The following is a 70,766-nucleotide window of genomic DNA, read 5'->3' as shown; positions in this document are numbered from 1 at the left end:
TTTGCACCACATGGGCCTTAATGGGCCAAGCCCAAATTCCAAAAATCTCCCATCAGAATTTGGATCACAATATAACATACTTCACCTTGAGACAAATTCCTTCTTGTAGCATATCAAAATCATCACCTGAACACATAAAAAAACAGAACTTCTGGCGCCAAATAGCCTCTTGGGCTAAACTGTCAAACCAACTAAGTTTGAGCAAAGCTCAAACTTAGCTACAGGAACTGGTTTAGTCATCATATCAGCTGGATTATCATGAGTACTGATCTTGCATACCTTCAATTTACCTTGTGAAATAACATCACGAACATAATGGTACTTGACATCAATATGCTTTGTCCTTTCATGAAACATCTGATTTTTAGTGAGGCAAATAGTACTTTGACTGTCACAGAATAGATCAATGCAAGAATCAACTCCACACAGCTCAGCAAACAAACCTTTCAGCCAAACTGACTCCTTGCACGCTTCAGCAATAGCCATATATTCTGCTTCTGTGGTAGACATAGCAACAACAGGCTGCAAAGTAGCCTTCCAACTCACAGCACAACTGCTAACAGTGAACACAAAACATGTGAGTGACCTGCGCCTATCCAAATCAACAGCATAATCTGAATCCACATAACCAATGAGTCTCTGATCAGTTCTCCCAAACTTCAAACAAGAATCTGTTGTTCCTCTGAGGTACCTGAAAATCCACTGAACTGCCTTCCAGTGTTCTTTACCAGGGTTAGACATGTATCTGCTAACCAAACTAATAACATATGATAAATCTGGGCGAGAGCAAACCATGGCATACATCAAAGAACCAACAGCACTAGAATATGAGACTTTTGACATGTATTCAACATCCTCCTCAGAACTAGGGCACTGAGCAGCTGACAATTTAAAGTGAGGTGCAATAGGAGTACTAACTGGCTTTGAATCATGTATATTGAAACGCTGAAGAACCTTGTTAATGTAATTATTCTGACTAAGAAATAATAAACCAGATTTTCTGTCTCTAGTAATCTCCATACCTAGAATTTTCTTAGCAACACCAAGATCCTTCATATTAAATTCACTACTCAATAATTTCTTTACTGTAGTGATTTCTTTTCTGCTCTTGGCAGCAATAAGCATGTCATCAACATATAACAACAAGTATATAGATGATTCCTCAACAATCTTAATGTAAACACAGCTATCATATTCAGATCTTTTAAAACCATGTAACAACATAAATGAATCAAACCTCTTATACCACTGATGAGGAGACTGTTTCAAACCATACAAGGACTTCTTTAATTTGCAAACATAATTCTCTTTGCTTGGCACTATGAATCCTTCTGGCTGATCCATGTAAATTTCCTCCTCAAGCTCTCCATGCAAAAATGCAGTCTTCACATCTAACTTCTCAAACTCAAGATCATGCATAGCAACAATACTAAAGAAAGTCCAAATTGAGCTATGCTTCACAACTGGAGAGAACACATCATTATAGTCAACACCAGGAATCTGACTGAAACCCTTTGCAACTAACCTTGCCTTAAATCTTGGAGGCTCACTAGAAGACAAACCCTCCTTTCTCTTGAATACCCATTTGCAGCGAACAGTCTTCTTTTTCTCAGGCAAGCTTACAATCTCCCATGTGCCATTCTTCTCAAGAGACTGCATCTCCTCCTGCATAGCTGAGATCCACTTCTCCTTATCAACAGAATCAATGGCTTCAGAATATGTTACTGGCTCACTAGCATCCTCCACCTGTTCAGCACAACTCAAAGCATAATAAGTCAGATTACACTCCTCAATTAAACGGTTTGGAGGTCCACAACTCCTCTTTGATCTGCGAAGAGCAATAGGTAAATCTACATCCTCCTCATGCTACAAATCAGACTGTGAAACTGGAGGTGAGTGCTGAACAGTATCAGGAACACTATCTGAAACATCATTACCAACAACTTCATTTTCCTGGTCATCCATAAGCTCCACCTGCACACTAATTTGTGACTGCAATTTCTCAACTAAAGCATCATCTGTGGACAAACTGTCAGTAAACATCACAGATTCATTGAAAACAACACTTCTGCTCATGAAAGTCTTTCTAGTTTCAAGATTCCACAATTTATATCCTTTGACTCCCGAACCATAACCAAGAAACAGACATTTAATAGCTCTAGGCTCTAATTTTCCATTATCAACATGAGCATAAGCAGTGCAGCCAAAAACTCTCAAGTGTGAATAATCTGCAGGTGTACCAGACCATACCTCAATAGCAGTCTTCTTGTTGAGTGGAATAGAAGGCGATCTGTTGATCAAATAACATGCTGTATTAGCAGCCTCAGCCCAAAAATGCTTGTTCATATGGGCATTGGACAGCATGCAACGAGCCTTCGAGATGATAGTCCTGTTCATACGCTCGGCCACACCATTCTGCTGAGGAGTGTATGGTATGGTGTGATGCCTAACAATGCCTTCTTTTCTGCAATAATCATCAAAAGCATCCGAATAGAACTCTCCACCATTATCAGTTCGAAGCACCTTGACCTTCTTCTCAGTTTGACTTTCTATCATAACTTTCCATTCTATAAAAGCAGCAAAAGTATCATCTTTGCTTTTCAGAAAATAAGGCCAGACTCTTCTAGAGTAATCATCAATAATGGTAAGCATATAACGAGCACCACCATATGAAGGCTTACGTGAAGGACCCCACAAATCAGCATGAACATAATCAAGTGTACCTTTTATGGTATGAACAGAGGTATTGAATTTGACCCTCTTATGCTTACCAAATACACAATGCTCACAGAACTTCTTGCCACTCAGAATGCAGCCATCCAATAGGCTTCTCTTCATCAATTCTGCCATACCGATTTCACTCATGTGTCCAAGACGCATATGCCAAAGGCCAGTCTTACTAGGTTCAGCATTAGCAACATTAGCAGCAGAAACAGAACCATGCAAAGTACAACCTCTGAGAACATATAAATTTAAAGGATTGAGATCACCCAGCAAACATACAAGAGAATCTTTAGATACCTTCACAACTCCACCTGAACCAGTGTATTTGAGTCCTTCTTTATCAAGTGTGCTCAACGAGATCAGATTTCTTTTCATCCCTGGTATGTGCCTTACATTCTTCAGTATGTGAATCATGCCATCATGGGTCTTGATCTGAACAGAGCCAATGCAAATAATCTCACACGGGTTATCATCTCCCATGCGCACAAAATCACCGTTCTGCAAAGACTCATAGGAACTGAACCAATCTCTATTAGTGCAGATATGAAAAGAACATGCAGAATCAAGAATCCACTCATCATGACCAGCAACACAACCAGGAAAGACAACCAAACAATCTGACTCAGAGTTTTCACCAGCAGAAGCAACACTAGCCTTACCATTAGATTTATTTTTCTTCTTCTCCTTATTCTGCAATTTCCAGCAATCCTCAATCATATGAGATTTCTTCTTGCAATACTTACAGAATTTCTTCTTGGGACCTTTGGACTGGGAGCGGCCTCTACCGTCATTGCTCTTGCCACGATCGTTGTTATCACTTGAGGATCTTTGCTCTGATCTGCCTCTGACATGCAAAGCGTCGCCCCTAGAGGACGAGCCATCTGTCTGCACCATGCCTTTCATCTTCTCCTTAGACTGGAGTGCCTCACAAACTTTCGCAAGGGTTAGTTCATCACGGCTTAATAGTATGGTGTCACGGAAACTTGCATAAGAACTTGCAAAGAGCATAATAAAAGAAGACCTAAGTCCTCATCTTCATACTTAACCTCCATCGACCCTAGGTCAGCAACGATCTCCTTGAAGACAGATAGGTGACCCATCACCGAATCACCCTCCTGCATCTTAAGCGTGTACATCTTCAACTTCATATGCAATTTACTGGTAAGATCCTTCGACATGCAGATCGATTCCAGTTTTAGCCACAATTCTGTAGCAGTCTTTTCCTGCAGCACTTCTTGTAGAATATCATTAGATAGATGAAGCTGAATAAGAGAAAGAGCCTTACGGTCCTTGCGCTTCTCCTCATCGGTCCACTCATCCTTCTTTTTCTTCCCGAATTTTTCCAGCGCCTCATCAAGATCATTGGTTTGCGCCAGAATAGCTCTCATCTTGACTTGCCACAGCGAGAACCTTGTCTTGTAGTCCAACATCGGTAGATCATACTTCATCGACGCCATCACGAAACCCTAACTTGAAACCACGGCTCTGGTACCACTTGTTAGAAGCGACGGCAAACAAAACGATGAAAAATAGAAAGATCAAACCGTAGAAAGACACGAGGATTTAACGTGGAAAATCCCTCCAATGCGAAGGGTAAAAACCACGGGCGCCAGCCAGCAAGAACTTCACTATATCGGGTGTTTGTGTACAACGCCTAGCGGCGGCTTACAAGAGGAATAATAGGATTGATATTCTCCGGTGAAGCATATGGGTTAGATATATAGGAGAGTCACGTGGTCTCCTCAACTTCTACTAGCAATGTGGGATTAAAAGTTTGCACCACATGGGTCTTAATGGGCCAAGCCCAAATTTCAACAATCTCCCATCAGAATTTGGATCACAATATAACATGCTGGAGTTGCTCTTAGTTGCCCAGAGTCTTCAGAAGTCACAAAAGAACTTTACAGTTTTTTGGGGAACGAACCAAAAGAACTTTACAGTCATTCTTCAGTATAAGATGCACAAAAGAACGTCAGTAGGTGGTTCATTTGGCGGCTCATGCTCATGCAATCCCCTGTTGCTGGTTCTGAAAGTGAAAGGCTTCAGTCAATGTCTAATTGGGCAGCCTTTTGTTGCTATTATTCAGCTATTACTCTGGAACGTCTTGCTCTTAGTTTATAAAAATGAAAGCAGTTTAAGTTTTGGCTAAGGCATCAGGAATGTTTTGCATCGTCCAACAGAGAACGGCATGGTGGATGGTAATGGCAGTCAGCTCACTTCCTCTGCTCTGATCGATCTCCCAGTACTCCTCGCCACCATCTCGCACTATGTAGCGTCGTACCTCCACGCCGAGGGGAGGCACCTGACCGCCACCGCGATCACTTCCCGCTAGCCACGCCGGCGGCCAACCGTCCGCCCTCTCGTCGAGCGTCCACGGTCCACCACCTTGGATCTCATCCGCCACGACTCCACGACGCGCCTGACGCGGACGCCGCCGTACTCGCGTGCGGCCGCGCCACTCGGAGAACTAGCCGTGCTCGCCGGCGCACAACCGAGGGGAGCGGCTTTCCCCACGCCACGCCGCGGCGCGGCGCGAGCAACGCTACCGGTGTCTCGCGCCGTCGTGCGGTCGCGCCGCCGGTTGCGGCATTGGCGGGGATCCAGGATTCTTTTCGTTGAAAGCAGGGCCCGTTGCGCTTGCTAGGTTCACGTCGCCAGCTCCCAGCCCGCCGGCCGGCGGCGGCCGGCGGCGTTGGGCGCCATGGACCGTGGCCAGGAGGTGGACTCTATTTCGATCACCGACCGGGTGGATGGTATTTCATTTACCGTCCCCCCGGGGACCCTGGCCTGTGACAAGATCGAATGAACACGAGCGCGCCTTCGTCTCCTCCAAGCCCACCGCGCTGCTTCACCGCCTCGCCGGCCTCGCCGCCACTGGTGCTCTCCGGCGAATTCACGATTTTGGATGCCCCTGTGATCGTTCGAATGGGCCTGCCGCGAGTTTCACCTTCTTTTTGTGATGGCAAACTGCTGTGTTTCTTGGACACCAGATTTCCCGGTCGGAGATTCGCCGGCTCCTTCGGCTAGGACGCTGGAAGCGCGCGACTCGCGGCTCCGAATCTCCGATCCGCCGCCCTCGTCGTCCTTCGGCGAACGGGGCACAAGATGGACATGGGTTTGCGTCGAGCGGGTGGAAACTGGGTGGCATGGTGGACGGCAATGGCAGTAAGCTCACCTTCCTCTGCTCTGATGGACCTCCCAGCCCCCACTCGTCGGTCGTCGCCATCGTCTCGCTCTGCTTAGCGTCCTACACTCCTACCTCCACGCCGAGAGGAGGCACCCGACCGCCTCCCTTATCACTTGTCGCAAGCCACACCGGCGGCAGACAGCCAGCGGCCAACCGTCCGTCCGCTTGTCAAGCGTCCACCACCACCATCGATTTCGTCCGCCACGACTCCACGACGTGCCGGACACGGGCGCCACGTTCCCTCGTGCGGCCGCACCACTCGGAGAACATGCCGTGCTCGCCGGCGCACAGCCGAGGGGTGCGGCTTTCCCCACGCCGCGGCGGCGAAGCAACGCTAGCGGGTGCGGTGTCTCGTGCGGTCGCGCAGCCGGTTGCGGCAGAGGCGGGGATCCAGGGTTCTCTCGCTCGAAAGCAGGCTCCGTTGCGCTTGCTAGCTTCGCGTCGCCAACACCCGGCTCGCCGGCGGTGGCGTTGGGCGCCGTCCGTCGTGGACCGCGGCTAGGGGAGGGAGTGGAGCTATTTCGATTACCGACCGGGTGGACGGTATTTCATTTACCGTCCACCCTGGGCTGTCTTGGATCCGTTCGATTCATATTTCACGGCCGCGATTAAGCAACGATGCTAACGTACTGTGACGAGATCGAACAAACACGAGCACGCCTCCATCTCCGCCATGCCCGCCGGCCGCCGCGCTGCTTCGCTGCCTCGCCGGCGTCGCCTCCGTCCTTTTGGCCAGCATCCGCCGCCGCCCTCCCTGCATCCGGCGATGTCGGCTCCACGGTCCGGGACCTCCGCCTCCCCGCGCCGCCAGACAACCGCCATACGCGCCGCATCTTCCCCAGGCCAGCCTCCAGTCGGGACGGCGCGCGCGACTCTCGCCGTGCACGGCGACGGCGCCGCGGCAACACAGGCGGCTGCCGGAACCAGTGTAGCAACCAAGAGTCCACTACTGGCACCCGCCCCTCGCCTTAGCCTTTAGCGCCGCCCTTGTGGCCGCCTGCTAGGCCAGTGGCAATTACCAATTACGAAAATAACTTAGCGGGTAAAATTCTTTATTTTTTTGTGAAATTGAGAAAGATAGAGGATGAGATGATGGCAACTAAGGAAACAGCTCGACAAACTGATTTTCCATGATTCTGGAAAATCGTGGATCCAACAAACTGCAAGTCCAGTTTGCAGGGTGGTCGTCAAGCGACGACCTTGTCACTTAACAATGCATCCACGCGAACCGGATGGTCATTTCTAAATCAGCCCCAAACCCCGGCGCTTGGCTATATAAACCAGCGCTCGACGGCGCGGCAAGAACCATCCACAGCATCGAGCACGGCACACACATTTGCCAGCAGCTAGCTGAGATCAACGTAGTAGCTCCGATCCAACAGGGCAGCTAGCTAGATAGCTAGCGCGATTAATCAGTCTAGCCGTGATGGCAGCCATGGTCAGGAACGCCGCCGTGCTCCTCGTCCGCCTCGGCGTCGTCGTGCAGCTGTGCTCCGTCGTGCCTCCTGCGGCGGCGGCTGGCCGCAGGGTGTTGCAGTTCCTGCCGCTGCCGCTGCCGGTCCTGGCGCCGCCGCCACAGAGAAGGTAGTCGACCAGCGAGGGAGCCTGACAGTCGCCGATCTAAACGTGACCACAGCACTCCTCCCCTGAGCTCGTCACCTACCTGTTCGTCGCTAGTTGGGTCATCGATTTATTTATTTGTGTTCCATCTACAGTTCCATGTATGATCGATGTGTACACATGCACAGCATGTCAGCGTATGCTTTGGTTTGTGCACGGACGTTACCTGCATTTGCTGTGTGTGCTTGTGAGAGAGCGTGCAATAAGTTTGGCATCCTGCTTGACCACTGTTTGGTTTGTAATTGTACCTGCTTCGTTGGCGATTATATTGCTTGAGCCGAGAAATCTACATGTAACATTTCATATATCTGTTTTGATTGTTTCGACGAGCTCTTCAACATGGCACCATCCAAATTAGCTTTTAAGATAGTTTCCAATTGTGATATTTTTTATGTCCATTTTGGTCTAAATTGCATATGCTCTATTGACGTCATTTTTTAAATTTTCTGAGCATATTCTTGCATTTGGTGGCTTTAGATTGTGTACCCAGTTTTAAAAGTTACTTAGACTTCAGCAATAGTTCAAGGGTCACGAGCGGACTTTTTCCTTTAGCTTTTGTGGGAAATGATGGAGGTTCATTAGAGTGCGGATGAGTCCTAGACGATTCTATGTTGCCAAATCATGAGGTGACAAATCCGATATCTATCTTCCAATAAAATAAACCGTAACGCACTAACGCTAGCAATCTGTCGTCCGATGCATCGGACGCCTCTTTCCCGCGCCTCTTTCCTGTTCCACTGTCACCTCTCCCTAATTCCATTCCTCATCCCCATTTAGGACGCCAGCCAGAGCTTTGGGGGCGGCGGCGGCGGCCGACGCCGGCGACGAGCCCTCCGCGGACAGCGGCGGCGCCTCCATGAGCAGCGGCGGCAGTCGAGCCGGCAGCGAGCCCTACACAGTGGCGAGCCGTAAGGGTGGGCGTTCGGATTACTCGAAAAATTCAGGTCGAGTATTTCGGGTTTAATTAAATTCAAGTTTTTAGAAATACTACCCGAAATTTATTCTGAAAAATCAATACTCGACATTTCGAGTACCCGAAAATTCGAATTCAGGTTCGGATTTACCAGAAATATCCGATAAAAAACCAGCTCAAGAAAATTATAAGAAGATAAATTAAAAAAGAACAACGAAGGAACTCGAAAAAAATCTATCGCCTGCTTCAAGCTTTGCATTCTCATTAAGATTGCCTGCTAGCTGGAACAGAAAAGAAAAGAAGCAGGTGGAATGAAAGAAAAGAAAGAAACAAAAATCCATTGAATCCTCTCAGGTCCTAGCACCATCGAGCATCCAGTACCACACGCACGACATCACCATGGGTCCGTGGCCCCGCCTGGGCAACAAGCAATGAACGGAGTCCTCCACGAGGCAGCTTGCGGAAGTATCAGAGAGACAGGACTTCCATGGGGCGCGAGCGGCGCTGTGGCTGACCAGAGGCGGATTGGAGAGCGACGTCGGGGGCCTGCACACTCGCGCAGTCACGCTGCCGGCGTCCGACGATCGAGTCCCTCCAAGCCTCCACCGGATCGAGATGAGGACGAGCTGGGCCGGCGGCGCCGTCACAGGGAGTCGCGGAGGGCTCGGGAGAGTGGGGGATGGGGGGCAGGGGCGGAGCCAGATTTGATAAGTAGTGATTGGAGGGGCCAACAGTCTTGCCGTAGAGTGCCGCTGAGATAAATTCCACTTTTAATAATGGTGCTACGGAAGCAGGGGGGAAGGCCCCTGCAAGCCCCCCTGTCTCTGCCCCTGATGGGGGGCGTGCGTGACTGTGTAGGGATTGGGGGTGCTAGGGTTTACTACAGTTTTAGTCAGTGAAGACTTCGTGGACTGGGTTGTATGCATATTGGGCTGCCTAGACTAAAAATACTTGGGCATGGATGTTGTTCGGGTTTTTCGGGTATTTCAGATACCGTGACTTAAAACCCGAATTACCCGTAATAATTTCAGGTACCGTGGGTTGAAATCCGAATTAGTGTTCGGGTTTTTCGAGTTCGGATTTTTTTGGTATGGGTTCGGATTTTTCAGGTTTCAAGTAATCAGCCCACCCATAGCGAGCCCCCAAGGAGCTCCACGGCGGCAGCGAGGGCATCCGCGAGAGCTCCGGGGCGGCACGCACGAGGCCGCAGCCGAGCCCCCCGCCCTCCGGTGGCGTGAGCTCCCGGCAGGTAGCGAGCTTCCCTCTGTTTTCGCTAGGTTTTGTCGCATATTGCAAGCGTATATTTCACATGTTTCAAATATTCTAGAATAATGTTGCAAGTGTTTCATGCGGATGTTGTAAAAATAGATCTGTATATTGCGATGTTGCACGTGTTTCACACGCATGTTGCAAATGTTTTATCTTGATGTTGCATTTTTATCGAGAGATTTATAATATTCCATGCAACATGAAATAGATGTTGCGGCGGGTTTTTTTGCTCATCATTGATGGATGGATAATAATTTTTTTCAACATACTTTGATGTTGCATATGTGAGTTTTTCTATGTTGCAAACATTGGTCTTAGATGTTGCATGAACCGTCCGATGGGAGAAATTCCCATCGGACGTCCGGGTGCTAGCAAGCCCGTAAAATAAATTTTGTGGTAGCTATACGCTAGCACGGTTCAAAAGAATTTGTAGTTAGGGATAATCACATACTCCATAGTCCAAAAGAACCAATGTGTGTTGGCATATATGCTGTCACGTAACCATTGTCATTCGTATAAAGATGTGTGTGGGTCCAGACGAAAGATCTAGTCCGTTAATTAAAAGAGGAAAGTGCGTAGAAGTTTGTTGGGACGAGGATGATATCTTCCATGGAAATGATCGATCGATCTTAACAAGAGTTAGTTAGGAAGGCAGTCCGATTCATATAAGGGGAAAAAATCGAGATTGCCAGCGCCTCATCAGCGGCTGAGGATTAGCGCCCGCGGAGCTGCATGGCGGCAGGCGACGGTGATGGCTCCTTCCGCCGCAATAAGAGAGGCCGAGGAGGGCCCGGCGGCTGCACGGATGACCACGACGGCGAGAGTGCCCGCAACGAGAGACGCCGAGTTGCAGCCGGCGACTTCACGGTCGACGACAGGGCCGGCGATTACGTGGGTGGCGAGAGCGACTGTTACGACGACGACGACGATGCCATCTACGACGACAGCGACGATGCCGGAGCGTATCTAGAGGAGAAGGAAGAGACGAAGGCCGACGACTCGGCGACCGAGCCGGCGAAGAAGAGGTACATCGTTCTAACAGAGGACCTTCTCCTGGCGCGGCAAGCGGCGGACACGGCCACCGTCGCCGAGGTCCTGACGATCCCGGCGGGCTTCGCGGCCGTCCTCCTGCGCCGCTTCAACTGGAGCCCGGAAAGGGTCCAGGACGCGTGGTTTTCCGACGACCGGCGCGTCCGCGACGCCGTCGGGATGCCGGCCGACGGCGCAGTCGCCCCCGCGCCCATGGCGCTCGGCGCCCGGCGCCTCGTCTGCGGCATCTGCTTCGCCAAGTTCTACGCCGGCAAGACGCGGTCGGCCGGGTGCTCCCACTTCTACTGCGACGAGTGCTGGCGCGGGTACGTCGGCGCGGCGGTGGGCGACGGCCCGCGCTGCCTGGCGCTGCGGTGCCCGGACCCGGCCTGCTCGGCGGCCGTCGTCCGGGACCTCGTCGACGCGGTGGCCGCGGACGAGGACAGGGCCCGGTACGCGCGGTTCGCGCTCCGGTCGTACGTGGAGGAGAGCGGCGGCCGGCTCAAGTGGTGCCCCGGCGCCGACTGCGCCCTGGCTGTCGAGCTCCTCGGCGGCGCCGCCCTCGGCCCCGGAGAGCAGGTCGACGTGTTCTGCGCGTGCGGGCACGGCTTCTGCTGGAGCTGCGGCGAGGAGGCGCACCGGCCGGTGTCGTGCGACACGGTGCGGGCGTGGCTGGCGAAGAACTCGTCGGACTCGGAGACGGCGAACTGGGTGCTGACGCACACGAAGCTCTGCCCCAAGTGCCGGCGGCCGATCGAGAAGAACGAGGGCTGCGACCACATGACCTGCCGGGCGCCCTGCGGCCACGAGTTCTGCTGGCTCTGCTTAGACCCGTGGTCCAAGCACAGGAGCTGCTGGCGCTACGACTACCGCGGGCAGCGGGAGGTGGACGACGAGGCCGTGTCGGGGGAGGAGAAGCGGCGGCGGCAGGCCAAGGCGTCGCTGGACAGGTTACCTGTACCACTACGAGCGGTGGGCGTCCAGCCGCACGTCGCTGCGCAAGGCGGAGGCGGACATGGACCAGCTGCGGCGGTCGGGTCTGGCGGAGATGGCCGCCGCGCTGGAGATCGACGCGGCGGGCCTCGCGTTCCTGACGGAGGCGTACGAACTCGTCGCCGACGGCCGGCGGGTGATGCGGTGGGTGTACGCGTACGGCTACTTCCTGGACCCGGAGCGCGACGCGGCCAAGCGCGGCCTGTTGGACCACCTGCAGGACGACGCCAACTCGTGGCTGGAGCGCCTGCACAGCTGCGCCGAGCTCGAGAGGGCGCCACTCTGCGGCGAGGGCGGCGGGGCCGCCATGAACGAGACGTACCGGGCGTACAAGAAGAAGCTGGAGGACCTCACCAAGGCGACGCGGGGCTACTTCGCCAACATCGTCAAGGCGTTCGAGACCGACCTGCCCGAGTTCAATTCTGTCAAGTAGTTCTTTGGAAGATACGCGTCCCGATAAAATGTTAATTTTTCTGGTTATTATAGCAATCATAGTTCTTCCCGATCCTTCCAAACCTAGTTTAATAGATTCGCCTGCGATTAACTAAGCACATACCTTATTGACGAGCAAGCAAGTAGGGATGAAAACGGTCGGAAACGATCGGCGAAATGCTCCACCACTTTCACTTTTATATTTTTCCATCAAAGTGATATGGTATTTTCGGAAACGAAAACAATGCCGGTATTCCGGTAATTTCGGAAACGAAAATATACGGTCGAGAACACATCGATAACGATCGAAACCCATAAAAAAACAATAAACATATCAAACAATAGGGCATAATATTAACTATATGACTTGACACATCTCACATGCAAGTAGTGAAGAATCGATTAAGATATTAGTTCAAATATCAATCCGTGATAATTAACACATAGTAGCATGCATGATAGTATGACATAAAATTGCACACAACATAACATGGCATACTCATACATGATCATTAACATCAAAGATGGTGGCATAGATCATCCTCGAGACTATGCATCTCCTGCTGGTGCCATCGCCCTGTGCTGTGTCGCCGACGGTCGCCGTTGAGGGATAGCACCGGAGGCCAGAGGGTAGGGGATCGCGGGTCGCCGGAGGGTGTAGCCGTGGAGACGGGGCGACGCCGACGGGCGGCAGGTCATGAGGCTGGGGCATTGGGGAGTGGAGTGGGAGACTCGATTCCTTTTGATGCTAGAGTTAGTTAGAGAAGCTAGGCCAGCCGAAAACCCACGAGCTAATTGGGTCAGGGTCTAGGGAAAAACAGGTGTTAGGGTTGGGCCTCAAATACGGTAATACCGGCGGTAAATTACCAGATAAATACGGTAATTCTCGAAAACGGTCGATAGAGGCTGAAATCATTTTCACTTTCAGTTTCGGATAAAAATACCATTTTTGTTTCCGAATTTTCGGTAGCCGTTTTCATTTTCGTTTACACTAGAATCTCGATAAAATCTCAAAAACAATTCCCGTAATTGAAAATTTTCGTTTTCATTTTCATCTCTACAAGCAAGTCAAGGGAGCCTTGAGCAACTCCAGCAGACCCTCTACTTCACCCTCTATTTTGGGGAGGTCTCCAAAATTCATACTCCACCCTTCATTACTAGGGGGTCTCTAGGGAGCCCTCTATTATATATTGGAATTGAGGGCTATTGTTGGAGTTGAAACAAATTTAGAAGCCCCTAAAAAAAGAGGCAGCCCTTATTTAACATTTAGAGGGTTTGATTTAAGTGATATTGCTGGAGATGCTCTGACAAACTACATATCTATGCCCGTGCTGGCAAGCCAATCGTGAGGCGACAAACTACGTACATATACCCATGCGAACCGGTTCATGAGAGGGGCCAGGTTGTGATTAATTGGCATTTGGGGATCATCCGGTTTTTAAATAAAATTCAGTCTCTCCCCAGCTAGTGGAAGAAACCAGACGATGAACCGAGATGTGGAGATGCTATGCTACCACTTACCAACATAAAACGCTTTCTCAAGAAGACCTCAACAGCATGCTAACAATTAATAAGAGAACAAAAAAACATAGTATAGTAGTGTGCAAGGCCCTCTTGATCGTGGATCCAACAAACTGCAAGTCCAGCTTGCAGGGTGGTCGTCAAGCGACGACCTTATCACTTAACAATGCATCCGCGCGAACCGGATGGTCATTTCTAATATCTGCCCCAAACCCTGGCGCTTGGCTATATAAACCAGCCCTTGACGGCGGACGGCGCGGCAAGAACCATCCACAGTATCGAGCACGGCACACACATTTGCCAGCAGCTTGCTTAGATCAGCGTAGTACTTCCTCCATTCAAAATTATAAGTTATTTTAAAAATCTTAGAGAGTCAAACCATCTTAAAGTTTGACCAAAATTATAGAGAGAAACGCAAAGATTTATGACATCAAATAGATGTACTATGAAAATATAGCTAACAAAAAATCTAATGATACTTAATTGGTATCATAAATGTTATTATCTTGTTATATAAATTTGGTCAAATTTAAAAAAATTTAACTCTCCAAGATTTTTAAAATAACTTATAATTTAAAACGGAGTGAGTAGCTCCGATCCAACAGGGCAGCTAGCTAGCTAGCACGATTAATTAGTCTAGTCGTGATGGCAGGCCAGGAACGCCGCCGTGCTCCTCGTTGTTGACGTCTTTTACGGGCCAACACACGATCGCGCTAGGTCGCGCGACGCGAGGAGGGGCTCCTTGCAGCACCTCCTGCGTGGAGCGGTCAGACCGGTCAGAGGGACCGGTCAGACCGGTTGCCGTGCAGAACGGCGACGATCCTACGAATGCTCGCCCGGGAGGGACCCCGTCGGGGCAAGCGCGTGTAGGGTTGCCCTAGGCTCGGCAGGCCAGCTAGGACGTCCTCAAACACCATGGAGACGAGAGAAGAACAACATGTCGAGGTTGGAAAAATAGGGTAAAGATAAAAAGATAAAAGATGTGTTTTTGATAGATTCGATTGGGTTGTTCCTTCAATCGGCCGTGACCCTTTATATTTATAGGGTGGGGAAGACTTACCCCGCAAGAAATCCTGTTTACAGATCTAAATTTATTAAGAACTCTAATTGTACCCGGACTCCTCCTAGACCGGTCAGACCGGTCGGACCTACCGGTCAGACCGGTTGGTCATGCCAGACCGTCTACAAACGCCTAGACCGGTCAGACCGCCTGGACACACCGGTCAGACCGGTCTGTTCAGGTTACTGCCAATTTTGGTCGTCAACATATGCCCCCCTGTTCTTTGGCAAAGCTTGCGTGCCAAAGAACACTTCTCTGGACCAAAATTGTCTAAGGACAACGATTAACAATACGTCGGCCACACATTATATTTAAACATGCTAAAATAACCGAACTAAGAGAACTAGTATGTAACAATTTCTAGCTTACGATCACCAAACTATTTCGGCTTTACATTCCTTAGCATGTTCAATAACAAAAATCTTGAGACGGCCAATGTGGCCGATTATACAAATCATAGCTCCTTGGTAAAGTATAAAACTGATAATCATAATATGGCAGCCAAGGATTTTGACCAAACCATGGATTAAACAAACCTGAATATGCAGACCATGGCACATGCATCGAAGGGATGAATGACGAAGACCAATACGATGACCGTTGATGCTTTCTTGATCTTGGTGATGAAGAACTCCTTTTTCGTTTGCCTTCCAATTGATTGCTTTGTTTTTGCGCAGATATCTTCTTGTATTTATCCAGAAGCTCCTCAAAGGTTGGCTTGATCCTATTTTTTGCACCACCAGACTTTCTAGGTTCAGACCGGTCAGACCGGTCTGACGAACCGGTCAGACCGGTCCTGTCAGAACCGATATAGATGCTCTTATCTTGCCCCCCAGCCAAATTTGAACATTGTTCGACTATATTGTTTGAAGTATGGTCTCCATTAGGGGCAATCTGAGCAACGGAACTAGCCGATGTTTCTTCAACGGTCGGCTTTTCTTTATCTTGTGTCAAATCTGAATTTTTATTCAATCGCCCATCTTTTTTGACACGATAAACTTGCTTGATCACCATGTGTTTCTTTTTCTGTATAGGCCGATTTTTTGGATCAAAACAGCCATTATTTGTAGGTGATGGCTTACTAATTGCCGGCTCCCTATAGGTAATATAATTTGTGCACAAATATATAGGAAGAGACGGCATATAGGAATTAAAATACCATGACGGATAAAAACAAGGCATGCTATAATAAGACCCGTATGGTATATGTGTAGACGACCTATGTGATGAAAACGGCACTGAATTAGGAAAATTATTCGTCTGCCGATTCCGATCATGGAATTGTTGTCTTGGAGTAGATCTTGAGTGTTTTGGATGTTTTAGCCGACTAGCATCATTATTCTGTTTTCTGAATTTAGCCGGAAGATCTCCAAGAAAGGGCTTCGCCTTTTCCTTTTGATGTTTGTGACGGCCTTTGGTTTCAACAGTTTTCCAAACACCAATCTCGGGTTTTTTGGGCTTAACCATCTTAGGTTTTGATTTATTCTGCAAAACTCTAGATGAGCCGGTTAGACCGGTCGGATAACCGGTCAGACCGGTTGCGGTGCAACCGTAACCTTTGACTATGTTTTGTTGCCCCCCGAGTGTAGAAGTACTAAACTTAGTTTCTGTGCTCTTGCTAGGGAAATTTGGCTCAACAATTTCGGCTTGGGACGGCCGAATTGTATCTTGACTAGCAACATTATGCAAAATTTCGCAAGGATTACTAGTCGGCTTTTCAATAGCCGATTTTTGAATAGCAGGAATTGCAACTGAACTATCTTTCTTATTAATCAAATGCTTGACAAAACCAGATAGAATGTCAGATAAAGTATCTGAAGATTGCATCTCCATTAATACATCAATGGTAGATGGTGTCTGCAACTCCTTTATCTTAACGACTCCATGCTCTGTTATACGAAAGCAAGACAAAAGTAGACATTCGACTGCTTTGTCGTATTCTCGCCGATACTCTTCAAGTAGCTCTTCAGATGATGCTGGATTGCTAGGGTTTGACAAATCGGCCATGATAGCCTGATTCTCGTTTCCCAGCGGAGTCGCCAAAATATTTTGACGCCTTTTACGGGTCAACACACGATCGCGATAGGTCGCGCGACGCGAGGAGGAGCTCCTTGTAGCATCTCCTGCGTGGAGCGGTCAGACCGGTCAGAGGGACCGGTCAGACCGGTTGCCGTGCAGAACGGCGACGATCCTACGAACGCTCGCCCGGGAGGGATCCCGTCGGGGCAAACGCGTGTAGGGTTGCCCTAGGCTCGGCAGGCCAGCTATGGCGTCCTCAAACGCCATGGAGATGAGAGAAGAACAGCATGTCGAGGTTAGAAAAGTAGTGTAAAGATAAAAAGATAAAAGATGTGTTTTTGATAGATTCGATTGGGTTGTTCCTTCAATCGTCCGTGACCCTTTATATTTATAGGGTGGGGAAGACTTACCCCGCAAAAAATCCTGTTTACAGATCTAAATTTATTAAGAACTCTAATTGTACTCGGACTCCTTCTAGACCGGTCAGACCGGTCGGACCTACCGGTCAGACCGGTTGATCATGCCAGACCGTCTACAAATGCCTAGACCGGTCAGACCGCCTGGACACACCGGTCAGACCGGTCTGTTCAGGTTACTGCCAATTTTAATGGTCAACACTCGTCCTCCTCGGCGTCGGCCTGCAGCTGTGCTCCGTCGTGCCTCCTGCGGCGGCGGCCGGCCGCAGGGCGCTGCAGTTCCTGCCGCCGCCGCTGCCGCTGCCGCCTCTGTTGCCGCCCCTGTTTGCCGCCGCCGCCGCAGAGAAGGTAGTCGACCAGCGAGGGAGCCTGACAGTCGCCGATCTAAACGTGACCACACAGCACTCCTCCCCTGAGCTCGTAACGTACCTGTTCGTCGCTAGTTGGGTCATCGATTTATTTATTTGTTTCCATCTACAGTTCCATGTATGATCGATGTGTACACATGCACAGCCTGTCAGCGTATGCTTTGGCTTGTGCACGGACGTTACCTGCATTTGCTGTTTGTGCTTGTGAGAGAGCGTGCAATAAGTTTGGCAGCCTGCTTGGCCACTGTTTGGTTGTAATTGTACCTGCTTCGTTGGCGATTATATTGATTGAGCCTAGAAATCCACATGTAACATTTCATTATTGATGATTAAATTTTATTTGTTTTTCTCTGTGAATTTGCTGCCTGTCACTGTCTTCAATACAAACATGGATGAAAATGGGTTATTGTACGTATCTTGATTTTTATTTTGAGTCAAGAGGATTTTGGTTGTGGCCTCCTAGCCTTTTTGCTGGTATATTCTGCTGCAACAGGATTGGTCTATGGAAGGCTCTACAGTACCACTGGCATGGAAACCGTCTTGAAAAGAACATGTTGAAAACATGAAGCATGAAGCGCATCTATGCCGATAGATACTAATGGTAAGTTTCGGTGATTAATAACAACCGTATGCGACTAACATGTGTTTTGAAGGAAAAATCAATGATTAGATTAGTCTCATATGAAATATGAAATGAGACCCCTCAATTCGAAACAATCATGCGTGCAAAGGACTAAATTTCAAAGATTAAGGACATTTATAGTCTCATGTGTCACAAGGAGATGAATGACACTTGATTTAGCTAGGTTTTATAGTTTCTAGTTCTTGACCGTTCTATTAAGAGGGGTTCATGAGTTAGTAGCTTGACCAAAATTGAGTTGGCCTTAGAAATCCTGCACACTCGCTCAAAAACAGCCCAAAATAGTTAAAAGAAGTCGACACAACACCTGGAAGAACAAACAATCGAAGTTATATTCAACTCCAAATAAAATCAGCTGAAAATCAAGAAAAACTGGAGCACCGGTTTAACCGATGCCTTAGCATCGGTGCATCCGACGCTTGGCGGAAATTCCGACACACCTGTCGGTCTATCTTCTCTGGATACCAGGGGAAAACAAGTCAACAATGTCTATGGCACCGGTTGAACCGATGGTTCCAAGCAAAGCACTGGTGCATTAGATGTACTTTGTTCCAGAGAGAATGTTTCGGTGGACCTCAACTCGTCTTCAGCACCGGTTGAACCGACACTTAAGAATCAACCATTGGTGCATTGGATGTAGTATGTTCCAGAAAGCTTGTTTGAGTTGATCAGTGAACCTCTTCAGCACCGGTTGAACCGATGCCCCTACGGAACATGCACCGGTGCAATGACGCAAGCCTGGATACTGTGTCAGAACCCCCAACGGCTACTATTTGGACACACAGAGACCGGTTGAACCGATGCCTTCAATTTCTCACCCGTCGGTTCTTCCGATGGTCATGATTTTTCTGCAGTGGACTTCCAACGGCTATGTGACCCTCTCCACTCTATATAAGGGCTCCCCTGGCTCATTTGAACTGCCTTTGACGCATTGAATACCTGAGGCCACCCTTGAGAAGAAGAGAGAGTGCTTTGAGCAAAAGAGTGAAGATCTAGTCCATTGATTGTGCTTCAACCTTGAAGAATTCAACATTTACAAGTGTAGCTGTGACATCCCAGAGTTTTAAAATGCTAAGTGAGAAATATTAAATATGATATCATGCATAATCAACCAAGAAAATGGAATCGAATACATTTATGTGTGCATGCATGTGTATGTGTATAGATGCATAGGTCAGAAATCGTAAATAGTTTTTAAACTAATGTAAGTATACAAATGAAAACGAATAGGCGTCTCTCTAAAATCATATTAAATCAAAGTCTTGTTGAAGTCAAAGAGAGAAAATAAAAGTTTGAACATAAAATGACAGGTCCTTTGAACCGTAGTGTTCGAAGATTTAAATTATCTGTCAAATTTCAAACTAATCTGCTTTGAAAATAATTTCTAAAATATAGCTCAAATGAATTTTTGTCCAAAACCAAAGTTGTAGGTTTTCAAAAGACGAACAACTTTCGTGTTCAAAGTTTTTCGAGTTGCCACACAAAAATGGGAGAAAAATTTGAATTTCGAAGCTTATGGTACCTTTTCAAATGTACTCAGGTTTCAAATTTTATCTTTCAAACGAAGCTTCAAATGAACTTTTTCCTAAAACGAAAGTTGTAGATCTCGAAATTCTAAGCAAGTTTGGTATTCAAAAGTTTTTCATTTGAGGCATTGTAGAAGGAGAAAAACTGAAATTACAAACTGGAGTTTTGAACTTCGCTCTATTTACGAATTTGCCCTCACTCCATCTTCCTCTCTGTTCCTCGCCGTGAAGACGTCGTTCGCCGCCGACGCGTCGCGCCCCCGGCCGAAACCGCCTTCCCCGTCCCCGGTTTTGCCCCCATACCGGCATCCCTGGCGCCTTCCACGCTCGCCACGCGCCCCCGTCGTCCTTCCGCTCGACACGCCGTGGACGCCGTCGCCGTTCTCGACGTCAGTGCTACACGCGTCGCCGCGCCGTTCAACCACCGTGGCCGTTCAAGCCGTCCTCATCCAGTCACGAGCCAAATCGCTCTTCTCCTCTTCCCCCTCGTCCCCTCCCCGAATCGAGCTCTGCTCGCGCGTCATTGCCGGCCGCTCGCCGCCCGCCATGGCTGCCAGCCGTCCCTGCGCCGTCGAGCTCCCACCTCCGCCCTTCCCCGGCTCCAATTGACCCCGGGAACGGAACCCTCTCGCCCCAGAGAAGCTCCTGAGCCCGCTCACCGCTGCCCCAAGCTACCGGCGAGCTGCCGCCGCGGCACCCATGGCCGCCGTCGCCCTGCTCCCGTGGAGCTCACTCCTCCGGCCTCCATCCTCAAGAACCGACCCGCCCAACCGCTTCCACGCCCTCCAACGGTGCTCGCTGACCCCTCCGCGCCCCTGTTCCCTCGCCGGAGCGCCGCCTCCGCCGGCACAGTCCGCCGCCGGCCGCCCCTCACCGCGGACAGGCCGCCTCGGGCCATCTTCTCGCTACCCGAGACCTCCTAGAGGTGCGCCTCGACTCCATCCTCCTTTTCCCCAACTTCCCCCTTACCGCCGGGGCCGAACCACGCCGGAAAACCAAGCACCGCCCCTCCCCTGTTCTGTTCCCTCCGCCAGGGACCTTCCCTGAGAAGAAACAAACTTCCAGGGGCCTAGATGCAAAAGTTCGTTTCCTTTTTCTTTTGTTTCCAAAAACAGCAAACTTGTAAATTCCATATAAAAACGTAAAAAAATCAGAAAAATGCAAACTAAAATGTTTTGGAATCCTTAGATCAAAACCTACAACTTTTGTTACAGTCACATGTTCATATTATGCTTCTATTTTAATCTAGTATAAAGATTAGATTAAATAGCACACAAATGTATCTCCTGTTGTAGTCATGAACTAAGGCTAGTTTTTGGACAGTGTGCTACACCATAGATGAATAGATTACTGTAAAAACTTGAGAACATTTTGACAAATATAGCTATAGGTTTCATTAGATTTTGGTTTATGCCTATGTTAAATAGATTTAAATCCACAAGATTCTATACTAGTTTTCTTGAGCTAAAATTTTTATGACAGTCTTAGATTTGTTTCTAGATGCTACAAATTTTTTTTTGGGAATTTTGAGTAATGTATAACTAGTTCTTTTGTTTTACTCATGAGTAAACTTTGTAAATCAAAAGCCCTAGTTTCTTTTATTAGAAAAATCTCATATTTTTATTAGAGCTTGGTTTTCAGTACATGAGCATGCCTGTAAAATTTTAGCCACTAGAACTAAGTATTTTACGCTGTAGATATTTAGTTAGATTAATGCCTAGGAAAGGAATCTAAATTCCTATGCTTGCTGTATAGCTCAATAAATTAGGAAAACTTTACTACAAGCTCATCTTAAGGAATCCAATCCCCAGTTAAAAGATCATTACCAGCACTTACATTCCCTAGCCTGGAGAATTATTTTTGTGTAGAAATGTTTTTTCTGTACTAATATAAAAGAAAAGCAACACACCCAGTTCTTTTATGAGTTAGTATAGATAAAATTACTACTCTATAAATGACTGCCCAGGAAATATTAATTGACAAGTTTCCCTTACCAACTCACTTTATGTTGGACTACAATTTTATCGTGAAGGAAAAATAATAACACCTAAATCGCTGAACAACTCGAAACTGTGCATTCATATATATATGCATTGTTGCATTTCATTTAGGTACGATAGATGTAACACGTGAAGGATGTGACGTTGAAGCCGAGCCAGAAGACGGTGAATGGTGGACACATCTAGAAGATGGATGGATGGATCCCAATGTGCATGACCGAAGGAAGATGCTCGCCAAGCAGTTGTTCTCTAACTAACACTGACCTAGTGTTAATCCCAGGCAAGCCCCGGAGCATGTCCTACTATTTTAAATTTATGCAACTTATTATTGTTAGTATCTATTTGTGCATTTAAGTTTACAGGAGTTGACTGGAACCTTAGTTGCATACTCCTAGGTACCGATGTTTGAACACTAGTATGTGTAGGTCGCTAGTTGGCTATGCTAATGTTCGGTAGAAGTCGAGTGATTTCCTGTCACTCGCGAGAATTATAGGAGTTGGATGTTTACTACCTGTTGCAACCATAAGGCCTACGGGCGGGGCTGTGATACTTGTGATGCCCCGCCTGTTTAGTGAAATCTGATAAGGCCGCAGTGTGTGGTAGTGGTGGTTAAGCGTTTGAACGTACTAACCACATGCCGAGAAATATGGTAATCGGTAAGCATAAGTACCTGATTGGACTGGCAAGTGGACTTTACTTTCACCTTCTTTGAACGTCGTTTCTCATGCACGCACATGCGGGTGCAGAGTCGTCGTACTCTGTAGTCGAGGACGGTGACCCTGATCCACAACCCGGAAAGAAAGGGGAAATGTTGCACGTGTGACTCTGAGAGTATCCACGTGACGTGTGTTTAGGTCTGCCTTGCAAGGTTAACAAATTCGATTCGAATCGTCCGCCTCTCACGGATATTGGGACTGCTTAACCCTTCTGCTACATAGAGTAAGAAGTGAAAGATGATGAAGAAGAAGATGATTGATTGGATGATGAAAGATAATTGTTTCCACCATGGATGCTATTGGATAGATGCTCACCTAGAATGGTTAATTGAACTAGAACCTGAAAGCTAAAATACGAAATTAAGGATCTACTCTTTATTGCTTTTCGGCAAACAAACCCCTCAAGCCAAAAGCCTTGCATGTCTAGATAAAGGGCTAAGTATACCTTAGTCGGGTAAGCCTTGCTGAGTATTAGTATACTCAGCCTTGCTTGTGGCTTTGTTTTTCAGGTGGTACATCTGAGGATGTGGCTGACGTCATGTACGGGCTTCATCATGACGTCTTGTTTCGCCGCTAGACTATTGTTCGTTTTTCGTCAAACTTGAACTCTATTGTACTTTTATCAATTCAAACTTGGTTTGTAATAATAATTCAGTTTCATATTCTGTACAGTAAAATTTGCTGAATGTTGTATTCTCTGAACTGTTTTGTCGATCCTGTTCAAGTGGTTTAATCGGGATTTTACCCGACAGCACTGCCGGATTACTCCGTTTTAAGTGCGTGTTAACTCTGATTGTCGTTTTGATGATGGTTAGCGCACTTAAGCCGGATTAATTTGGGCGGTACTGCCACAGTAGCAAGTGTGCTTGAGCTAGGGCCCACTGAGTGTAGGTCAAGTGAAGACTTAGGAGCTTGTTACTCTTGGTGTTTGATGGCACCTAGCCGGTCTCGGTGATCGGGAGGTTCTTGGTGAGCTCTTGGAGTTTGTGGGAGCCCCAAGACAAGAAGCTTGTACACGGTGTGAAGCTCGCCGTTCTGGAGATGGAGAATGAGCATTCTTAGTGATCACTTGCTCCTTGGTGAAGTAAGGGAGCGATACCCTTGTGTGGGTGCTCCAACGTGGATTAGGGGGGAGCGTCAACTCCTCGATACCATGAGAAAAAATCCGGTTGTCTCGTGTCCTTCGCATTTACATTCAAGCATTAAATTTTTTTTATTGTCATCTTGCTCTTCTTTGCTTGTTTGTTTGACTAGGACAATGACATGATAGTTTGATCTCTTGACTAGAACTTGTTCTTGCTAGTATGGTTCTTCGTAGGAAAGATAATCATGTTAGTATGTTCTCCTACTTAAGGACTCTTTGCTAGTGTGTTCTAGTTAGTAGGTTTCAAATTTGTAGATTGGTCAATACTAGTCTAGGTTAAGGACTCTCTAGAAATTTGAAAAAGTCCCAATTCAACGCCCCCTTCTTGGGCATCTATCCTTTTAATTGGTATCAGAGCATAGGCTCTCTTTTCATAGGCTTAAAATCCTAGAGATGGCCCCGGGGAGTAATGGACCACCCAAACTTGATGGGAGAAACTATAGCTATTGGAAAGCCCGCATGATGTGTTACCTAGAGGCTCTCCATGTCATATGTTGAGAGGTCACCAAAAAACCTATTGTTGGTGGTTGGAGTGAAGACAAAGTGATGTACCATGTTAGAGCCAAGAATGATTTATTTGATGCTCTTAGTGAGGACATCTTTGAGCGTGTCCATAGCAAGAAAACGGCTCACGAAGTTTGGAAAGAGCTTGAGACCATTCATGTTGGGTCTACAAAACTTCGTGAGGAGAAGTACCAAGTGCTTAAGGAAAAACTCAATGATTTCATAATGTTCCCCAATGAGTTAGTTGAACAAATGTATGCTAGATTGAATGTACTTGTTGAGGACATTAATGCTCTTGAAATTTCTCCTTTGACTACTAGTGACATCATCCGGAAGGTCCTACATTCTCTACACAAGCCCAAGTACAACATTGTCACCGCATTGCTTTATGAGAAGGATCTTGCAACACTTGAAGTTGGTGAGGTCATTGGAAAAATTCGGTCTCATGAGATGTTTCTCATGGGTGAAGTTGATCCTTCAAATTCCAAGAAGGATCTTGCACTTAAAACTAAGAGTGATCACAAGTCCAAAAAGAAAAATAAGTGCAAGGCTCCCTCACCAAGCTCAAGTGATGATGAAGCTAGTGAAGATTCAAGTGATGAGGATGGTGATGTTGAGCTTGCACTCCTCATGAGAAAGACCTCCAAGATGATGTCAAGATTAAACAAAAAAGGGTACAACTATGATCCAAAGAAGAACAAATTCCGTACTCGGAAAAGCAATGACAATGCCAAAAAGATGTGCTACAATTGTGGCAAATATGAGCATATCTTCTATGATTGTCCCGAACCCTCAAAGCTCAACAAGAAGCAAAATGATGATTACAATCATAACAAGCACTCAAAGAAAATCCATGAGAAGAAGGACTTCAAGAAGAAAAGATCTTTCAAGAGAAAAGAAGATATCTAGGCTTTTCTTGGAGAATGGATCACCGATGGGGAATCCTCAAATGAAGACTCAAGTGATGATGAATCCAAGAAGAAGATAGTGGGAATTGCCATGCATGATGACATTGATGATGAGCCACCTTTACCTCCACCACCCATGTGTCTCATGGCAAGAGGTAACTTTAAGGTGAGCGATGATGACAACTCCTCTAGTGATGAAAGTGAACATGGTTTATCTCCTAATGAAGTGCAAACCATCCTAGATGAGTACCAACAAGTGATCAAGAAGTACAAATCTAAATGCAAAGTTCTTGAAAATGAATATGCTAAGCTTAAGGCCTCGAATAATGAGTTGCTTATTAGACACAATGAGGTAGTAGAAACTCATGATGCATGTATTGTTTCTAGCAAGCAACTTAGAGAGGAGCATGACAAGTTATTTGCTAAGCACAATGAATTGAATGTTAAACATGAGGAATTAATAAGTCACTTACTTCATGCAACAAGAAATTTAAGCTTGATTATGCCAACTTAAGTATGAAGTATCAAGAACTTGACCTTGTCTTTGATGCCTTGGATGAAGAACTAAAAGAAACTCAAAAGGAAGTCATCAAAGTCAATATATCTACTTTTTGTGATGATCTTGTGGAGTTGTCTCAACCTACTACTTGTCTTCATACTTCTCCTTCTTGTTCAAAGACTAACCATGATAGGGAGAAACAACTTGAGTAGGAACTTGAAAGCATGACCAAATGCATGTTCAATGTGACAAGGGTAGAATACTTGCATAAGGAGATTCTCTTCCACAATGCAAGGCACTTTGGGACAAATGGACTTGGATAATTTCCCAAGCCTCCGGAAAATTGTCCCAAGTCGCCGGAGCTCAAGACATGCTTCAACAAGAAAGTTGGCTCATATTGCCAATATTGTCAAATCACCGGGCATCATACAAGAGAGTGTCCAATTCCTACTCACCCACTTCCTACCTTGCCTCCTAATTACAAGTCTCAATTCAATGAACATCATTTCTTGTTAAGCAAGCTTAAAAGTGACAAGGTTGAGGCAAAATTCATTGGCACTCACATGAAGGGAAAGCTACCACGTCAACTATGGGTTCCTAAAGCTTTAGTAACTCATGTCAAAGGACCCAAACTTCTTGGATTCCCAAACCTCAAAAGTGATTCATTTATGTGTAGGTGAACTACAAAGCCGGTGGAAAGCATTGGGTGCTTGATAGCGGATGTACACAACACATGACCGGCTATGTAAAGATGTTCACCTCACTAGATGAAGATGTGGGCGATCATGAACATGTCACCTTTGGTGATAACTCAAAAGGAAAAGTGGTAGGTTTGGGTAAGGTAGCAATTACCAAGGATCTTTCTATCTCTAATGTGTTGCTTGTTGAGTCGGTTAGTTTTAATTTTTTATCTATTGCGCAACTTTGTGATTTAGGACTAATATGCTCCTTTAGTGATAGTGAGGTTGTAGTGACAAGCAAGGAGGACAAGAGCTTAATATTCAAAGAACTCCATGGGTTGTCTTTGGCATTGCCGCATTGCTCATATTGGCATGAGCCAACTCAAGAAGGCCTTCAAACAAGGTATGATGGTTGGTGTCAAAGATGTTACATTTGACAAAAACAAATTGTGTAGTGCTTGTAAAGCCGGGAAGCAATTTGTATCATCACATCCCATGAAGGCTTATTTGTCAACATCAAGAAGTTTGGAGCTATTACACATGGATCTCTTTGGGCCAACCACCTACAAAAGTCTTGGCGGCAATCTCCATTGTCTTGTAATTGTTGATGATTACTCTAGGTATACTTGGACTTTCTTTTTAGAGGACAAGAGCAAGACTATGGGGATCTTCAAGACTTTTGTCAAGCAAGCTCAAAATGAATTTGAGTCAAGTGTTGTGAAGGTCCGAAGTGACAATGGAACAGAGTTTAGAAACACTCAAGTTGAAGAGTTTTGCAATGACATTGGCATCAAGTATGAATTCTCATCAACTTACACACCCCAACAAAATGGAGTGGTGGAAAGGAAGAATAGGACCTTGATCACTCTTGCAAGAGCAATGTTGGATGATTATGACATCTCACAAAGATTTTGAGCGGAAGTCATCAACACCGCATGTCATGCATCCAACCGGGTCTATCTTCACCGCTTCTTGAAAAAGACGCCCTATGAACTTCTCATTGGGAGGAAGCCCAACATCTCATACTTCCAGGTCTTCGGTTGCAAATGCTATATCTACAAGAAAAGGAAGCACCTAGGCAAGTTTGAAAGTAGATGCGATGTTGGTTTTCTTGTTGGTTACTCATCAAACTCCAAAGCATATCGAGTATTCAATAATGCCACACGCATGATTGAAGAAACTTGTGATGTGGAGTTTGATGAGACTAATGGCTCCGAATGGGAAGAATTTTCTTGTGATGATGTAGGTGATGAACCACTAAGGGAAGTCATGAAGAACATAGCCATTGGGCAAGTCAAGCCAAAGGAGGAAGTTGATGAGCTACCAAGTTCATCCACTCAAGTTGAAGCCACTTCCAAGGATGACTCCAAAGTTGAAGAGAAGAGTATACCATCACATCACCATTATGAGTCATCCGATGAAGAAGATGGCGCCTCACATCCTCCTCATGACACCCAAGATGAACAAGTGGTTGAAGAACAACTTCCATTTGATGACACACACATCACAAGTGAACAAGTCCAAGTTCAAGGCCAAGATGTCGAACCACTAGAAGATTCACCATCTCAATCACAAGAGAGGCTTACAAGAACTTCAAGGAATCATCCCATTGACTTGGTCATGGGTGACCCCTCCGGTGGAGTAAGAACTCGTATACGTCAATATGCCTCTTTTTGTGAACATTACTCGCTTGTTTCTTGGTTGGAACCCACAAATGTAGATGAAGTTCTTGAGGACCCGGATTGGGTGATGGCCATGCAAGAAGAGCTCAACAACTTCACCCGCAATGAAGTTTGGGTTCTTGAAGAACGTCCTCAAGACAAGAATGTCATTGGTACTAAGTGGGTCTTCCGCAACAAATAAGATGAGCATGGTGTAGTGGTTCGCAACAAGGCAAGACTTGTGGCAAAGGGCATTGCACAAGTTGAAGGGTTGGATTTTGGTGAAATATTTGCCCCCGTTGCAAGACTTGAAGCCATCCGTATCCTTTTAGCGTACGCTTCACATCACAACATGAAACTCTTTCAAATGGATGTGAAGAGTGCGTTCTTAAATGGCTTTATTAATGAGTTGGTGTTTGTTGAACAACCTCCCGGGTTTGAGGACCCTAGATATCCTAATCATATTTATTGGTTGCACAAGGCGCTCTACGGGCTCAAGCAAGCGCCAAGGGCTTGGTATGAACGCCTTCGTGACTTCCTTCTTAACATGGGCTTCAAGATCGGGAGGGTGGAAACAATTCTATTCACAAGAATCATCAATGAAGAGCTATTCGTATGTCAAATCTATGTTGATGATATTATTTTTGGTTCAACTAACCCCACTCTTTGCAAAGAATTTGGAGAAATGATGGCTAGGGAATTCGAGATGTCCATGATCGGTGAGCTCAATTTCTTCCTTGGGTTTCAAATCAAGCAATTGAAGGAAGGGACTTTCATCCATCAAGAAAAGTATACAAAGGACATTCTCAAGAAATTCAAGATGGATGATTGCAAGCCGATCAAGACTCCAATGCCAACAAATGGACATCTTGAATTGGATGAGGGAGGTAAATCGGTTGACCAAACTCTCTATCGTTCCATGATTGGGTCGCTTCTTTACCTAACCGCATCTAGGCTCGATATCATGTTTAGCATATGCATGTGTGCCCGCTTTCAAGCTAATCCTAAGGAATCACACCTTAGTGCCGTTAAGCGGATCCTTAGATATCTGAAGCATACGCCTAGCATAGGCTTGTGGTACCCCAAAGGCGCAAGTTTTACACTCTTGGGATACTCGGATTCGGACTTTGCCGGATGTCGTGTGGATCGCAAGAGCACTTCGGGTGGGTGCCACTTGCTAGGGCGTTCCTTAGTCTCCTGGTCGTCAAAGAAACAAAATTCTGTGGCCTTGTCAACCGCGGAGGCGGAATATATTGCCGCCGGGGCTTGTTGTGCTCAAATCCTCTACATGAAGCAAAGCCTCTTGGACTATGGTGTAGTATTAGATAGGATCCCGCTCCTTTGTGATAACGAGAGTGCCGTTAAAATTGCTAATAACCCGGTTCAACACTCTCGCACCAAGCACATAGATATTCGTCATCACTTTCTAAGAGATCATGTGGCAAGGAATGATATACTACTTTGTGGTGTTCGTTCCGAAGATCAATTGGCGGATATCTTCACAAAACCTCTAGATGAGAGCACATTTTATAGGTTGCGAAGTGAGATTAATGTTCTAGATGCTTCTAACGCCATGTAAATGCCTTGTCATATAGATGCATTTCATATGTATCTATGCTAGGAGCTTGTCTAACCTTGTCAAGATAGTGATGAACATGGGTCTTGCATGAGCCGGTGGTCTTGGTTTCGCTCATCGCATGAAGAATGATTCATCATGAAGAAGCTTGCCAAGGGTTCAAACTTGACAAGATAGATTTAAATTCTTGCAATACATGTGCTTGTCATATAGAATGCATCCATGTTTAATTTCTCTCTTTGCATTGGCATTGCATCAAGTTAGTAGCATCACAAGGGAGCAAATCACACTTTGAGAAAGATATTCATGTTAAATATGATATATCAACTCTACAATGGTGATAAGATCAATGTTGCGCTTTTCATGCCTATTGAGCCACGTTCTATCGAACTTAAAGTTTCAATCTCTAAGTTCATAGGCAAAGTGGCTCATACATTTGGTTTTTGTGTTTAAAACCTCGCTTGGATCTTATTTTGCCTATGTCTATGTAAAAGCTTGCGAGCACTATAAGTATGAGTGTTTGAGGGGTAAGGTTGTCTCTCGAAAATGGTCCAAATTGAGTGTTTATGGCTTTAGTTTTTGGAAATTTGGATCAGAAGTAGAGTTTGTAGTTCAGCAGAAAAATTTCCTTAACCACCGGTTAAACCGACGCCTTGTTTTCTCCTGGATCGGTTCAACCGGTGCTTAACTCCTTGTGGCATGGTTTGTGCATCGTCTCTGGAACAACCTCCGACCGTTACACCGACGGCCACCGGTGCTTCGGATGGTTGACGGATGAACCGATGACGCTGGGCGGTTCTTCCAGTGCTACTACGAAGGATTCTTGACTCCTGCAGCCTCTCTGGACAAACCTCCGCCCGTTACACCGATGCCCATCGGATGCTCCGATGGCGGATCTTCCGGTGCCCCTCTGGTGACCACGTTCAAACACTCGCACAGATCTGGTCAACTTTACACCGATGGATTCACCGATGCCATTTTCTATGAACCATCGGTTCTTCCAGTGTCTCTTAGGGTTTGTGGGCCCGCACGTTCAGCTTCTCTTATCTCCCCGTGGGTCCCACGCGTCAGCGTTACGCCTCTTCTCCTTTCTCCAAATCGAACCGCCGCCGCTACCGCTGCGCCCCGTGCCCGTGCTCCACGTCGCCGCCCGTACGCCGCCACTCCACGCCACCGTTGTTCGCGCTCCACACATCCGCCACCGCTACAGTACCACACGCCCACGCCCACAGCCGCACATCCCCCGCGCGCCGCCGCCACACCTAGCACCGCCGCCCTCACGCTGCACCACTGCCGCCGTCGCCTCCTCCTCTCAGTTCGGCCCTGCTTCGCGCGTTACACATCGCGGGGCACCACCCCCACACTCCACGTGCAAGAAATCAGGCTCTAGTCCTCTCTCTCTCGCAGCTGAGCACGTGCACCCATCAAGTGTTCGACAAATTGCTTCTAGGGCAATTTCGTTGATTTCTTCTCGGATTCTTCTCCGATCCAGCAGGGTATGGTGCTGCACTTCTTTGCATGTGTCTAATTCCTGCTTTCACATCTTTTTCACACAAGCACCTCACATGTCATTTGCTTGGCATCTCTCACACACTCTTGCACTTGTTTTGATGAGATCTATATTAGTGTGCCCTTTCAGCGTTCATCCACCAGATGTCCCCTTTTTAGGCTCATATTTATCTATTCTTTGCTTAAGGACAATCTTACCTTTAGTGGATATCTTATATTATGCATAATTCACCGTCTTAATTCTAATATCTTCCATCGTTTCTCTATGACAGATGGCTAGAGATAAAAAGGGTAAGGTCAAGCAGGTTGTGCAGCAGAGAAAGAAACGCACTCGTGAGGACCGTGAGCGAGAGCGAGCTCAGGCAGTTGTAGAAGTAGTGGAGAGGCAGGGTTCGCTCAGGATCAGGGATCCTCAGGCTCAGGGGGAGCCACAGCAGTTGCTACGCCGCTCTGGGCGTACACGTCAGCCTCAGACCTCACCTCAGTCCCGCTCTGGACCACGGACTCAAGGTGGTAGCTCTCAGAGGACAGCAGGCCGTGCACAACAGCAGCATAGTGGCAGTGACAGAGAGGCAGCTGGTCAGGACAGTGATGCAGAGTCAGAGCCACCTCAGGTCGAGCTGTTGGATCTCAGGGGGATACCAGGGCCTTGAGTGGAGAGATTGAGATACGTCACCATAGAGACGTGGTTTCCTGAGCAGAGGGATGTTGGAGTTGACCGTCGTTTTCACACTCGGCTCCAGGAGTCCTTTTACCACGCTTATTGCCATATGGACATCAAGATTAGTGAGCACAAGATGCTTCACTGGGTGGCTATGCGTGTGGCAGCCGGTGGAGTTCCAGTACTCCCCTTCTTCGAGCACTACTATGGGCTGTCGGCACTACTCAGTGAGAGGTCCAGATACATCCACGAGTGGGTACACATGTTCTACGCTACCTTGTTTGTGGAGGAGGACAGGCAGTTTATTGATTTCATGTTCCAGGAGAGGCACTATCATTTGACTCGCGCCAGATTGTCTACCCTGCTTGGAGTTCGGATTGCCGAGGAGCCCCACTACTTGCACTATCAGACTTATGGCAACACGATGCCCCCTCGTCGCCCTCACGAGACTCACTTCCTGTCTGACGAGGAGGTCAGTGTGTTTTTCCAGCAGCCATTTTTGCCTGGCACTCCTAGGACTCCGGACAGGCTGACTCCCATGGCACACACTATCCATCTTGCTCCGAGGAAGAGTCTGCTGTTCAGGATAGGCTACAATGAGGGGATCACAGCTCTGCAGCAGTGGCTATTACTATACATCATGACAGGTTGAAACTTTGACCTTGTCGACTTCTTCATCTGCGAGCTAGAGGACGTGATCATGGATGGGATGACAGTTAACCGTCGTCACCCCTTCGCTCACTGGATCTGCTGGATTCTTGCCCAGCTCAGTCAAAATGCTCATATGGATGAGCTGGCGCAGTCGAGGACGCACTTCACAGTTTACTCACCTACTACTCCTCGAGACGGCCGCCGCGGCCCGAGAGGCCAGCGCAGAGCACAACAGGGTTTGGATGAGCGTGCCTTGGCTGAGGGCAGAGTTGCAGATGATCCCACAGCAGCTGAGGATGCTTCACTCGCCGCTGCAGAGGCCCAGCTCCCGCACTACTTGGTCACTGACTCTGAGGACTCTGAGGATGACGAGGACTACATACCCATTGTTGCCGTCCCTCGAGGTGCTCATGATGATGAGGCAGGATCCTCTGGTGCAACCCGAGTCCCTGCTCCTCCAGTTACCGCTGCTCAAGTCACTCAGCCTGATTCACTCGCTGCTATTCTTCAGAGGCTCTCTGACCAGCAGGACAGATTTGCTGCAGCTCAGCTGAGCATGCAAGCCGAGCAGGCTCGCTAGCAGGAGGCCCAGACACTTGTACTTGAGGGGATCCGGCAGCAGCAGGAGGCCATGAGGTTACAGCTTCAGCAGCAGTCCCAGATTCAGCAGCAGATGTTCACATTCTTCTCGGGATGCTTCGGTGTGCTGTACCATCACACTGGACTGCCTGAGCCTCAGCTCCCTACACCCCAGTAGCTCCAGTTCGACCCCACTACTCCTGCTCCACCTACTGGCGGCTTTGTGCAGACACCCTTGGCGTCCTTCCCGATGTCACCTCTTCTTCAGACCGGGGTGTTTGCCAGCCCTGCTCCTGCTCCGGTGCCTACTCCACAGCCTAGTGTCTGGACTGCCGAGCAGCGTGCAGAGTTCCTCAGGCAGCAGCAGGGTCTGCATCAGCTACAGCACCCCTCAGCTCAGTCCCTCATGTTCGAGTCACCCTCACAGCCTGAGGTGCTCCGTCCGTCCGCTGTTCGCCCTACTCAGCCAGACACGACTCCCGTCACATCTGCTCCTCCGACGGACTCCACGGTCGTCACCGAGCCAGCTGCTACTTCTACTCCGGCTACTTCTACTGCTCCGGCGACTCCGGTCACGCAGAAGTCCTCTTCAGCTGACGAAGACTGGACGGACGACGACGCCGACGACTCAGCCACATAGTTCTCCACCGGACCCAGCATGAAGACTCTGCCTTCTCCAGCTCAGGGCTAGATCGCCTTCCTTTTTTGGTGCTTTGTTGCCAAAGGGGGAGATAAATAGGGGGAGTAGAGATAGGAGGAGCTTGGTGGTTTGTGGCGTGATTGGATCTTCATGGATGTTGTGTATGGACATGCCTTTTGGATATTGTGTTTGCTCTGTGTTGACATGTCCCTACATGTGCTTTATTTCTAGTAATGCATGCTTGTTTATCGCGTTTCAATTTTATATCTTTGTATCTCTACTTTGTGTTGTTATCAATCACAAAAAAGGGGGAGATTGAAGCGCATCTAGGCCGATAGATGCTAATGGTAAGTTTCGGTGATTAATAACAACTGTATGCGACTAACATGTGTTTTGAAGGAAAAATCAATGATTATATTAGTCTCATATGAAATATGAAATGAGACCCCTCAATTCGAAACAATCATGCGTGCCAAGGACTAAATTTCAAAGATTAAGGACCTTTCTAGTCTCATGTGTCACAAGGAGATGAAGGACACTTGATTTAGCTAGGTTTTATAGTTTCTAGTTCTTGACCGTTCTATTAAGAGGGGTTCGTGAGTTAGTAGCTTGACCAAAATTGAGTTGGCCTTAGAAATCTTGCACACTCGCTCAAAAACAGCCCAAGATAGTCAAAAGACGTCGGCACAACACTTGGAAGAAGAAACAATCGAAGTTACATTCAACTCCAAGTAAATTCAGCTGAAAATCAAGAAAAACTGGAGCACCGGTTTAACCGATGCCTTAGCATCGGTGCATCCAATGCTTGGCGGAAGTTCCGACGCCCCTGTCGGTCTATCTTCTCTGGATACAAGGGGAAAACAAGTCAACAATCTCTATAGCACCGGTTGAATCGATGGTCCCAAGCAAAACACCGGTGCATTAGATGTACTTTGTTCCAGAGAGCATGTTTTGGTGGACCTCAACTCGTCTTCAGCACCGGTTGAACCGACGCTTAAGAATCAACCATCGGTGCATTGGATGTAATATGTTCCAGAAAGTTTGTTTGAGTTGATCAGTGAACCTCTTCAGCACCGGTTGAACTGATGCCCCTACGGATCATGCACCGGTGCAATGACGCAAGCCTGGATACTGTGTCAGAACCCCCAATGGCTACTATTTGGACACAGAGAGACCGGTTGAACCGATGCCTTCAATTTCTCACCCGTCGGTTCTTCCGATGGTCACGATTTTTCTGCAGTGGACTTCCAACGGCTATGTGACCCTCTCCACTCTATATAAAGGCACCCCCTGGCTCATTTGAACTGCCTTTGACGCATTGAATACCTAAGGCCACCCTTGAGAAGAAGAGAGAGTGCTTTGAGCAAAAGAGGGAAGATCTAGTCCATTGATTGTGCTTCAACCTTGAAGAATTCAACCTTTACAAGTGTAGCAAGTGTGCTTGAGCTAGGGCCAACTGAGTGTAGGTCAAGTGAAGGCTTAGGAGCTTGTTACTCTTGGTGTTTGACGGCACCTAGCCAGTCTCGGTGATCGGGAGGTTCTTGGTGAGCTATTGGAGTTTGTGGGAGCCCCAAGACAAGAAGCTTGTACACGGTGTGAAGCTCGCCGTTCTGGAGATGGAGACTGGAGATGGAGAATGGGCATTCTTAGTGATCACTTGCTCCTTGGTGAAGCAAGGGAGTGATACCCTTGTGTGGGTGCTCCAACGTGGATTAAGGGAGGAGCGTCAACTCCTCGATACCACGGGAAAAAATCCGGTTGTCTCGTGTCCTTCGCATTTACATTCAAGCATTAAATTTCCTTTATTGTGATCTTGCTCTTTTTTGCTTGTTTGTTTGACTAGGACAATGGCATGATAGTTTGATCTCTTGACTAGAACTTGTTTTTGCTAGTATGGTTCTTCCTAGGAAAGATGATCATGTTAGTATGTTCTCCTACCTAAGGACCCTTTGCTAGTGTGCTCTAGTTAGTAGGTTTCAAATTTGTAAATTGTGCAATACTAGTCTAGGTTAAGGACTCTCTAGAAATTTGAAAAAGTCCCAATTCAACCCCCTTTTGGGCCTCGATCCTTTCAAAACAGACATTCACCGTGTTCGGCTGGTCGGCAGTTCTCCAGCACTACAATATTTCTCTCTCACGTCACTCCAGCTCCAGCCTCCAGCCACCAGCCAGGTAATAGTGTTTTTCTCTCACACCACTCCAGCTCCAGCCTCCAGCTCCAGCTTGCCGAACGCGGTGATTATCCATCAGCTTGACAGATGTCTGCCAGTACAAGAAACTTCTCTTTGAGTGCAAGATGAGTTACATCTTCGTTGATGCTATTTGTTCTGGATGATGCTAAGAAAAATTGTGCAAACAAACGAGTACTTGGTTAACCACTATATCAAACATTCTGTCTTGATGGTAAACATACGACGTGCCTTCATTAAACTTTCGCAGTTGTTGCCATATATATGATGTTGCTATAGATTTGGAGTTGAATATCTGTATCATTAATTTGCTCCTTCCCACTTCTTATGTGATTAGCAACCTGGAAACTGTTTTAATGCTTCACGTGATTAGTTTATTGAGGTTTCCTTCAAAGGCATAGTTTGCCACAGCAATTAGGCAAATAAGTCAGAATTGTCTATACAAGATGGAAGCGGTAAGGCAAGACTTGCTTTTTACAAGTTTTTCATTCATTTGTTTGCATTAAGGTAGATGTATGTTCACAATTTCTGTTTATGCTTGCAAGTAAGATTTGCATAGCAAATATTATATATCTCTCTTCGGCTCAGTGTTACTGATTGTGCATATACCAAGATGAACGGCACTCTTGAATCCCCAGGTTCTTACTCTTGGCTCTTGCAGATCATATGCATTTGATACCCGTTTTTTCTTGAAACAATTCACCATGTTTTACATGTGTTTTTGCTTTATGGGTCTGTGATTCACAGGTGCTATTGCCCGGAGTTCCGTTCCACGGAATGACGAGTTCTGAAATTAGTTTTTTAATTAGTGTCCGAAAATCTCTTCCGACATCTGGTCAAATATTCGATGTGACCTTTGGACAAAAAATTTCCACTAACTAGACATGCTCACGTCGAATCTTAGAACACATGCATGGAGCATTAAATACAGTTGAAAGAAATAACTAATTACACAGTTCAATTGTGAATGACGAGATGAATTATTTAAACTTAATTAGTTCATAATTGAACATTAATTGCTAAATAACAACGAAAGTGCTACAGTATCCAAACTCAAAAATTTTCACGAACTAAACACAGCCACAGTCAAATTAGAGATCGTCGACGACGAGGAACATGAAAACAATGCTAAAGAAAAAACGTGTGGTGACGCAGGAGAAGCTATGGAGAGATCAAGGCGATGTATCGCTAGCTTCGCTATCAAGCATGGAAATTTTGTTTGCCCGCCCGGTCCCCGTTAGTTCCTTGGTCCCTTCTCCGTCGCTGTCAGACAAATGGAAAGATGAGTCAGTCTAGCACTAGGCCACTAGGGAGTAGGGAAGGATCCAAATCCAAGCGGGTGAAGCAGCAGCAGCGGAGAGAACGAACATTTGATGGATGCATGGTGCCAAGCAAAAGCTACTCAGCATGGCGTGCCAAAGCAGGGGTGAACACTGTGATATCTTGTTTTCCTACAGATCAGTAGGATTTTAGAACACATGAAAAAATATTGGAAGATTGACGCTAGGATATGATCGATGGTTGGCCGTAGGATGATACTTTGGATTGAAGCAGCATCGTCCAACTTGGGTAAACACTACTGATGCTTCGCACCCAAGGAGGCCAACCGTCATCCTTTGACCGCCATGGCAGCGTCGCCGCCGTCACGACGACTGATGCTGTGAGGCATCACCTCAGTGTTGGCTGAATAGGCCGTCGCCTGTCCCGTCCGGCGCCTCACTGGGCCCGCATTGGAGACGCCCGTGCCCTCGACCGCCGCGGCTGCGATGGCGGCGACGCCGGCCGGTGAGCAATCCCTCGTTTTCATCCTGCAACCGCTGTTCCTTCACGGCATTAGCGCCGCGGCCCACCTCGTCCTCGCGCTCGCCGTCGCGGGGCGCTTCCTCTTCCGCCGCCTCGGCCGCACCCTCTCCGGCGGCCGCGCCAAGGGCGGGGACGTGGGGCAAGACACCGCCGGCCGCGGCACGGACGGGTCGTCCCGGTGCTACGGCGTCGCAGTCTGCACCACGTGGGCTCTTGCGGCGTTCGAGGACAGGTCATCCTCGCCGTCTACTCGTGGTATGCGGTTGCTGGCGCCGGCCGCTGGTCGCGCGACGCGGTCGCGGAGCAGGTGGACGCGGCGGCGCGCGCGGTGGCGTGGCTGCTGCTCGCCGCGTACCTGCAGCTCAGCTTCGGGCGGCAGCGCCACCGGGAGCGGTTCGCAGCGCCGCTCAGGCTCTGGTGGGCGCTGTTCATCCTGCTCTCAGTCGTCGCCGTCGGCGTCCACGCGGTGGCGTGCCTCGACGGGTTCCCCGTGTCCGGCCGCTCGTGGGCGCGCGACGCCGTCTCTGTTATCGCAGCAGCGGTTCTACTCTCAGCTGGGTTCCTCGGAAGGAGGGATGGACGCGGCCATAGCCCAGGAGCCTCTGCTGATCGGCGCGCACGAGGCGGCGGCCGATGACAACTGCGGCAGCGCCGCCGACACGTCCTTGCTCGCCGGCGCCAGCTTTCTTAGCATGCTCACCTTCTCGTGGATGGGCCCCCTTCTCGCTGTCGGCCACTCCAAGACCCTCGGCCTGGACGACGTCCCGGGGCTCGAACCCGGCGACAGAGTCGCTGGCCTACTCCCGCACTTCAAGGCCAACCTCGAGGCGCTCACCGGCGACGGCGACAGCTCCGGCCGGAAGGTCGTCACGGCGCTCAAGCTCACCAGAGCCCTGCTGCGCACCGTGCGGTGGCACGTCGCGGTGACCGCGCTCTACTCGCTGGTGTACAACGTGGCCACCTACGTCGGCCCGTATCTCATCGACTCCCTTGTGCAGTACCTCAACGGCGATGAGAGGTACGCGAGCCAGGGGCAGCTTGAGGAATGTGAGTACTCTATTTTGTCTGTGATGAGTGAATTGTCAACCGTGCGGTGTGATCGTGCGCTTGGTCATTGAATTGCAGGTACACGGGCGTCGAGTGTCGACGGGGAGCTACCGTGGAGGTGCTGTGGCCGATGTACCGTGCGGTGGACGACGGTGAGGGGCAGCCGGGACCGGAGCTCGGACCGGGCGGCAGCTGTGGCGTCCACTCCTGGATCGAGGGCGCAAGCGTCGACGGAAGGCGGGTTTCTTGGTTTGCGCCACAAAACCAAGGAGGCGGACGGCGGTTGAAGACGCCAAGTCGTGGAGGTACGAGCGTCGGTCTCGGGACTGACGGAGGCGACGGCCATCGACGGCGTCTAGGGCCTCGCTGCGGGCGAGGAGGTGATGGGCGTCGGGCGGCGTCTAGGGCCGTCAGAAGGCCGAGGCGGGAACGGCGTCTAGGGCCACAGCGTGGAGGCGGGAATCTTCTCGCGCGTGAGGTTTTGCCGGTTTTCTCAAAACCGGCCACCTACCTGGGTTTCGCGGACCCTCCAAAACCGCGGACCTGATCTTCATCAAGATGGCGGCATCGCGGAGAAGACTTCGTTTCGAAGAAAAAACCTCGGCCGTCGGATGAGATCGTGTACAGGAGGTGCTGCAGGCCAACCGGTCTGACCGGTCCCTAGCACCGGTCTGACCGGTCTAACCAACCGGTCTCACCGGTCCAGCATACCGGTCTGACCGGTCCCGCGGGTATAAATACCCCTTCACTTGTGTTAGGTTAGAAGTGGCTTTTGTATTTCGTCCGTGAATTGTTCTATCTCCCAGGCCGCCGCCCCTGTGTTCCTCTCCCTCTGTTTCTCTCTTTAGAGTAGGATTTGTTATGGATTTGTGAGACTTTGTATCGGATTTGATTGGGAAAGGAGGCCCATCCTCCTTGTGCCCTCTGGGCTTTTGAATCAATCCAATCCCCTCGTTTTTGTGCCCTTGTGTGATGGATTTCGATTTCGTTTTTGGTGCACATGATTGCTAGGATTCTACGAGCTCTTTGTTGTGATTCTCGTGCTTCTAATCCAGTCCCAAACCCTCTGGAATCACGAGCTCTTTTGAATTGGATTTCTTGAGTTCTTGAGAAAACCCCAATCCTTCTTGATCTCCCCTCGAATTCTCAAGATTCTTCGATCTTTATGACGAGATCTCTTGGGGATATGTTCACGGGGTAGGGCCAAGCTATCCCCCAAGTTTCATCGATTTTCGTGGTCGTTTGGTTGAGATCCATCGTTTGAATCCAAGTTTTCGAGGGGTTTTCTGGGTGCCACCGGTCAGACCGGTAGGCAAGACCGGTCAGACAGGTCCAAGCAGATCAGTTCTGCAGTTTTCCCGATTTACTTCGTGGTTTCGCTTGCTCGTTCGAGGCTTTTTGTGTTGGTTTAGCTTTTCCATAGCTATTCCAAACTCTGGTCAGAACGCTTGAGGGCTTGGGTGATTTTCGGGATATAGGCCGACGATTCGAATTTGGAAGAAATTTTGATCGGCTCCCATTCACCCCCCCTCTGGTCGCCGGCTTCGGTCCCTCAATTGGTATCAGAGCCCGGTTGAGGTTTTCAGTACCTTAACCGGTTCGAAAACCACTCGACGACAATGGCGAGTCTTGGTAAGATCCCGGTGTTTTCCGGCGAGCATTATGGCTACTGGAAGGTTCGCATGAGCGCATTCCTACAGAGCATGGGAGCCGATGTTTGGGAAATTACCACGAACCAACTTTACGAGGTGCTTGCTGTTCGGACCACACCTCTCCAGGTGACCCAGCACGAGGATAACGCCAAGACCGTCAATGCTTTGTTCGCTGGCGTTTCTCGTGCGGAGTTCTCACGCGTCCAGAGTTTTCAGGAAGCACACAAGATTTGGACGTGCCTTGAGAACTATCACGAGGGTACACCTCAGGTAAATGCCAGACTGTTCGAGACTCACCGGCGTGAGTACGAGAATTTCACACAGGAGCCGGGTGAGAGCATTGACTTGATGTTCAATCGTTTTCAGTCTATTGTGAACAAAATCAATGCGAACAGATCTGCTGGTGCCCTTGAGTACACAGAGCACGAGAAGGCTCTCAAGTTGCCCTACGCACTTGACCGCTCTGTGTGGGATCTCAAGGTGAACACGATCATTGAGTCTGCAGACTATGAGACTCTGACCGTGAACGAGCTTTTCAGCAAGCTCAAGGCCACGGAGGTGGATAACCAGACCCGAGCCAAGCTCAATGGTGCCCCTCCTTCCAAGAGCATCGCTCTTGTGACTGGCTCAGGTGGTGGATCGAGCTCTAATGCTAACTCTGCTCTTGGTTTTTCTCTTGCCTCTTTGCCTTCTGTTTCAGATGAGCAGCTGGAGACGCTGGGCGACGACGACTTGTGCCTCTTCATCAGCAAGTTCCAGCGCGTCTACCACAACAGGCAGAGGAAGAAGAACCCCGGGTACTACAATTGCGGCGATCTGAACCACTTCATCGCTGATTGCCCCAAGAAGTTCGGCGGTGGCCAGAACAACTCCTTCGGCTACTACCGCCACCGCGACCGCGACGAGGGAGGCTCCAACAAGGAGCGTCGGCGCCACAAGCACCGCAGTTGTGACCGGGGAGGACGCTTCGACAAGGAGTCGCTCAAGAAGCGCTTCCAGTACAAGGCCAAGAAGCGGGAGAAGGCCTTCCTGGCGTAGCTCAGCGACCTCGACAAGAGCTCCGACACCGACCGCTCTTCTTCACCGACCTCCGACGACGACGACAAGAAGAAGAAGAAGCGGGACAAGGAAGCCACCGGCTTCATCGGCCTTTGCTTGGCGGCCGGTCGGCGCAAGAGTTTCTGCACCATGGCGGGCGAAGCCGATGGTGCTCGTGCGTCTTCGGGTGGACATGTTACACCGACGCACTCCGGCTCTTCTCCTGGATCCGAGAGCGATTTAGAGGTAAACTCCATGATCGACCTGCTTGATACAGAGGTTAGGGAGTTGTACACCGCTCTCGACAACCAGAAGAGGCTGCTTAAGGAAGCAGCTAGAGAGCGTAGAAAGCTTAGGGCTGAGCTGGCTTGTGCTAGGGAGAAATCTAGTGAGGATGAGTGCGCTGGCTGCATATCTCACATGAATAATCTTGTTGCTCTCCGTGCCAAGCATGATGAGAACGTCGCGAATTTAGATGTTGCTAAGACTTCGCTTTCTGACGTGTCTCACGAGCTAGCCAAGGCCAAGCATGAGCTTGAACTTGTTAAGGACGCTCCCATTGTTAGTGATGTGCTTGAATGCGATGAGTGTCCTATCTTCAAGTCTGATCTAGCTTCTTTGCAGTCCAAGTTTGCTACTGTTGTGTGTGAACTAGAGGATCTTAGATCTAGGCCTGCTTTGCTTGGCGCTTGTAAGCTTTGTCCCACGCTTAGGTCGGAGCTAGAGGAGAAGAACGCTTTGATCAAGTCTTTTGGAAAGACTAAGGTCGTAGAGTCTAGCCCACCTATTGACTGCTCTGTTTGCCCTGGTTTGATCTCTGATTTGGATAATCTTGCGGTAGAGAAAGCCAACTTGGAGAATGAGAACACATACCTTAGGGCGATTCTGAGTTGGGTTTCTAGCAGTGAGCCGCAGTTGGGCATGATGATTAAGCAGTTCAAGCGTGGTGATGGATTTGGGGTCGGTTACACATACACGAAGTCAGACTTTGACAGGTTGTATGGTAAGATTGGCAAGGCTGCTGTAAATACTACTAGCACGAGCACACAACCTTCGCTTGTTGACCCCGCGGATGGTGTGCTTAAAGAACCACCGAAAGCACCTCCGCAGAAGCAGGTTTGGGTTCCAAAGCCCAATGAGCTGAGGAATTCCCTCGATGCGCTCCCTGCTGCCGTAGCCCAAGTTGCCCAGAAGAAGGGGGCTGCTCCTCCCCGTCCGCAGGCTAGGCCTCCACCTCCCAAGAGTGAGGTGAGGTATCACTGCGAGTTCTGTGACAGGGAAGGTCACCTGGAGGAGTTTTGCTTCAGGAGGAAGCGGGCTGTGAGGCGAGAGTAGGAGAGACGGAACGCGGACATGTACTCTGCTCGGGTGCATTGTCCTTCTCGGCGTGGTGGTAGGAAAGATGCTAGGGCGCGCCGTGTAGGTGGAGGTCAGGGAGACGGTGGTGGTTACCGTGCTCCAGCGGGTGGTCGCTTTGCCGGCCGTGCTCCTGGTCGTTTTCAGTACGGCTATGGACCACGGGATCGAGGCTTTGGAGGAGGTTTTGAGGCTCCACGCTTTCCTCGCGGTGGTATTCGTCAGTCACGCGGTAGACGGGACGGGGGATACGCTTTGTCTGGTTTTGCTAACCCTTCTGTAGAGCAAATGACTCGACACTGGTTTGCTTCTCACTTTGCTAACCTCAGTGTTAAGACATTTGCTCACCCTTTGTCTCACTACTAATGTGCAAGTCGGAGGCTTCGAGATCAGGTGGATCATGGACTCCGGTTGTTCGCGCCACATGCCCGGAAATGACAAATGGTTCTCCAGCCTCACCCCGATGCGCTCAAAGGAGTACATTGTGTTCGGGGATAATGGAAGAGGAAATATACGAGGACTTGGCGTTGTTTGAGTTTCTGATCGCTTTACCCTGAGAGAAGTTGCTTTGGTTTCGAATCTTGGCTTTAATTTGCTCTCTGTTTCGCAACTTATTGATGAGGGGTTTGAGGTTCGCTTCAAGGAGGGTTGTTCGCGTGTTCTGGATTCCAGGAGAGATTTGGTTTGCCGGATTACACCTCGCGATCGGGTTTTCTTGGTTGACTTCTCTGGAACTCCTCTTGGCCCCTCTCGTTGCTTGTTGGCTGGTCCTTCTTCTGATCTGTGGAAGTGGCATAGGAGACTTGGACATTTGAGCTTTGACTTGTTGTCGAGACTGAGCTCACTTGGCCTAATCCGAGGATTGCCCAAATTGAAGTTTGAAAAGGACCTTCTTTGCCATCCTTGTCGCCACGGGAAGATGATTGCCACTTCACATCCGCCTGTTAATCAGGTGATGACCTCTCACCCTGGAGAGTTGCTACACATGGACACTGTCGGTCCTTTTCGGGTGATGTCTGTTGGTGGGAAGTGGTACGTTCTTGTGATTGTGGACGACTTTTCTCGCTATTCTTGGGTCTTTTTCATGAGAACCAAGGATGAGGCTTTCGAGTTTGTTCGAGACTTGATCTTGAGGTTGAAAAACGAGTTACCCCAGGCCATGAGAGCGATCCGCAGTGACAATGGCACAGAATTCAAAAACGCTCGTTTTGACGCTTTTTGCAGTGATCAAGGGCTCGAACACCAGTATTCTTCTCCCTACACTCCACAGCAGAATGGAGTTGTAGAGCGGAAGAATCGGACGCTAGTTAAGATGGCGAGGATGATGATCGATGAGCATAGGACTCCTCGCAAATACTGGGCTGAGGCGGTTAACACCGCTTGTTACGTGTCCAACCGCATTTTCTTGCGTGCTTTCATGCACATGACTTCTTATGAGTTGCAGTTTGGACGCCAGCCCCGTGTTGACCATCTCAGAGTTTTCGGTTGCCGGTGCTTTGTGCTGAAAGATGGAAATCTTGATAAGTTTGAGTCTCGCTCGTTTGACGGTATTTTTCTCGGTTATGCTTCTCACTCTAGAGCGTACGGTATCTTTGAAGATGAGGAGAAAGAAGCTGCAGAGGGCGACGCTGAGGCTATCATGCGTGCTGTGGACCCAGCTATCTCTGCCACGAGCTCGGACGATGACGACGGTCCCGACCCGACTACGTCTACTTCCCGGGGACTGATCGAGGAGGTGACTCAGGCTTCACCAGGTACACCTGAGGAGACACCAGCTTTGGTTGAGGAGGAGGCGACTTCGACACGGGGAGCACCTCGACACATTCAGCGTCGTCATCCACCTCAACAGATGCTAGGTGATCTCAACAAGCGAGTCACCAGGTCCAAGGTAACAAGTATCGCTGGTTTTGCTCATTCAGCGTTTGTTGCCTCTTTTGAGCCCAAAGATATTGGACACGCTCTTTCTGATTCTAATTGGGTCAATGCCATGCATGAGGAACTTGAAAATTTTGAAAGAAACCAAGTTTGGGTTTTAGTCGAGCCTCCACCTGCTTGTAATCCCATCAGAACGAAGTGGGTTTTCAAAAACAAGCAGGGTGAGGATGGGTTGGTTGTTCGAAACAAGGCTCGTCTTGTTGCCCAGGGGTTTTGCCAAAAAGAGGATATTGATTTTGAGGAGACTTTTACCCCTGTTGCTCGTTTGGAAGCTATTCGAATCTTTCTTGCATTTGCTGCTTCCAAGGGTTTTAAAGTGTTCCAAATGGATGTTAAATCTGCCTTCTTGAATGGTTTTATCGAAGAAGAGATTTATGTGAAGCAATCCCCTGGTTTCGAAAATCCCAAATTTCCAAACTGTGTTTATAAACTTCAAAAAGCTCTTTACGGTTTGAAACAGGCACCTAGAGCTTGGTATGATAGATTGAAAACCTTTTTGCTGGCTCAGGGCTTTAAAATGGGATGTGTGGATAAAATGTTGTTCCTCAGGCGGTCTGGCAATGACTTTCTATTAGTTCAGATAAACATGGATGATATTATCTTTGTTGGCTCTTCTCACGCTCTTGTCTCCAAGTTTTCTGAGCAAATGTCCAGGGAGTTCGAGATGAGCATGATGGGTGAGCTGCAGTTCTTCCTCGTGCTGCAGATCAAGCAAACTCCTCAGGGCACGTTCGTCCTTCAAGCCAAGTACACCAGGGACTTGCTGCGGAAGTTCGACATGAGCGACTTGTCTCCTCAGCCGACTCCGATCAGCACTTCGACGGCGCTTGATGAGGACTTGGATGGCGAGGCGGTGGACCAGAAGGAGTACAGGAGCATGATCGACTCTCTCCTGTACCTGACGGCGACGCGGCCAGACATTCAGTTCGGCGTCGGCATTTGTGCGCGGTACCAGGCTTCTCCGCGCACCTCCCATAGGCAGGTGGTGAAACGCATCTTCAGGTATCTGAAATTCACCCCTGAATTTGGTCTTTGGTATTCTGTGGATTCTTCTCTGGTTTTGGTGGGCTTTTCTGATGCTGATTTTGGTGGGTGTCGGTTGGATCGCAAGTCGACATCCGGCACTTGTCAATTTCTCGGTACATCTTTGGTGTCTTGGTCCTCTCGCAAGCAGGCTAGCGTAGCGCTTTCTTCCACAGAAGCTGAGTACGTTGCCGCTGCTAGCTGCTGCTCCCAGATCCTTTGGATGAAGCAAACTTTGCAGGATTATGGATTGAGTTTTGGTAGGGTTCCCATCTTTGTAGACAACATGTCAGCCATTAGCATTGCAAAGAACCCTGTCCTACACTCCAGAACCAAACACATAGATATCCGGTTACATTTCCTGCGAGATAACCATGAGAGAGGCCACATAGACTTGGTCCATGTTCCTTCAGAGAGGCAAACCGCAGATATTCTCACCAAACCACTTGAGCAGGACACCTTTGCTCGCTTGCGAGGGGAGCTTGGGGTTTGTTACCCCTTTTGATTGCTGACTTTTCTTTGGTTAGCTTTGTAGATTTTATTTGCTTCTCTTTGTTTTCTAGGTTTGGTAGTTGCATTGTGCATATGTATTGTATATGTTTATATTTTGCATTGTCTCACTTGCACTAGCATTCTTGTATACATTGCTATGATCTTCTAGTGCATGCTAGTGTGAGTTGATAAACTTGATCATGTATAGCTTGCTCCATTGTGTATATGACATCATCTGAGTTAAGCTATTTTGATTTGAAAATCTGAAAACATGATCACCCCTTCTTGGCTACTAGCTTGTTAGGGTGTGTTGACATGCTTTGCTATCTTATTCATGCTAGTGTGGCTTTTCGTTAAGCAATTCATACTTGAAATGATCTAAATGTGATAAAATTGCTTGAACTGTTTTTGAAATGGATTGAAAAGATCCAGGTGGGATTGCTTGTCGCACTGATCGAGCTTTCGGGACGGCTCACTTTGCACTTGTGAGAACCCGAGCAAGGCTGTGCATGACTGAAACGAGTGCTTTAAGCTTCTGATTGTCTTTTGGCATAGGCTTGGCCTTGTTGCTAAGTAAAGCATGACAAACTTTCAACCCCTGGCTTTAAGAAATGTTTGCTATAAATTTGATTGAAAAATGAATGTTGGCAACTTATTTTGGCTGGTTTGGCTCACCTGTATGAGTTTGATTAGCACTGCTTTCCATTCCCTACTTGTTAGTGCTAAATCATGGGTGATGCTTTTATTTCTCCTAAACTGAACTTGCCTAGCTCTAGACTGATTTGATATACCCTGTTGGGCTAGATGCAGGTCCTGTTTATGGATGCACACGTGCTTGTGACTAGATGTTGCTCATATCCTTGTATCGCTGAATGCTTTCACTTACACCTCCTGCATTGCATTCATTGCATAGCATTTGTTCAGGGGGAGTCTCAGCTTCAGGGGGAGCTTTAGGTCTTTTTAGGCTTGATGTGTGCATGTGCCAACAAGGGGGGAGAATTTTGTGAGAAGTGATCGAATAAGGGGGAGACTTGTTTGATTTTTGAAAAACCTGTTGTGCACAGGGCTTTGAGAGTGCATCATTTTGGGAGAGTTGCACTTATGAGAGGGAAAAGACTTGCTTGGGGAGTTTCTGCTTTGTTCTTGGCTCCTGGTTTTCCTCGTTTTCCCTCTGCTTCTTGCATGACTGCGTCGAGCGTTACCTCTGTCTTTGAGGAGTCATGTTTTGGATTTTGATCGATTGCGTCGAGCCTTTGCCCTTATATTAGGGGATCGATTTTGCTTGAGTAAGTGATTGTTTTTGCCTTTCTGAGCCTTTCTTCACTTGCTTGTGCTTCTTTGTTCTTTTCTGATTTCACTTCTCTTGGTTCGTTTGTGGTGTGTTGACAATGCACTCATCAAGGGGGAGATTGAGGAATGTGAGTACTCTATCCCGCCTGTGATGAGTGAATTGTCAACCGTGCGGTGTGATCGTGCGCTTGGTCTTTGGATTGTAGGTACACGGGCGTCGAGTGTCGACGGGCAGCTGCCGTGGAGGTGCTGTGGCCGATGAACCGTGCGGTGGACGACGGTGAAGGGCAGCCGGGACCGGAGCTCGGGCCGGGCGGCAGCTGTGGCGTCCACTCCTGGATCGAGGGCGCAAGCGGCGACGGAAGGCGGGTTTCTTGGTTTGTGCTACAAAACCAAGGAGGCGGACGGCGGTTGAAGACGCCAAGTCGTGGAGGCACGGGCGTCGGTCTCTGGACTGACGGAGGCGACGGACGTCGACAGCGTCTAGGGCCTCGCTGCGGGCGAGGAGGTGACGGGCGTCGGGCGGCGTCTAGGGCCGTCAGAAGGCCGAGGCGGGAACGGCGTCTAGGGCCACGGCGTGGAGGCGGGAATCTTCCCGCGCGTGAGGTTTTGCCGGTTTTCTCAAAACGGCCACCTACCTGGGTTTCGCGGACCCTCCAAAACCGCGGACCTGATCTTCATCAAGATGGTGGCATCGCGGAGAAGACTTCGTTTCGAAGAAAGAACCTCGGCCGTCGGATGAGATCGTGTACAGGGGGTGCTGCAGGCCAACCGGTCTGACCGGTCCCTGGCACCGGTCTGACCAGTCTAACCAACCGGTCTGACCGGTCCAGCGTACCGGTCTGACCGGTCCCGCGGGTATAAATACCCCTTCACTTGTGTTAGGTTAGAAGTGGCTTTTGTATTTCGCCCGTAAATTGTTCTATCTCCCAGGGCGCCACCCCTGTGTTCCTCTCCCTCCGTTCCTCTCTTTAGAGTAGGATTTGTTATGGATTTGTGAGACTTTGTATCAGATTTGATTGGGAAAGGAGGCCCCATCCTCCTTGTGCTCTCTGGGCTTTTGAATCAATCCAATCCCCTTGTTTTCGTGCCCTTGTGTGATGGATTTCAATTTCGTTTTTGGTGCATATGATTGCTAGGATTCTACGAGCTCTTTGTTGTGATTCTCGTGCTTCTAATCCTGTCCCAAACCCTCTGGAATCACGAGCTCTTTTGAATTGGATTTCTTGAGTTCTTGAGAAAACCCCAATCCTTCTTAATCTCCCCTCGAATTCTCAAGATTCTTCGATCTTTAGGACGAGATCTCTTGGGGATATGTTCACGGGGTAGGGGCGAAGCTATCCCCCAAGTTTCATCGATTTTCGTGATCGTTTGGTTGAGATTCATCGTTTGAATCCAAGTTTTTGGGGGTTTTCTGGGTGCCACCGGTCAGACTGGTAGTCAAGACCGGTCAGACCGGTCTGCTAGTTTTTTGAACTGTCGAGACCGGTCAGACCGGTCCAGTGCACCGGTCAGACCGGTCCTGGCAGATCAGTTCTGCAGTTTTCCCGATTCGCTTCCGATTTGATTTGTGGTTTTGCTCGCTCGTTCGAGGCCTTTTGTGTTGGTTTAGCTTTTTCATAGCTATTCCAAACTCTAGTCAGAACGCGTGAGGGCTTGGGTGATTTTCGAGATATAGACCGACGATTCGAATTTAGAAGAAATTTTAATCGGCTCCCATTCACCCCTCTGGTCGCCGGCTTCGGTCCCACACAGCTCCTTGTTGCCGCCTTCATCGTCGCCAAGGCGTTCGAGTGCGTGTCGCAGCGGCACTGGTTCTTCCGCTTGCAGCAGGCCGGGCTACGCGCACGGTCGGCGCTTGCCGCCGTCGTGTACCAGAAGAGCCTCGCGCTCTCCAGCCAGTCGAAGCGGAGCCGCACCAGCGGGGAGATCAACATCATCAGCGTCGACGCCGACCGCGTCGGCATCTTCGCGTGGTACATGCACGACCTCTGGCTGGTGCCGCTGCAAGTGGGCATGGCGATGTTCATCCTCTACTCCACCCTGGGGCTCGCCTAGCTTGCAGCGCTCGGCGCCACCGTGGTCATCATGCTCGCCAATGTGCCCCCGGGGAAGATGCAGGAGAAGTTCCAGGAGAAGCTGATGGACAGCAAGGACGTCAGGATGAAGGCGACGTCAGAGATCCTGCGCAACATGAGGATCTTGAAGCTGCAGGGGTGGGAGATGAGATTCTTATCCAAGATCATCGAGCTGAGGAAGACGGAGACGAATTGGCTAAAGAGATACCTCTACACATCGGCCACGGTGACCTTCGTGTTCTGGGGGACCCCGACCTTCGTGGCGGTGGTGACCTTCGGAGCTTGCATGCTCATGGGGATCCCGTTGGAGTCAGGGAAGGTGCTGTCTGCATTGGCCACGTTCCCGGTGCTGCAGGAACCGATCTATGTCCTTCCTGACACGATCTCAATGGTGATTCAGACCAAGGTGTCCCTTGACAGGATCGCATCATTCCTATGCCTCGAGGAGCTGCCGAGTGATGCTGTGCAGAGGATGCCAAGTGGTGGCTCTGACTTTGCAATCAGCATCAGCAATGGGTGCTTCTCTTGGGAAGCCTCACTTGAAGTCCCGACGCTGAAAGACCTCAACATCAGAGTTAGGCCAGGCATGCGTGTTGCAGTCTGTGGAACACTTGGCTCCGGCAAATCTAGCTTGCTATCCTGTATTCTTGGTGAGATTCCAAAGTTATCAGGAGAGGTTCAGATATGCGGGACGACAGCATATGTCAGCCAGTCGGCATGGATACAGAGCGGCAAAATTCAGGAGAATATACTGTTTGGTAAGGAGATGAACAAAGAGAAGTATGACAGAGTCCTTGAGTCATGCTCCCTGAACAAGGACTTGGAGATCTTGCCATTTGGTGACCAGACGGTCATTGGCGAGCGAGGCATCAACCTTAGTGGCGGACAGAAGCAAAGGATTCAGATAGCCCGCGCTTTGTATCAGGATACCGATATCTATTTGTTCGATGATCCATTCAGTGCAGTTGATGCGCAAACAGGATCCCACCTTTATAAGGTACATGATTAATTGATTTATTCTCATTAAACCTCATCATTTGCACACGTTCAATACAATTGTGAGAACTCATTGCTAAGTGTGTGTGTGTGTGTGTACCTTTTTATTTTGCAGGAATGCTTGCTTGGGGATTTGGCTTCAAAAACAGTGGTTTATGTCACACATCAGATTGAATTCCCACCTTCTGCTGATCTCATTCTTGTGAGGACTTCTTGGTAAAATTTTCATGTATAATTAATGTTGTGTGACTTTTCTTATGGAGCTTGTGATGTAGGTCATGAAAGATGGGAGAATAGCACAAGCAGGGAAATATGACGAGATACTGGGTTCAGGGGAAGAGTTCATGGAGCTAGTTGGTGCTCACAAGGATGCTCTAACAACATTGGACGCGATTAATGCCATGAATAGAGGCAATATGTCCTCCTCTTGCAGTGGCTCAGCAAAGTTGAAGCTATCCAGATCACTGTCATCATCTGAGAAGAAAGATAAAGCTAACGAAGATTAAGACAATGCTCAGAGTGGGCAACTGGTGCAAGAAGAGGAAAGGGAGAAAGGCAGGGTGGGGTTCTGGGTCTACTGGAATTACCTCATCCTAGCTTATAGGGGAGCTCTTGTACCGTTTGTGTTGCTAGCGCAATACTTTTTCAAGCACTTCAAATTGCGAGTAATTACTGGATGGCTTGGGCAGCTCCCGTGTCGAAGGATGTCGAGCCTGCAGTGAGCATGTCGACACTGCTCTATGTCTATGTCGCCTTGGCTCTTGGGAGCTCATTGTGCATCCTCGTGAGATCACTGCTCCTTGCAATAGTTGCATACAAGACAGCGACTTTGTTATTCAACAAGATGCATATGTCCATATTCAGAGCTCCTATGTCTTTCTTCGATTCCACTCCGAGTGGGCGCATTTTGAACAGGGCAAGTCATCTTCATAGGATCAAATTTCATAAGTTCAATCTATTTGCTTGGAGTATCCTAAGTCCTAACACATGGATTTGGAATTTGCAGGCTTCAACTGATCAAAGCGAAGTGGATACCAACATTGCTGACCAGATGGGCTCTGTGGCATTTTCCATCATTCAGCTTGTTGGAATTGTAGCGGTGATGTCTCAGGTTGCATGGCAGGTCTTTGTTGTCTTCATTCCTGTATTTGTTGCCTGTGTCTGGTATCAGGTACCTTTCGCCCACTCTTATCCTCTTGCATGTAAAGCTGCAGGATCACCGATATCTCATTGTACTTGCCTTTGTGCAGAGATACTACATAGATACATCCAGGGAGCTGCAAAGGCTAGTAGGAGTTTGCAAAGCTCCTGTCATAATGCACTTTGCAGAATCAATAACAGGATCAACTACCATTAGAAGTTTCGGAAAGGAAAATCAGTTTGTAGCAACTAATAACCACCTAATGGATGCTTACTCTCAACCGAAATTGTACAACACGGCGGCAATGGGGTGGCTTTGCTTCCGTCTGGATGCGCTGTCATCTCTTATATTTGCCTTCTCTTTGATATTTTTGATCAATCTGCCAAAAGGTCTCATTGATCCAGGTATCATGTCAATTCTGAACAAGTGTATAGTTCTACTGAATGGATGGTAGTAAATTAGTTCGGAATCTTCTCTGAGTGCCCAACTTTCAGGTATCGCTGGTCTTGCTATCACATATGGACTTAATCTGAACACGCTGCAAGCCTTGGTTGTTTGGGGTTTGTGCACTTTGGAGAACAAGATTATATCAGTAGAGAGAATTCTGCAATATATAAGCATTCCTGCAGAGCCCCCGCTTTTCATGTCAGGAGATAAGTTGGACCATAACTGGCCATCTAATGGAGAAATTCAACTCTACAATCTCCATGTATATCCTTCATCCCTTTTTTTCAGCTCTAGAGTAGTGTTCTAAGAATTAATTTTGATGCAAAGGAATAGATAAAATGTGTGCTTTGTTATGCTCTGATCATTCCTCAATACATTTGAAGAAGTCAAAGGGTCATATGAAAAGAGCAAAGGAATTATGTTAGGTGGACGGCGTTCATAATTTTCGGTTTGATGCAGGTGAAATATGCCCCGCAACTGCCATTTGTTCTGAAGGGCCTTACAGTCACTTTTCCTGGGGGCATGAAGACCGGTATTGTTGGAAGAACAGGAAGTGGCAAATCAACCCTCATTCAGGCTCTTTTCCGAATTGTGGACCCTACTATTGGTCAGATAGTAATAGATGGCGTCGATATTTGCACCATTGGATCGCATGACCTGAGATCCAGACTAAGCATCATTCCACAAGAGCCAACAATGTTTGAGGAACTGTTAGAAGCAACCTTGATCCTCTTGGGGAGTACACTGATAATCAAATCTGGGAGGTAGTTTTGCTTTTCACACGGTTCCTTTCTTGAAAGTTATCACACTTTTGCATGTTGATTTTAGCTAAGTTGACATCGATCTGTTTATTTAAAAAAAAGAAAGAAAACATCTGAAATATATATCTGCTACAATTTCAGGCTTTGGATCGTTGCCAGCTAGGGGACGAAGTTAGGAAGAAGGAGCTGAAGCTTGATTCACCAGGTCTGATATCGTTACATTGAGTCATGCAGTTCAAGGCTACTAGTTTTCTTTCCCCCCTCACCTTTCACATTGAGTCTTGCAGTACACCTTTCACATTTTTTCGTAGTACATAGTACCCGATTGTTCTTCTGAAATCTTCTTGACTTGGATTGTAGTGATAGAGAACGGTGAGAACTGGAGCGTAGGCCAGCGTCAGCTTGTCTGTCTTGGTAGGGTAATTCTGAAACGGAGTAAGGTCCTTGTTCTGGACGAAGCCACTGCTTCAGTGGATACTGCTACTGACAACTTGATCCAGAAAACGCTGAGGCAGCAGTTTTTGGAGACAACGGTCATCACAATTGCGCACAGAATTACTTCGGTTCTTGACAGCGACATGGTGCTGCTTCTTGACGACGGTTAGCGCCACTAACAGCAGTCCCTACCAAATTTGATGCGTTGAGCACCACATCTGTTGTGATGATGCTGTGCTATTGTTTTCAGGTGTAGCTGTTGAGCGCAACACGCCCACCAAATTGCTGGAGGACAGGTCGTCTTTGTTCTCAAAGCTCGTTTCAGAATATACGATGAGGTCCATGCAAACATAGCTGACGAGTGAAGATTCAGCACTTCTTTCAGCCACTGTCAGCAAAAAAGTATTATCATCTCTGCGATGAGCAAAACAGACGGATTTACTTCTTGTTCTCTCATTTGTTAAAGCTACCACCATTCCAGAGATGTAAGGAGAAAAATAGAATAACACGAGAACTCACAAATTGTAGTACACCAAAGTAGTAGGTACTGTTCTCTCTGTGTCCATTGCCATTTGTGAAGAAGCTGATCGGTGAGCACTAAGCAGATAAAGTAAAATCTGAGCATAAACCACTGCCATGTTTGTTATGCACTTATGCTTTATTCAACATCATAAGCAACCAACATGAAGGGTAGATTGCCAATCGGGCTTATGTTCAGAAGATATAATTAGTTATAAGAAACATTGTATGATCAGCCCTCTCAACTTTTTTGTGGACCAAAATGGCGAGGCATGTAGATATAATTTGAGTTTCATGATCTACAAGTACAACAGCTGGAACAAGGGCACCTTGTTAGCTCGAGAACAATAACAAATCCCACGGTAAACAGTAATTATTTAGCATTCTCGTCTTGGCTAAAGTCCCAAGCCCGGGTAAAGGAGGAGGGTTGTGTTAAGGCTTGGCGAGCCAACGTAAAAACCTTGCCACTCTTATGGAGATGAAACCCAAGAGAAAACCGTTGGGGGCGTAACCCTCTTAGCGACGCGCCATATCGGAACCCGGATATGGTGTTAAGTGAGCAAGGGCCGGGTCGTCACCCTCGTGGCGCGCCGTGTCTTGATCTGGATACGGTGTCTCGTCTTGGCTAAAGTGACAAAAGAGAAGTCACTCTGACTCAGGCACATCTACCTGGCCAACTATACTGCATTCAAATATTCACATTTTTCAGTTTATTTAAAAAACGTTCAATGAATTGGATGAGTATTTACAGCTTAAGCTTATCCCCGTCATCTTTGGGACACCTCTCTACAAGTTGTACAAAGGAATAACACAGGAATTTCAGCTACAAAATCGTCCACTCACTCTCGTCAAATGGCCCTGGCGAAGAAGACGGTGGTGTCGGTGGCACCTCCGATGATTTCACATTCTTCTTAGAAAATATGGAGACCTTCTTGTCAAAAAGGTTGGAGAATATCTTGGTGTTCTTTTCCTCCAATGTGTTTTTGTCATCCTTTGGAGACATCCTCTTCTCATCCTTTGGCGGGCGCTTCCAGAGTGGGCGATCCTTGGCCATAAAGTTGAGTTTCAGCTTGAAACGATTTTTATTTTCAAGAGATTTTTCATCAGGTTGCTCCATGATCTGGAGAGCTTCTTCAGGGTGGGTTACTATGGCTTCCATTGTCTCATACACCTGCCATGGCATTAGTGTGTTCATACTCCTCAACTGTGGTATGATAATGTCTGGATGCATAAATAAAAGCTGAATACCTTGCAGATTTCATCTAGCTTCTCTTTTGACATGTCATCTTGGTAAATGCCAGCTATGTAGTCCTTGCAATCATAGAATAATTTTGACAGGCTGCTATCTGCTGCTAGAACTGATTCTGCTGTCACAAAGCATACAGAAAGCTGGTATTCACAAATAGCAATCAGTAAGGCATTAGAAGTTGTCCCAAGATAAATAAGATCGAGACTTGGCAGCTAGCTACAAAAACAAGACAGAAGAAAAAGGGCAATCATCGAACTTACAATGACAGCAAGCAGCTGCTCAAACAGTTTAGATGGCTCAATAACTTCCAAGGCATCAAAGATGCTCTCCCTGCAAGATTACATCGCTCCATAATTATTTACAAGTGATATCAAGATTCAACACAACTTGTCAATGTATTTTCTACTCACACTGCTAAATCTTCATCATATATAGGAGTCTGTTCGACAGCAGGTATAGGTTTTGCAGCCTCCCACAATTCCTTCCACAAGTTTCCTTCTGGATAACAAAGCCATCTCAAAATAAAACATTTAGGAAACATGGTAACTTATAGCACATGTGAGAGACAGAGATAGTTTTATCAGTTATCACCTTTTGTTTGCATTCTATCACTTAACCGCCCACGTCTAGATGAGCCTTCCCCTACAGTGGTACTGTTTGCTGCACAGTCTTCAGACCAATCAGGTGGAGAGTGCCATCTAACAAAGTCTTCCAGAACACATCCTGGATTTGCTGCCTGTCATGGAAAAGGAATTTCTTGTTTAGGAAGTTTAGTCTAACAGATTTGCATTCTTTGTGATGAAAAACTTTAAACTTGCCTTAAAAGCCTGCATATCTGATAGAAGTTGAGAGCATCCGGCACCGAGACTGAGAGGTAACAAAAAGCATCATAAAAAAATTCTATTACTTAAAATGTCACGACTGTATTAGTGACAGAAATGAAGATCATAGGATGGTGTTGCACAAGGATCAGATTTGCAAAAGGAAGCAGGTTTCAATATCCTCAAAACTGATGTGAATATGTGGATTTAACTATTGGCATGCCAAGCACAGCAGTAGATAAAAAAAGCTTGACATACCTCCCTGTCCGTAAGACAAGCTCCTCTGTTTCTTTTATAAGCTCTGCTGTCATGATAGGGCCTTCCTGTATATAGATTGTAAAAAGTTCAGAAATAATAAAAGGAAGCATAATAAAAGATTAGCAAATCTGTTAAGGAACTCAGTATCTTACCTGCAGTGTTGGGGAATAGATAGGCTCACCAGTCTCCAGCAATGTTAAGTTCTCGGATAAACGATCAGCACCAAGTCGAAGAACATAATCACCAGTACAATCTCTTGCATACATCTCGCTTTCAGGAGACTCACCATTTGAAGACCTGGGTTTTGAGTTATCAATACTTGCCTGCTTTAGCAAGGAATCCAGTGACTCCTTTGCTGCTTTTCTTCTCTTTTTCCTGGCAATGCAGCAATTTACGACTTGTATCTCCTGATGTAGTAAACAAGAATTCAAGTCCGGAGCAGCATCCAATGGCATTCGAGGCACAGGTTGCCAATCAGACCACAGTTTCCTTAACTGCATGTGGAACAATAAAGTCTTCATTTAGTTGATAACTCTTATCTAATAAATCGGTACCTTGCTATCTTATTCTCTTGGAAACCAAATTAGTTTTGAGTCATATGTATAACCATATGCCTAGTTTGGTATTGCCAAGAAACATCGATTACGGGGAATGGAAGGTACTGCCAAGACACACCAATTACAAGGTGGTTTCCTAATCTATGAGGGGCAATTTATCTGCATAATACTCACCTCAAGAACAACTGACTGCCAAAAGAATGCCATCTTGTGCACAGAACTAATGCTGCCAATAACCTCTGCTAAATGATGAATAAAACTTCCAGGTGGCGCACCCTGTAGATCCTTGGACAGAGATCTTGAATGAATCAATTCGGGGTTACCATTATTTCCATCATGTGGAAACTGTTCCTCTGAAAAGACAATTATGCATCATAATTCAAAATGGCAGTGCAAACAAACATCCTCAGCACATCAAGTGAAAGCATACCTAATTTGAACAGAGAGTACATCAAAGATTGAGTTTCTTCATCACCAAAAAATTCAGAACTCAATCTTTCTTCCTTGTCGCGTCGAACAAGTGATTTAACAACAGATAAGCTCAAGCCTGCCTTCTCTTTCAGTAATTGGTCTCCAGCAGACCTCATATCACTCATTGACTTGAAATTTTTTCCATTTCTACAAGAGCAAAGCATTGTTTGTACATTTCATATTTCATATGCACAAAAGACAAAATAACCTAAACGAAGATATTCATGTAAACAGGAAGTTCCAAGTATGTGCTCAATTCAAAATGACAAAGATTCCTTGCAGCACTGAATGTACACTAGAAATAAAGTGGAAAATGGTTTCCAAAAATTGGAAATTTAATATGGCACTGAACTTATTTTCGAAAGAGTTTAATATCTTTAGAATACAAAATGAGGCAAACTGAAAATCTAGATAGCATAACTATGCTACGGTACACAAACTTACTCAATGGCAGCTACCAGTTGTTTAACCACTGAAGCTGGAGGAAAGGCCAGCTTTGTTGAAGAAGTTGATTCAATTGGTATGCTTGAGCAATCCTCGTTCCCTGAAGGGCTTGTTTCTGTTACCTGGAAGCACGACGATTTTAGTAGCGTACGTGAAGATGCAACTATTTCAGTCAGAGGCGGAGCTTAGTTGAGGCCATGGCTCTGCCAAGTGCCAAACACAATTTCTACAGATTAAGTAGCATAATAGCTACTGTTTATTAGTAACTTAGGCTGGCTTAGTAGCTTTGATCAAGCTCCACCACTGATTTCAGTAGCTAATTTGCATTCACGATAAAAAAAATGCCACAAATTAGAAAGTTAAGCATTCAACAATAGGTCTACTGTTGACAAAAAACAAGGGTTTCCACACTAATTAGAGAACCATACATATTCGTCGCTGACTGCTACCAGAATATTAATATTCAGTCCAATTTTTTTTTTGAACTGTAGTATTCAGTCCAATTCACCAGAACTGGATGTTCCATTAAACTGTAGTTAACAAACCCAACCCCAGCTCGTAACCCGGAAATGACCATAATAAGCTCTACCGTGTGCATCAATTGAATCCATAACATGGAGCATTTGACAAAGCCCAGCAAACAAATAACATAGTAGCTGCTACTAAGCAAAAGGTCTGAACTTTTCTAGCCCCCGGAGTAGTCCAATTCAGAACTTCACAATTCTGCTTGGCACTGCTACCACAACAGAGCCGCACCCAAGCTGATAACAGCTCAATTGCCTGGAGCAGCAACACTTGCACCCCGATTCTGATCATTTCACACCACCAATGACACGACGAATTCACCTTCTTGTCAGTCACCACTTACCAGCAATCCAACATCACAAAAGCGAGCACCGGACTGAACGACTCCACAAGAGAAGCAGCGGCCAATTGGATGAGTCGAATGCCCATACCTCATCACGCGGCGACGGTGGCTTGAGGTCCCGCTCCTGCCCCGTGAAGCCCGCTTCAGCCTCCCGATCCAGCGAAGTCCTCGGCGACGGCGCCCTGCTTCGCCCGCCGGATCCGTCCGCATCTGCAACCCAACGCAACCGATCCCCGCCGTGAGCTCATTAGATTCGGACCTTCAAAACCGAGCAGAACACCGGGCGAGGCGCGCGACGGCGGACCGTACCGCGGAGGTCGGCCTTGATGTCGGTGAGCACGCGGGCGGCGGCGGAGTGGATCGCCGTGCGCGCACGAGAGACGAGCGACTGCGGCGCCGGCGCCGACGAGAAGGGCGCGGCGGCGGGGGCCGGGGGAGGCGGCTGCTGCATGGTGGGGCCTACCTGGCAGTGGCCCGGAGCTGCGCAGGAGGGCGCATGCGGGGGGAGGGGAGCTGAAGCATGGGGAAGGGAGCCTTCTATTTTGATTTTAAAAAACGGGATTTGGTAGTGGCAGGGGTGGAATTTCTGGGCGAAATTCAGGGGACCGTTCGATCCCGCCGCTCTCGGCCGTTGGATGGCTGGGCCGTGATGATGGGGTGGCATCATGGATATTATTATGGCTCTTGACTTCTTTGGGGTTTTGAGCTGTTTCCGTGCTGTATGTATGTTGCTTGATTTGCTTTGAGAGAGATTGGGTGCATTTATATAGGGATAGGTTTTGGTTGATAGTTTCCTCAAAAATACTTTATATTTGAAGTGGTCACCAGCTGTTGATGGCGATATGTCTGGACAAAAGGGAAGTTCATGGGGGACATTGAAGACGTCGTAGACTCGTAGGTGCATCGTGAACATCGTACGATACTATGGAAAGTCATGGTTTGTTTTCATCGAATGTACTATATGAAATTGGGTCCGAAAAGGATATACTTATTGTCTGTAGTGAACTTGGATCTATGTGTTTGTGCGAGAAAAACGACCCAATCTGAGCTTGTTGTATTTTCTTTGTATTCATTCATCAAGAGTCATTCTGATAAAATGGCATGCCTTGTAATGAAAATAAATTTTTTATAGGACATAAATGATTCACCCAGAAAAATGATTTGCTTATACACCCCTGTAGAAGTTGTACAAGTTGGTCGTGAGAAATGTTATCCATCAAGATCGACAAAACTCACATCGACTCCAAGAATCTGGTGGCGTGCAGCTCAAAATCGTCTTTTTTTCATAAAAGCTAATTCGATTCAAATTGGTGTTGTGATGTTATATATACCAACAATTTTTTCCCTCAATGTAAATGATTAAAGGAGTTATTGCGATCACTTGCCGACCGCAGGACAACATCGATCGTTTGAACATTTCCTCACTCATGTAAATTCCTCGTCACGTGAGTCGGTAGAAGCTTTCTTCACTCCTCCGGACTCCAATCGGGACCTCTTCCACTTCCCGTACAATCATCAGGTACACCTCTTCTTCTTCTTTTTTTTTTTTGTCAAACACTTATGCAAAACCATGTGGTGTTAGATACAGTCAAACGGACGACTAAATTTCAAGGGAAATTTTGAACGGTTTCACCTCAATTTGTGTGACATCCTCGGTGAATGACCTATTTTCTGAAAGCACACACAATTGCATGATGATTTTCGAAATTCCTCCAAATTTTGGGAAAAAAAGAAAAAAAGATTTTTCGCCCGCAAAAAGAAAAGAAAAGAAAAGAAAAGAAAAGAAGATTCCATCTCGGCACTTTGGTAATGGTAAGCATGTGACAGCATAGAGAAATTGTCATTGAAGTCAAGACATGATCCAGAGCATATGATACTTTTATTAAGAATCTGATCAGCGTAGCAACATGCGTGCTACAGAACATGTCGTTCTCGTTTGTACCCATGTAACCCCTCACAAAGACAATTGCGTTGCGCAAAGGAATCACTCAAGCAAAATGCAGACAAAACCCAACACTATAATAGTAGTATTACACGGTCTAATCTGACTGTAACTGGCATATGCTTTCCGGCAACGTTTCAGACCTTCATTCAGGCCACGCTCTTCTTCGAGCCTTCAATTCTTCAGAGTAAATAAAATCTTCTGTGCCTACTCTCTCCAGACCAATGTGTAAGCATGTCATCCTCTCATGACAAGCTCCGGTCCGCCTCCGCCGCCGCCGGCGCGAGTCAGAGCGGCCTGGTCTGGCGGCCGGCCGCCCGGCCGCAGAGGAGCGCGTTCTTGGGGATCGGGAACTCGTCGCGCAACGACGTCGACGGCGTCCAGACGCGGAGGTAGAACTGCTGCCCCAGGTACTGCCTGGCCCAGCTCTCCGACCGGACGTTCCACATGCCCACGTTGTCCAGGGGCATGTAGATCGCCGTCCATGACCTGGGGTAAACCTGATGGATAACACAGCACCAAATTGCTATCATCATTGCGTGGTAAAAAAAAAATGGATGTAAACTTGTCAGTGGCAATCCACATCAGAATGTGTCAAACTGCCAACATGGTTTTTTATCTTTCAGTTTGACAATGCAGCATTAAGAGTATCTAGATGTGTGTAACTTTTTACTAGGAAAAAAATGCAGACGGGTCATTTTCAGAGCACTCGCCAAAGCAATTCCACACGATTACTGGTTCACAACGGTAGCAAAATTCCACGGTGAAAAAGTCAGGAAGAGAGTGAAATGCGATAGCCACTTCAAAGCTGTAGGCAGGCGAAAGCAGAGTTCACAGCTTCAAAGCATATGACACTGCGCCTTTCCTGATGGGGATCCAAGATCCATCACCACATCGTTTCTAAAAGATCTTATCCAGCATGGTGGCTGAATGGGAAAGTTGGATGCGTGAACCGAACAATGCGCCTCTATTGTGCGCCGCACACTTGTAATGAAAAGGACTTGAGTGAAGCATATTAGATCGCATTTTTTGAACGAACAATATCCTGGATCGCATTCAACTCCAAGTATCACTATCATTTCCTTCCAAATTAGTATTAACGACACACTGCATTTAGCAAAACTCAGTTTCTGCTTCAAGAGTGAGGTGTGTTCAGAAGAGAGCAGAGCATCATACCTGGACAGTGTACCGGGAGACGCCATCCCTCAGGTTGTAGACCTGCCTGCTCGCCGCCGACCATTTTCCTCCATCCATTCTACACACAAATTCACATCCAATCATTGTAAACTCTTGAGAGTACAAGCAATGCAACAATGACGCATAACTCTCAGAAAAAGATAGTAGAAACAAAGTTCATACCCGATGACCCAGAAGGCGTAGCCGTCGATGTGCCACGACTGCACCTCGTCCTCGCTGTTCTCGAACACGATCTCGACGTAATCCCTGTAGTTGGCCCCCATGACCGACGTCTGGAGGAAGGCGCCGCCGGAGCTCGGGTTGTCGGCGATGGTGCCCACCGAGAAGACGCCGCCGATCTTGTAGTAGTCGGCGACCTTGAGCGGGGTGTCCGGGTTGACGTACGACACGCCGTTCACCGCGTACCTCTGCTTCCCGTTGATGGTTGCCGCCGAGTTGGCCAGCCGGATGGTCCGGGTCACCGGCACCAGGCCGTAGTGGTACGAGCCCTGCGGGTTCGGCCGCGGCCCGCTCGCCGTCAGGTTCCACCTGCGGTTCCAATGCCGAGTGAGCCATCGGCAATGCCAGTCAGTTCAGCCTGAACTTGCCTGAAGAAACTGACAGGCTGAAACGCTAGTCTGAACTCTGAACTTGCATTGTCTGAAGAAACTGATGACAGGCTGAAAGACTAGTCCGAATTAATTAACCTGATGGAGCGGGCCTGGTTGAGAGACCAGTCGATCTGGATGGTGGGGCCTCCGGGGAGGGGCCCGGGCGCCTTGCCGGCGGAGTTGGCGTAGTGCAGGACGGCGGTGGTGGAGATGATACTTCTTGGATGCCAAAACAGAGAGCATCAATAGTAAGAAAGATGATAAAGAAAATAGGTGTCGAACTCTCCAACAGTGATTAGAAAATTCAACCCCTTACACTGTGGGGAGGGGGGCTATTTAAACCTCTAGCCCTCAGCCAGATTTTCCCAAATTACCCCCTCCCAACTCATTTATAGCTCACTTCTAGCCGTCTTCGGGGTAAAATTACAAGGTGAGAGGTTTACAAATCCGACCTTCTCACTTAACCGAGAGGTGTACAAATCCGACCTTCTCACGTGTTCATATTTTACACACATATCTACAGCTGACGAAGGTTTTGACAACCTTCGGGGACCTCCGGGGATCGGAGCCGTGAAGGTTCTATCAACGAGCAATCAGCCGCCACCTTCGTTCCCGAAGTTGATCCCTTTACCCGAAGGTCCTGATCTTCGAACATGTGCCTCTGAGCAACCCTTCGTCACCTTCGGCCGGAAGGAGGCAATATCCTTCGTAGCCGAAGGTTCCGGTGTTTATACTTGCGTTTCTGGGCAGCCATCCGTCACCTTCGGTCCACGGAAGGTGATATCCTTCGTATCGAAGGTCATGGTCTTTGCGCTTGCGCTTCTTAGTGTTCATCCGATACTTTTGGGTATGCTTGGCTCCATCTCGTTGGGACCCTCCAAACAGGTTAGGGAGCATTTCCGAGGGTGAGGGGTTGACCTGAAGGTCCAATCCCCAACAGTAGCCCCTCGAGGGCGAGGTCCGAAGCCGACGGTCCGAACCCGCGTTGAAGAAGAGGATTGCAAGTAACATTCGGGAAGCTCCCGAGGAAAAACGTCTCCCGAACCGTCGGCTGCAACGGTCGTTTTTGGTGGTTCACGTGGCGGGCTCCTATTGCGCCGCTTGGGCGGCCGACTCCTCGATTTTACCGTTGGTACTGTTGCTTTCCCTTGCCTATATAAGCGGAGGGGGGGGGTAAATTATGTGCCCTCTCGAGCTTTGCTTACCTTCGGCGCTTTCCACTATAAAGCGTTTCTTTCGAAGGTTCCATTTTCGTGCGTGGTTAAGTTGGTCGTTTTCCTCGGTGTGAGTGGTTTTGTGGTTTATGGCTCGTACTAAGCAAACAGTAAGGTTGATCGAAGGTTTGTTTGAACCCTTTTTCTTAATTTGCCCTTTATTTTGTTTTTGCGTAGGTATGGCATTCATTAAGAGGGTGGTTCTTCGTGCAGACACTGGTCCAGCTCCCGAAGGAGAGGCGGGTGGTTCGCAGACTTCTCAGCAGCAGCAGTCCAGCGAGAGCCTTTCGGCGGTGTCCGCGGACATGTCAGAATTAATGGCTCCTGAGAAATGTAAGACTCTGCTTTTCGAGCCATCTGTCATATCTCAGAGCATGATAGACTTCTACGTTACAAAGGGCTATTTTGCCGAGGGTGTTTGTCGACCTCCGGGGACAGAATTGATTCATGTACCGGAGACCTGCGAGGTTGTGGTCTTTAAGGATTTTTTTACAGCGGGACTTAGACTTCCGATGGATCCAATTGTGCCGAAGCTTTTGGAGCCGTTCAACGTGAAGCTACACCACTTTACCCCGAACAGAATTGTTGCATTGGCCAAATTTCTGTGGGTGGTACGGAGCTTCGGAGGGGAAGTGTCTGTGGATGCCTTTTGTAGGCTTTTCCAGCTTCACTGCCAGCCTCGTAAGGTCTATGTAGATGATGATTCGGAGCTTAGCGAGGTTCAAAACGGCTGCTGCACCTTCGTTCCTCGTAAACCAAACAAAAGGACCGGTCTGTTAAAGGTTATGCTCTCAACAGCTTACAAGAACAAGTGGGAGGGGAACTGGTTAGGATATTGGTTTTACGCCAAGATTGGCTTCCCTGATCCCGAAGGTTCTGGAGAAGAGAAGTATCTGCTAGCTTCGGACATTGAGATGTTCGATCACGTCTATCAGCCTGCCTTCAGCAAGTGCGGGCCAGGTTTCAAATCGTGTCTGGAGGCCTTCATGACGGCTTGCCAAGTTTGTGGTGGCAGGGATGCTGTCGAGGAATTTCTTGCTGCGAAGGTTTGGCCGCTTGCAGCTGGCTGGTCTCCGTCGAGGTTCGAGCGTAAGCGCTTTGTTGGTTTGAAGTATGATGTGACTTCTCCAGTTTTTGGGCTTCGGAGGCCCGAGGGTTCCAGTGACGAAGTTATTGTGGATGAGCTGGAGCGGCGGGCTGCGAAGATACTGGGCCCTTGGAACAAAAAGGAGTATCTTTCTTTGGTGGAGGTGTGCGGGGGGAACCTTCGGTTGAACCGGTGCTTGGCTGAGATGGGTGTTGCTTACGAGCCTCGGCCGGTTTCGTCGAGCGCCATTCCAAGAATGACGCCGCCGGGGAATGTTGGTTCGGAGATTCCTGAGTCGAAATCTAGGGGCAAAGCTAAGGTAGAGGAGGTGGGGAGCTCTGGGGCTACTGGCACGCGGGGGCGCGGGCGTGGTCGGAAACCTTCGAGCACGAAGGTTTCTATTGCGAGGGCTGAGAGCGCCAGGAGGAAGGCGCAAGATGAGGAGGTTTCTTCGGGCGACAGCGGTACGCCCTCATTCATGGAAGAGCTCATGGGGACAGTGGGCGGGGAGATCGTAGTTCCCGAGGAGAGGCTTTTTAGATCCCGTTTTGATCTCTGCAATGAGTACGGGACCATGCTTTTCGGTTCCGGCCATCGGGTTGAGTTGGTGAAGGCGTTGATTAATCTTCATTGTTCCTCCGAAGGTACGACGAAAAGGAAGAGGATTCAGAGCTTCATCAAGACTGCCGCAAAACCTTCGGGTATTCCGAAGCCGCCAGAGCCTAGGCCTTCCGGGCCTGTGGCTGATGCCCCGAAGGAACCGGCGCCGGTGACGGGGGTCGCCGCGCCTATCCTTGCGGCGGGTGTGGAGGAGGGGGAGTTCATGGTTGGTGAGACGTTGCTCTCTCTCAGGGGCGGGGAGCTTCCGGGTGGGTCCTCGGCTCCTCCTTCGGATGATGTGGAGATGCTGGAGGGTTTGAACTTCGACGAGGCCGGTAAGTTTTGTTCCCCTAATTCTTTGAACCCTTGATTTGTTTGACCTTAGTTGTCTTTATTTTTTAATTCCTTCGCAGCCGTGTCTGCGTCGATGAAGCAGCTTTTGGCTGTGATGCACGGGCCTGGCTCGACCGGGATTCTTCCTCCTGAAAAGGGTAAGGCGCGATCTGGGTGCTTTTTGCTTTTGCTCGCTTTTCGGTTCCCCCGAAGGTGATATTGGGTTTGATTCAGAATTTAATGCAGCCGTGGCGGAGAGGTCCACCTCCGACGCTGCCTTTATCGTCGCTGAGTTGAGCAAAAAGCTTGCCCACGCCAGCCGTATTCTGATGCAAAAGGCCAAGGTTGACGCAGACCTTCGGGTGAAGAGCGCCACGGAGAAACTGTGCCTAGCTGATAAATTACGGCGGGCTGAAACTGAAGTTCTCGCTGTAAGGGAAGAGAACCAGCAACTGAAGGTTAAGTGTTCGAAGCTGGATTCAACTGCTTCTGATAACGAGAAGGTTCTAGAGAGCCTTCGGAGGACTGTCGAAAATGATGCGAATGAGAAAGGTGCCCTGAAGGTAAGGATCACCGAGCTGGAGGGGATTCACACTAGGGTGAGAGAGCTCGAGCAGGTCATTACCGAGGTCGCCTCGCGAACCGAAGGTGTTTACCAGGAATACAAGAAGGCCCTTGCTGCTCTCGGAGCTGAGTCTCTGCCCTTCCCTGAGCCTGTAACACCTCCGGTGTTTAGCACTGTTTAAACATGCCATTAACATCAAATGACACAGTAAACCCTATTTTGGTGATTACTTAAAAGCCGAGTTCCGTTTAAGTACACCAAAAAGTCAACTCTCGCACCTTTGCTCAAATGAACTTTTGCCCAAAACAAAAGTTGTAGAGTTTGACAAGATAAACAACTTTCGTGTTCAAAGTTTTTCAAGTTACAACATGAAATTTTGAGTTAACCCCGAAAAACAAGCGGGATCGTTAAACTTGAATTCAAATTTTAAACTTTCAAATCATCGCTCAAATGAAGTTTTGCTTGAAAGGAAAGTTGTAGGAAATTTAATTTTGAACAACTTTCGTGTTCAAAATTTTTCAAGTTTCAATTGAAAATCTTGAGTTTGGACCAAGTCAAACCGCTGACTTTTATTTTCTCTCTCCACTCCCTTTTTCTCTCTCCGCTCTCTCTCCCTCGCTAACCCTCCCCTTCCCTGAGCGCGCAGGCACTCGAGCACTGGGCTCGCTGCGCCACTGCCGCCGCTCGCTGCCCTGCTGCCTGCCGCGCGCCGCTGACCCCCACCCCCGCTCGAGTGCGCACGCCCCGCAAGCCGCTGACCTTCCCCTCCCCTCTCGTCGAGCCTGCAGCGCTGCCCCATCAACGAGCATACCGCAAGCGACGAGCGCTCGGCGACGCGCCCGTGACGCCGCGCTGCTGCTGCCTCGCCGCCCGTCCGCACGCCACCCCGCCATCATCGCCTTGCCACCGTCGCACTGCTGCCCCACGCCACCGACGCCCCCAAACCCCCTCGCTGCGCCCTGACCGCCATCAAGGCCGCTCGGCGAAGCACGCCACCGCACGCCGCGCACGCGCCGCCGCTCCTTCCTTCTGCGCCCAGCCCCTCCTCACGCCCTCACTCCACCATTTAGCTCGCGCCGCACTTGTGCACGCGCGCCCGCCTCCCATTCCTCGCACTTGCACCCCACCCCTTCGCCCAGAACAGCCAGCGCCGCCGCGCCACTGCGCAGCGCCGCCGCACCCCCATTTCCGCCCGCCGAGCCACGGCTCTCGTGGAGAGCCCATCTCACCCCTCCTCCACCCCCACCGAGCACCCAACGAGCTTAATTTCATCCCCAGGCAACTCCCAGGCCCGCCCAACTCCACCCGGAGCCTCCCAGTGCCGCGGAACGCCGCTGCCGCCGTCGTGAACACCGCCGGCCGCCCGCCTGCCGCGGAACTCCCTGCTCCGCCCCTCCCCGACTCCAATCAACCCCCGAGCTAGCTTCCTCATGGCGCCGTGAAGCTCCCCGGCCTGCCCTTGCCCTTCCTGTCGCGCCGGAGTGCCGCCGTCGCAGCTCGCCACCGCCGCCGGCCGTGCTGCTGCACCGCCAACCCTGCTCCGGCCATCCCCGTCGACCACATCACCCACCCCTAGGTAGAGCTCGGTGAACTCTCACCCCTGGACACCATCCCCGCCGCCGGCGAGCCTCCTCCTCGCCGGGAAACGGGCCGCCGCCGCCTCCTCTGTCCCCAACTCCGGCCAGGGACCCCTACGCGATTAGTTTTAGGTTTCCAGGGGGTTTTGTTAAAGTTCCAGGGGCTCCTTTGCAAATCTGTGTTTTTGTTTTCTAGTTTTTCCAGTGAAATTGTAAATTCGTTTAAAAATCGTAGAAAAATCAGAAAAATACAAACTCAACTGTTCTGGAATCTTTGCAAAAAGATCTACAACTTTTGTTACATACACTTTTTCATTTGCTCAATAGTTTTTACTTCATTTAAAATACAAAGAAAATGTACTTTATATTAGATCTCAAGTTACAAGCATGAGTTGTTAGCCATTTTTGGTCAGTGGGTTACATGTTAGATGGATGACCTTGTGTAAAAGTTTCGTGGACAGTATACATGCCTATCTATCACTTTATTTAAATCTTGTTGTATGCCTAGTATAAATAGTTTTATTTTTTCCAACTTGTTCCACCTTGAACCACAAGCTGAAACTTTTTCAGTGCCTTTGAGTTGTTACCTGGATGCTCTAGAAAAATGTAAGGCCTTTTTACACCAAGCAGAACATGCTCAAGTGTTTTGTGCTATGAATAAATACACTAAACTAAGAAAAATAGTTCCTCTGCCTAGAAAAATCTGATGTTTTTATAAGAGCTGCTATTTTAGTACTGTATCTTGCTGGAAAAATTTGACCTCTGAAACTCATTAGAATTACCTGTGGAAATTAATTTTCTTTAAGGAAGTTGTACTTTGCTCTATTTTTCATGCCCTGTACAATGCTTGTTTAATTGTGAAAAATTTATGGCAGGCTCATCTATAGGTAGACAACACTCAGTTAAAATTTCATTACCAGTGCTTGCATAGTTTGAGCTGTAAAATTCAGTTTTGTTTCTAGCAGTAGCTGTTTATTTTATTTTTTCATGGTTAATAGGCTGCATGAAATGGGCTGAAAATTTCACAGTAGGCAAGTTTCTCAGATATGTACCTGGCATAAAAATTTCAAACCCAGAATCTCGGTGTAACTTTAATTATGATAAGGATATGCTTAACCTAGTAATAAATAAGAAAAATCCTTCCTTTTTGCTGCATAGGGAGAAAAGGTAAAATCCACCCTAGTTACTTTGCGAAGTCAGATATAATGATTATTACTCTATAAATGATTGCCCAAAATGATGTAATGTTATATTTTGCAAATCATCTTGAGTTGCGTTGGATTACAACTTTATAGTGAAGAATTGACTAAGTCGTATCACTAAAGTAACTCACGCATATGCATTTCATATAGAGTCGACTACTCTCCCTGACGGTATGTACGAGTTGGTGCCGGAGTCCGAGAGTGAGCAGCGTGAAGCTCAAGTTAATCTAACTGAAGCCACTGAAGACCTGAACCAGAGTTCAGAAGAGCCCAAGGCTAGCTCCGCTCAGGAAGGCAAGCCCCGGAGCATGTCCTACCTATCCTAAATTTATGCAACTATTTATATTCCTATTTATTTGTGCATTTAATTTGCAGGAATTGTTTGGAACCTTAGTTGCATGATCCTAGGTACCTATGCTTGAACACTAGTATGTGTAGGTCGCTAGTTGGCTATGCTAATGGTTCGGTAGAAGTCGAGTGATTTCCGGTCACTCGCGAGCTCATAGGAGTTGAATGCTTACTACACACTGCAATATAAAGTTTACGGGCGGGGTTGTTGTACTTGTGATACCCCGTCTGTTTAGTGAAAATGGATAAGGCCGCGGTGTGTGGTAGTGATGGTTAAGCGTTTGAACGTACTAACCACATGCCGAGAATATGGTAATCGGTAAGCTTAAGTACCTGATGGAACCGGCCGTGGAACATACTCCCCACTGTCTGGTCTTTGGTCACGCACGGGTGCAGGGTACCCTAGGGCGGTGGGCCTGTTTCATGCCCGGGGAAAAAGGGGAAAAGTCGCGTGGGTGATTGCATTCCCCATGCGTGTGTTTAGGTCTGCCTGGCCAGGTTAACAAATTCGATTCGAATCGTCCGTCTCTCACGGATATTGAGACTGCTTAACCCTTTTGCCACATAGAGTAAGAAGTGGAACAATGATGATGAGAAATATGGTTGAATGAGGAAAAATAATTGTTTTTCACCATGTATGCTTTAGGATAGATGCTAATGTAGAATGGTTAATCAAACTAGAACTTGAAAGCTAAAATTGGAAAATAAGGACTTACTCTTTATTGCTTTTCGGCAAAGACAAACTCCTCAAGCCAAAAGCCTTGCATGTCTAGTTAGAGGGCTAGCTATATCCTAGTCGGGTAAGCCTTGCTGAGTATTAGTATACTCAGCCTAGCTTGTGGCTCAATTTTGTTTCAGGTGATACTTTTGAGGACATGATTGCTAGTATGACTTGGCCGTGTACTCTGCCTCCTGGTTGATCGGTGGAGTGGGATACGACCCCGGCCAACGATGGCAATGCCGAGTGATGTCATGTACGGGCTTCATCATGGCATCATGTATCGTCGTTTAGAACTCGTTTTATTTCCGCTACAGTGAACTCTGATCTACGTTCAATTCGAACTTCAAGTACCTTTCGAAGACTTCGAACTTGGTTTGTAATAATTAAGTTAAGACTCTGTAATGTAATGTATCTGTGAATTGTTGTACTCTCCGGACTCACCTTCGTGTGGGTTGCATGTAAGCTTTGGGTTCGATCGACGCTCAGGTGGATTCTTCGGGACTTTACCCGACATCACTGCCGAATTGCTCCGTTTGAAGTGTGTGTTAGCCGGGATTATCTTTAAGATGATGGTTAGCGCACTTGAGCCGGATTAATTAGGGTGGTACTGCCACAGAGCCAGTCGAGGTGTCTCAAGCTCTCTTTCGTCTTCTGGACTAGTTGCTGTCAGAGTTTGAGGGGCTCGGGGAGGTGATGGGTGTTGCTAATGATAATGCGGCGTCCGTCTCCTTCGAGGGTCTTGTGGGGAACCTTATTCGTGCCGGCGCCGTTGACCTCTCTAGGCTCGAAGGGGGTTTTCAGTACGTCCCCTACGAGGGTTTGTCCGAAGAAGTTAGCAGGATACAAGATGTCAAAATGGCATTCTTTGAGCATTTCTGGGAACCTTCGGGTAGGGTCGCTGTGCGGACCCTCGCGGCTGCTGCGACAGGGGTAAGATTCCTTTTTGGCTTGGTCGTTTTTTTTGCTTTCAATCTTCGGGGCCTTATGGTAAAGCTTTTTTGTGCAGGGGTTGGATACTGATCAACCTTCGGAGATCGACGGGACGCCCGGGGACAGCAGGACTCCTTCGGGACGC

General features: G+C 48.1%; 3 protein-coding genes and 2 pseudogenes across 4 annotated transcripts; 3 read left to right on the top strand and 2 right to left on the bottom strand.

Moving 5' to 3' along the window:
• Positions 1-10,331: 10,331 nt before the first annotated feature.
• Positions 10,332-12,197, top strand: LOC120661477 (annotated as a pseudogene).
• Positions 12,198-33,055: 20,858 nt separating this feature from the next.
• LOC120662838 (protein hunchback-like) lies at positions 33,056-33,445 on the top strand. The gene has a single exon (XM_039941904.1). It carries the CDS (start codon positions 33,056-33,058, stop codon positions 33,443-33,445), a length of 390 nt encoding a protein of 129 aa, XP_039797838.1.
• Positions 33,446-49,328: 15,883 nt separating this feature from the next.
• On the top strand, positions 49,329-53,693 carry LOC120661474 (annotated as a pseudogene).
• A 637-nt stretch (positions 53,694-54,330) lies between these two features.
• Positions 54,331-59,197, bottom strand: LOC120661475 (rab3 GTPase-activating protein catalytic subunit-like). 2 transcript variants are annotated; one of them, XM_039940356.1, is made up of 14 exons: positions 58,749-59,197; positions 58,625-58,715; positions 58,404-58,525; positions 57,448-57,569; positions 56,963-57,150; positions 56,707-56,885; positions 56,128-56,469; positions 55,976-56,040; positions 55,715-55,763; positions 55,488-55,632; positions 55,307-55,394; positions 55,157-55,226; positions 54,896-55,036; positions 54,331-54,818 (listed from the first exon to the last, which is right to left on the bottom strand). In XM_039940356.1, exons 1-14 carry the CDS (start codon positions 58,980-58,982, stop codon positions 54,471-54,473), a joined length of 2,184 nt encoding a protein of 727 aa, XP_039796290.1. In that variant the 5' UTR covers positions 58,983-59,197; the 3' UTR covers positions 54,331-54,470. The 2 variants fall into 2 exon arrangements, with proteins under 2 accessions (XP_039796290.1, XP_039796289.1); XM_039940355.1 differs by having other exon boundaries at positions 58,625-59,018.
• A 961-nt stretch (positions 59,198-60,158) lies between these two features.
• On the bottom strand, positions 60,159-62,847 carry LOC120662837 (L-ascorbate oxidase homolog). The gene is made up of 5 exons (XM_039941903.1): positions 62,783-62,847; positions 62,141-62,263; positions 61,617-61,982; positions 61,434-61,512; positions 60,159-60,757 (listed from the first exon to the last, which is right to left on the bottom strand). Exons 1-5 carry the CDS (start codon positions 62,845-62,847, stop codon positions 60,545-60,547), a joined length of 846 nt encoding a protein of 281 aa, XP_039797837.1. The 3' UTR covers positions 60,159-60,544.
• Between the last annotated feature and the right edge of the window lie 7,919 nt (positions 62,848-70,766).

This window comes from Panicum virgatum, chromosome 2N (genome assembly GCF_016808335.1).
Source record: "Panicum virgatum strain AP13 chromosome 2N, P.virgatum_v5, whole genome shotgun sequence".
Classification (NCBI taxonomy): domain Eukaryota; kingdom Viridiplantae; phylum Streptophyta; class Magnoliopsida; order Poales; family Poaceae; genus Panicum; species Panicum virgatum.
Note: the sequence above shows the minus strand (reverse complement) of the source record. Positions and strands in the feature narration are given on the sequence as shown.

Bases quoted from the DNA above. Each gene is read 5' to 3' on its own strand.
- LOC120662838 (XM_039941904.1), top strand. From the start codon at position 33,056: ATGTCACCTCTTCTTCAGACCGGGGTGTTTGCCAGCCCTGCTCCTGCT.
- LOC120661475 (XM_039940355.1), bottom strand. From the start codon at position 58,982: ATGATGCCACCCCATCATCACGGCCCAGCCATCCAACGGCCGAGAGCG. The intron at 56,886-56,962 runs GTATGCTTTCAC...TTGTCTTTTCAG, and splicing joins GTACTCTCTGTTCAAATTAG to AGGAACAGTTTCCACATGAT. The intron at 54,819-54,895 runs GTATTCAGCTTT...ATGCCATGGCAG, and splicing joins AGCTAGATGAAATCTGCAAG to GTGTATGAGACAATGGAAGC.
- LOC120662837 (XM_039941903.1), bottom strand. From the start codon at position 62,847: ATGACCTTCGATACGAAGGATATCACCTTCCGTGGACCGAAGGTGACG. The intron at 61,983-62,140 runs GTTAATTAATTC...TTGGAACCGCAG, and splicing joins AACCAGGCCCGCTCCATCAG to GTGGAACCTGACGGCGAGCG. The intron at 60,758-61,433 runs GTATGATGCTCT...GTTATCCATCAG, and splicing joins TCTCCCGGTACACTGTCCAG to GTTTACCCCAGGTCATGGAC.